The 68,892-nt window shown below is 43.0% G+C and overlaps 2 protein-coding genes across 2 annotated transcripts; one reads left to right on the top strand and one right to left on the bottom strand.

Moving 5' to 3' along the window:
• Positions 1 to 10,289: 10,289 nt before the first annotated feature.
• LOC124025690 (growth hormone-releasing hormone receptor-like) lies at positions 10,290 to 36,948 on the top strand (the record flags this gene model as incomplete). The annotated part of the gene is made up of 12 exons (XM_046339031.1): positions 10,290 to 10,398; positions 13,541 to 13,648; positions 13,743 to 13,843; positions 15,883 to 15,980; positions 19,560 to 19,692; positions 19,881 to 20,034; positions 20,938 to 20,998; positions 23,169 to 23,238; positions 30,015 to 30,106; positions 30,839 to 30,968; positions 33,219 to 33,260; positions 36,252 to 36,948. Coding segments are annotated over 12 exons (1,200 nt in total), but the record flags the coding sequence as incomplete, so codon positions are not given.
• Positions 36,949 to 52,537: 15,589 nt separating this feature from the next.
• Positions 52,538 to 58,645, bottom strand: LOC124025691 (SUN domain-containing protein 2-like). Its single transcript, XM_046339032.1, has 10 exons — positions 58,609 to 58,645; positions 58,441 to 58,512; positions 58,029 to 58,162; positions 57,856 to 57,909; positions 57,711 to 57,764; positions 55,354 to 55,427; positions 54,748 to 54,880; positions 53,940 to 54,422; positions 53,656 to 53,745; positions 52,538 to 53,270 (listed from the first exon to the last, which is right to left on the bottom strand). The coding sequence occupies exons 3-10, from the start codon at positions 58,098 to 58,100 to the stop codon at positions 53,148 to 53,150; spliced, it is 1,083 nt and encodes a 360-aa protein (XP_046194988.1). The 5' UTR covers positions 58,101 to 58,162; positions 58,441 to 58,512; positions 58,609 to 58,645; the 3' UTR covers positions 52,538 to 53,147.
• Positions 58,646 to 68,892: the final 10,247 nt, after the last annotated feature.

The following is a 68,892-nucleotide window of genomic DNA, read 5'->3' as shown; positions in this document are numbered from 1 at the left end:
TCAGGGAAAAGAATAGGGAACAGGTGTGGGAAGACTAAATGATTGATTAGGGGAATAGGAACAGCTGGGAGCAGGAACGGAACGATAGAGAGAAGAGAGAGAGGAAGGAGAGAGAAAAAGGGGAACGAACCTAAAAGACCAGCAGGGGAAAATGAACAGAGGGAAAAGCCAAAATGACAAGACAATCTAAGACAAAACATGACAGTACCCCCACTCACCGAGCGCCTCCTGGCGCACTCGAGGAGGAATCCTGGCGGCAACGGAGGAAATCATCAATGAGTGAACGGTCCAGCACGTCCCGAGACGGAACCCAACTCCTCTCCTCAGGACCGTAACCCTCCCAATCCACTAAGTATTGGTGACCCCGTCCCCGAGAACGCATGTCCATGATCCTACGTACCTTGTAAATAGGTGCGCTCTCGACAAGGACGGGAGGGGGAGGGAAGACGAACGGGGGTGCGAAGAAAGGGCTTGACACAGGAGACATGGAAGACAGGATGGACGCGACGAAGATGTCGCGGAAGAAGCAGTCGCACAGCGACAGGATTGACGACCTGGGAGACACGGAACGGACCAATGAACCGCGGAGTCAACTTACGAGAAGCTGTCGTAAGAGGAAGGTTGCGAGTGGAAAGCCACACTCTCTGGCCGCAACAATACCTTGGACTCTTAATCCTGCGTTTATTGGCGGCTCTCACAGTCTGTGCCCTGTAACGGCAAAGTGCAGACCTCACCCTCCTCCAGGTGCGCTCACAACGTTGGACAAACGCTTGAGCGGAGGGAACGCTGGACTCGGCAAGCTGGGAAGAGAACAGAGGAGGCTGGTAACCCAGACTACTCTGAAACGGAGATAACCCGGTAGCAGACGAAGGAAGCGAGTTGTGAGCGTATTCTGCCCAGGGGAGCTGTTCTGCCCAAGACGCAGGGTTTCTGAAAGAAAGGCTGCGTAGTATGCGACCAATCGTCTGATTGGCCCTCTCTGCTTGACCGTTAGACTGGGGATGAAACCCGGAAGAGAGACTGACGGACGCACCAATCAAACGACAGAACTCCCTCCAAAACTGTGACGTGAATTGCGGGCCTCTGTCTGAAACGGCGTCTAACGGGAGGCCATGAATTCTGAACACATTCTCGATGATGATTTGTGCCGTCTCCTTAGCGGAAGGAAGTTTAGCGAGGGGAATGAAATGTGCCGCCTTAGAGAACCTATCGACAACCGTAAGAATCACAGTCTTCCCCGCAGACAAAGGCAGACCGGTAATGAAGTCTAGGGCGATGTGAGACCATGGTCGAGAAGGAATGGGGAGCGGTCTGAGACGACCGGCAGGAGGAGAGTTACCCGACTTAGTCTGCGCGCAGTCCGAACAAGCAGCCACGAAACGGCGCGTGTCACGCTCCTGAGTCGGCCACCAAAAGCGCTGGCGAATAGACGCAAGAGTGCCTCGAACACCGGGATGACCAGCTAACTTGGCAGAGTGAGCCCACAGAAGAACAGCCAGACGAGTGGAAACAGGAACGAAAAGGAGGTTACTAGGACAAGCGCGCGGCGACGCAGTGTGCGTGAGTGCTTGCTTAACCTGTCTTTCAATTCCCAGACTGTCAACCCGACAACACGCCCATAAGGAAGAATCCCCTCGGGATCAGTAGAAGCCACAGAAGAACTAAACAGACGGGATAAGGCATCAGGCTTGGTGTTTTTGCTACCCGGACGGTAAGAAATCACAAACTCGAAACGAGCGAAAAACAACGCCCAACGAGCTTGACGGGCATTAAGTCGTTTGGCAGAACGGATGTACTCAAGGTTCTTATGGTCTGTCCAAACGACAAAAGGAACGGTCGCCCTCCAACCACTGTCGCCATTCGCCTAGGGCTAAGCGGATGGCGAGCAGTTCGCGGTTACCCACATCATAGTTGCGTTCAGATGGCGACAGGCGATGAGAAAAATAAGCGCAAGGATGAACCTTATCGTCAGACTGGAAGCGCTGGGATAGAATGGCTCCCACGCCTACCTCTGAAGCGTCAACCTCGACAATGAATTGTCTAGTGACGTCAGGAGTAACGAGGATAGGAGCGGACGTAAAACGTTCTTTTAGAAGATCAAAAGCTCCTGGGCGGAACCGGACCACTTAAAACACGTCTTGACAGAAGTAAGAGCTGTGAGAGGGGCAGCAACTTGACCGAAATTACGAATGAAACGCCGATAGAAATTAGCGAAACCTAAAAAGCGCTGCAACTCGACACGTGACCTTGGAACGGGCCAATCACTGACAGCTTGGACCTTAGCGGAATCCATCTGAATGCCTTCAGCGGAAATAACGGAACCGAGAAAAGTAACGGAGGAGACATGAAAAGAGCACTTCTCAGCCTTCACGTAGAGACAATTCTCTAAAAGGCTCTGTAGAACACGTCGAACGTGCTGAACATGAATCTCGAGTGACGGTGAAAAAATCAGGATTACGTCAAGATAGACAAAAACAAAGATGTTCAGCATGTCTCTCAGAACATCATTAACTAATGCCTGAAAAACAGCTGGCGCATTGGCGAGACCAAACGGCAGAACCCGGTACTCAAAATGCCCTAACGGAGTGTTAAACGCCGTTTTCCACTCGTCCCCCTCTCTGATGCGCACGAGATGGTAAGCGTTACGAAGGTCCAACTTAGTAAAGCACCTGGCTCCCTGCAGAATCTCGAAGGCTGATGACATAAGGGGAAGCGGATAACGATTCTTAACAGTTATGTCATTCAGCCCTCGATAATCCACGCAGGGGCGCAGAGTACCGTCCTTTTCTTAACAAAAAGAACCCCGCCCCGGCCGGAGAGGAAGAAGGCACTATGGTACCGGCGTCAAGAGACACAGATAAATAATCCTCGAGAGCCTTACGTTCGGGAGCCGACAGAGAGTATAGTCTACCCCGAGGAGGAGTGGTCCCCGGAAGGAGATCAATACTACAATCATACGACCGGTGAGGAGGAAGGGAGTTGGCTCGGGACCGACTGAAGACCGTGCGCAGATCATGATATTCCTCCGGCACTCCTGTCAAATCGCCAGGTTCCTCCTGAGAAGTGGGGACAGAAGAAATGGGAGGGATGGCAGACATTAAACACTTCACATGACAAGAAACATTCCAGGATAGGATAGAATTACTAGACCAATTAATAGAAGGATTATGACATACTAGCCAGGGATGACCCAAACAACAGGTGTAAAAGGTGAACGAAAAATCAAAAAAGAAATAGTCTCACTGTGGTTACCAGATACTGTGAGAGTTAAAGGTAGTGTCTCAAATCTGATACTGGGAAGATGACTACCATCTAAGGCAAACATGGGCGTAGGCTTGTCTAACTGTCTGAAAGGAATGTCATGTTTCCGAGCCCATGCTTCGTCCATGAAACAACCCCCAGCCCCCGAGTCAATCAAGGCACTGCATGTAGCACCCGAACCGGTCCAGCGTAGATGGACCGACATAGTAGTACAGGATCTAGATGAAGAGACCTGAGTAGTAGCGCTCACCAGTAGCCCTCCGCTTACTGATGAGCTCTGGCCTTTACTGGACATGAATTGACAAAATGTCCATCAAATCCGCAATAGAGGCACAGGCGGTTGGTGATCCTCCGTTCCCTCTCCTTAGTCGAGATGCGAATACCTCCCAGCTGCATGGGCTCAGTCTCTGAGCCAGAGGAGGGAGATGGTTGCGATGCGGAGCAGGGAAACACCGTTGACGCGAGCTCTCTTCCACGAGCTTGGTGACGAAGATCTACCCGTCGTTCTATGCGGATGGCGAGAGCAATCAAAGAGTCCACACTGGAAGGAACCTCCCGAGAGAGAATCTCATCTTTGACCACTGCGTGGAGTCCCTCCAGAAAACGAGCGAGCAGCGCCGGCTCGTTCCAGTCACTAGAGGCAGCAAGAGTGCGAAACTCTATAGAGTAATCCGTTATGGATCGATCACCTTGGCATAGGGAAGCCAGGGCCCTAGAAGCCTCCCTACCAAAACTGAACGGTCAAAAACCCGAATCATCTCCTCTTTAAAGTTCTGGTAATTGTTTGAACAATCAGCCCTTGCCTCCCAGATAGCTGTGCCCCACTCTCGAGCCCGGCCAGTAAGGAGTGAAATGACGTAAGCAACCCGAGCTCTCTCGCTAGAGTATGTGTTGGGTTGGAGAGAGAACACAATATCACACTGAGTGAGAAAGGAGCGGCACTCCGTGGGCTGCCCGGAGTAGCAAGGTGGGTTATTAACCCTAGGTTCCGGAGGCTCGGCAGGCCAGGAAGTAACAGGTGGCACGAGACGAAGACTCTGGAACTGTCCAGAGAGGTCGGAAACCTGAGCGGCCAGGTTCTCCACGGCATGGCGAGCAGCAGACAATTCCTGCTCGTGTCTGCCGAGCATGGCTCCTTGGATCTCGACGGCAGTGTTACGAACGTCTGTAGTCGCTGGGTCCATTCTTTGGTCGGATCCTTCTGTCATGCAGGTGAATGAGGACCCAAAAGCGACTTGGCGAAAACAGAGTCTTTAATCCAGTAAAGTAATTCTACAAACATAAGACATAATTCCACTCGTAATGACGAGAACAGACTGGAGACTCGATCAAGAACTGCAGGTTGCCTCGGAAGGCACTTGAACCTAGCAGACTCAGACACCTGCTCTCCACGCAGCATCTGAGGGAAACACGACACGACAGGGCGATACACAGACACAGCACGGTGAACAATAGACAAGGATCCGACAGGGCAGGAACGGAAAACAAGGAGAGAAATAGGGACTCTAATCAGGGAAAAGAATAGGGAACAGGTGTGGGAAGACTAAATGATTGATTAGGGGAATAGGAACAGCTGGGAGCAGGAACGGAACGATAGAGAGAAGAGAGAGAGGAAGGGAGAGAGAGAAAAAGGGGAACGAACCTAAAAAAGACCAGCAGGGGGAAAATGAACAGAGGGAAAAGCCAAAATGACAAGACAATCTAAGACAAAACATGACACCCTTAATATGGTATGACATCAGATTGTATTTGTCACGTGCTTTGTAAACAACAGGTGTAAACTAACAATGAAATTCTTACTTAAGGGTCCTTTTCCAACAATGCAGAGTTAAAGATAAGACAAAAATATAAAATCAAATTAGAAATAGTGACACAAGGCATAAATAAACAGTGAATAACTATAACGAGTAAAAAATAACATGGCTATATACAGGGAGTACCAGTACTGAGTCTGTGCAGGGGTACGAGGTAATTGAGATAGCTATGTACATATTATAAGGATTTGTGAAGCATCTTTAAAGTGCTTATGAAAACGTTATGTATGCTACATAAAGCCTTTAAAAGTTGTAATGCCTAAAGTGGGACTGAAAGTTTCTATTGGGTAGCCTTCATTTGAAGAGTGAAGAATTGACAGGAAACAGGAAAACAAAATGTAACCTTTTTCAGTGACAAGACTGACATATGGGTGTGTGTATGAGAGAGACCCCGACCAACCTGTGAGTTATCTACACTTTTCTACTCCAGGGAGATTATGTCGTCGTTGTGCCTCGGCTTATCCAAAGAAATAAAGTCCTTTATCAGAATCAACGTGACCTGGTTTTTCAAAACGACAATGATCCATTTTATAGCAACTGCCAAACCAGGAGACAATAACGTCTGGTGGGAAATATTCCCATATGGAGAATTTGACAAGCGTGTTAATGACACACACATGTTGTTATTGTTGATGATATTGTTGTAATGAAGCCAATAAGAGCAACCAGTGTAAATGCTCTACACAAACAAGTTCAAAGATCAATTACAGTAGTGATGTGGTTAGCATTAGCTCTCTTAGCGTTTTCCAACATGGCCGACAACATGACCTGCATATTTTACAAATGTAAACATAAACCCTGAGATGATTTTAGTTGAAGTGACTATGCCACTAGCTACATCATACAGAACACACATTGCTCTCCTCTTCTGGTATCCTTTTTATCTCTACTCTTCTACCCAGAGACTTGTAATAACCTAACAGTGATCCAGACAAACACAGAGTGACTCTACTCTGCTTATGCTCAGTTCCATATTGATCCCTAGACCCTAGACCCTAACCCCTAGCCCTATACCTTAATCCTAACCCCTAGACCCTACACCCTAGGCACTACTGTAGATCTGAGAGGAGTGGATAGATGGAACCAATAGGCCTATGGCAACCAATGAGAACCAATAGGCCAATGGCATCCAATTAGAACCAATAGACCTATTGCAACCAATCATAAGCAATTACCGTAACGCTGATATGTAGCCAATCCTCTCAGATTAAGACAAGTGTCTAGGGGGCAATATGGAATTCAGAGTGTGTCGGTAAAAGCCACAACTGTCCGTTTCTGAAATCTATCTTGCCTACTACTTACTAAAAGTATAAGCTAACTATATAAGCTAACTTTTTTTGATGAATTTAAGCAAAATTCCCCAAATTAACTCCCCATGGAGAACTTCCAGAAAATTTTCGGAAATTTCCAGGAAAGTTTCCGACCCTTTGCAACCCTAGTCAAGATCTAGGGAAAGATGAACAGAGCAAAGTACAGAGAGATCCCTGATGAAAACCTGCTCCAGAGCGCTCAGGACCTTAGACTGGGGTGAAGGTTAACCTTCCAATATTACAACGACCCTAAGTACACAGCCAAGACAACACAGGAGTGGCTTCGGGACAAGTCTCTGAATGTCCTTGAGTGTCCCAGCCAGAGCCCGGGCTTGAACCCAATCAAACATATCTGAAGAGACCTGAAAATAGCTGTGCAACGACGCTCCCCATCAAACCTGACAGACCTTGAAAGGACATGCAGAGAGGAATGGGAGAAACTCCTTAAATACAGGTGTACCAAGCTTTTAGTGTCATACCTAAGAAGAATCGAGGCTGTAATCTCTGCCAAAGATGCTTCAAAAAAGTACTGAATTAAGGGTCTGAATATTTATGTAAATGTGATATTTTCATTTTTCATTTTTAATACATTTGCAAAGAAAACAGACTTGTTTGCGCTTTGTCTTTATGGGGTATTGATGAGGGGAAATAAACAGTCTAATCAATTTTAGAATAAGGCTGTAATATAACAAAATATGGAAAAAGTCAGGGGTTCTGCATACTTTCCAAATGCAGAGTATGTCCATCCACACAACCACTCATCATATCCTAAAACTAACAATTCCACAGACATACTCTCACACATGGAAATGGAAGAAATATGCGTGTGTTGCTTCCTCCAGTCCTCCGTTCACGCAGGCACACGCGCACACGAATGCAGGCACACAAAATGTTTTCCCCGTACCTGCTTAGCCTTGTAAAGAGCACTGTATATATTATACTTCCCACCTAGAAGATAATGGTTTCATATGTCTGGTTACTTTATCTGATCATCCAGGCACCACACAATCATCTCTGCAGGTGTAACTGAGCCTCAGACGCTTAATATTCAGGCTTTCCTAACTTGAAATTCATAAAACTCTTATCAACATTTGCATAAAATAACACACCAACAGTAACTCTTGAACCGTTCAAATTAGTCACCAAACCAACTTTCACATATTCAGGCTATCTTGTCCACCGCCACAAAAATACTTTTTAAAGAGCTGAAACAAGTCACACAATTTTACTTCATGGAAAATTACCATCTAGTTTGTGTATATCTTAGATGCTTTTATAAAACGCAATTTATTTTTAGAAGGACTGTAGGTAAAGGGACTGTAGGTAAAGGGACTGTAAGTATAGGACTGGGTGTATAGGACTGGATGTATATGACTGTACAGTAGTTATAGGCAGATAGATTGATGGAAAGATAAACTATAGTAGATAGATCCATAATCGGCATCTAATGTCAAGGTACAGGTACTTAGTAATTCAGAGCAGTCTAGGCCTAAGGTAAAGGGCTCTAAGGGTTTGCCTATGTACATATTGACTTCAGGCGACTTGGCATGACAATGACCTGCAACCCTAATTGAAACGAATGTGGCACTTAGAGAAACTCAATGAATTAATGTCTCTCGTTCGCACTTCCTCTCGCCTGTCTCAGTAACCTACAACACAAGGCCAAATCTACACTGGAGTTGCTTACCAAGAAGACAGTGAATGTTGCTGAGTGGCCGAGTTTGACTTAAATCTACTTTAAAATATATGTCAAGACCTGAAAATGTTTGTCTAGCAATGATCAACAACCAGTTTGACAGAGCTTGAAGAATAAAAAACAGGCAAATGTTGCACAATCCAGGTTTGGAAATCTGTTAGATCCGTGACATACCTAGTGGATGTGCAATAGTACGAGGGAATTGAGGTAGACGTGTACAGTTGAGGTCAGAAGTTTACATACACTTACGTTGGAGTCATTAAAACTCGTTTTTCAACCACTCCAAAAATATCTTGTTAACAAACTATAGTTTTGGAAAGTCAGTTAGGACATCTACTTTGTGCATGACAAGTAATTTTTCCAACAATTGTTTACAGACATTATTTCACTTATAATTCACTGCATCACAATTCCAGTGGGTCAGAAGTTTACATACACTAAGTTGGCTGTGCCTTTAAACAGCTTGGAAATTTCCAGAAAATGAATTAATGGCTTTAGAAGCTTCTGATAGGCTAATTGACATAATTTGAGTCAATTGGAGGTGTACCTGTGTATGTATTTCAAGGCCTACCTTCAACATCAGTGCCTCTTTGCTTGACCTCATGGGAGAATCAAAAGAAATCAGAAAAGACCTTGGAAAACAAATTGTAGACCTTCACAAGTCCTTCCTGAGCAATATGACAGCCAGCAGCTGTCATATTGCTCAGGAAGGAGATGCGTTCTTTCTCCTAGAGATGAAAGTACTTTGATGCGAAAAGTACAAATCAATCCCAGAACAACTGCAGAGGACCCTGTGAAGATGCTGGAGGAAACGGGTACAAAAGTATCTATATCCACAGTAAAACCAGTCCCATATCGACATAACCTGAAAGTCCGCTCAGCAAGGAAGAAGCCACTGTTCCAAAACCAACTTAAAAAAGCCAGACTACGGTTTGCAACTGCACATGGGGACAAAGATCGTACTTTTTGGAGAAATGTTGTCTGGTCTGATGAAACAAAAATAGAACTGTTTGGCCATAATGACCATCATTATGTTTGGAGGGAAAAGGGGAAGCTTGCAAGCCGAAGAACACGATCCCAACCGTGAAGCACATCGTCATGTTGTGGGGTGCTTTGCTGCAGGAGGGACTGGTGCACTTCACAAAATAGATGGCATCATGAGGTACGAAAATGATGTGGATATATTGAAGCAACATCTCAAGACATCAGTCAGGAAGTTAAATCTTTGTCGCAAATGGGTCTTCCAAATGATCAATGACCCCAAGCATACTTCCAAAGTTGTGGAAAAATGGCTTAAGGACAACAAAGTCAAGGTATTGGAGTGGCCATCACAAAGCCCTGACCTCAATCCTATAGACATTTTGTGGGCAGAACTGAAAAAGCATGTGTGAGCAAGGAGGCCTACAAACCTGTTTCAGTTACACCAGCAATCCTACCAAATACTAATTGAATGTATGTAAACTTCTGTCCCACTGGGAATGTGATGAAAGAAATAAAAGCTGAAATAAATCATTATCTCTACTATTATTCTGACATTTTACATTATTTAAATAAAGTGGTGATCCTAACTGACCTAAGACAGGGAATTTTTACTGGGATTAAATGTCAGGAATTGTGGAAAAACTGAGTCTAAATGTAGTTGGCTAAGGTGTATGTAAACTTCTGACTTGAACTGTACATATAGGTAGAGGTAAAGTGACTAGGCAATGGGATAGATAATAAACAGTAGCAGCAGCTTATGTGATGAGTCAAAAGGGCCAATGCAGATGGTCCGGGTAGCTATTGGTCAACTATTTAACTAACCATTTATAGCAGTCTTATAGCTTGGGGATAGAAGCTGTTCAGGGTTCTGTTGGTCTTGTTGGTTCATTTTCCTTTCTCTGACATTCGGGATACAGACTCTGTCAATGTCAAGGTGTTTTATGTTCTTGTTTTCCTTGGGAATAGCCACCTTCAAATGTAAAAAATGTCATTTCATCTGGGTGCACTTAAAATGAATAATAAAATGTGCAGACGTCTGAGCTAGTAGATAACATTCATTCCTTTCTTCAATCGCCATTCAGGTGGGTTTCTGGAGGGAGATGTGAGTGTTCTTCCATACACTTAAGAGAAGAATAATTGGTTTTGTTTCTATGGTTTCAACTTTTGGTTCAATATTTGCCTCACTTTCTGTTTCTCTTTCTCTCCCCGACCCATCTCTCTTGCCAGGATCTGTCCAGTCTGCACCCAGACTGCGAGTATATATTACAGCTGGAGAGAGAGGAGTGGCATTGTCTTCAATACATCGCAGAGCATGACAACAACCACAGTACACTAGGTATCCGTGTCACTATCGTCTTAGAATGAGCCATTACATTTTCTCACTCTCCAGTTTACTGCTCATCTCAATGAATAGTCAGTCATAATATGATATATAGTATGTTCACATGTAAACTGTAATGATCTTCGTCTGTTGTTTGTAGAAAGTCAGACCGAAATGCAGCGTGTAGGTTACTCATGACATTTAATGAAGAAAATATGGTACATTAAATAACTGAAAATACGAAAACAACAAACGAGAGAAACTAATACAGCCTATCTGGTGACTAACACAAAGACAGGTACAATCACCCACAAAATACAACGCACACTCAAGCTACCTAAATACGGTTCCCAATCCGAGACAACTAGAATCAGCTGACTCCAATTAGGAATCGCCTCAGGCAGCCAAGCCTAACTAGACACACCCCTACTAATACACACTCCCAATTAATACAAACCCCAATACGAAATACAACATATAAACCCATGTCACACCCTGGCCTACCCAAACATATAACAAAAACACAAGATACAATGACCAAGGCGTGACATAAACATGAGAGTCGGGCATTGAATAAATGGTTTATAGACAATAGTTTGTTGAAAGACCAGATTCCAAAACAATTCTAGTGTAAAAGTGGTAAGTCTATTATAAAATGTAAAAAGAGAGCAGCTACAGTGCATAGTTGAGGTGAACTATCCCTTTAAGGTCTATATACAGTGCATAGTTGAGGTGAGCTATCCCTTTAAGGTCTATATACAGTGCATTGTTGAGGTGAGCTATTCCTTTAAGGTCTATATACAGTGCATAGTTGAGGTGAGCTATCCCTTTAAGGTCTATATACAGTGCATAGTTGAGGTGAGCTATCCCTTTAAGGTCTATATACAGTGCATAGTTGAGGTGAGCTATTCCTTTAAGGTCTATATACACTGCATTCATAAAGTATTCAGACCCCTTCCCTTTTTTCACATTTTGTTACATTACAGCCTTATTATAAAATGGATTAAAATACTTTTTTTCCCCATCATCAATCTACACACAATACCCCACAATGATAAATAGAAACAGGTGTTTAGACATTTTTGCAAATGTATAAAAAAAAAAGAATTAAATACATGATTTACATAACAATTCAGACCCTTTGCTATGAGACTCAAAGTTGAGCTCAGATGCATCATGTTTCCATTGATCATCCTTGAGATGTTTCTACAACTTGGGAGTCCACCTGTGGTATATTCAATTGATTGGACATGATTTGGAAAGGCACACACCTGTTTATATAAGGTCCCACAATTAACGGTGCATGTCAGCGCAAATACCAAGCCAGCCATGAGGTCGAAGTGACCAAGAACCCAATGGTCAATCTGACAGATTCAGAATTTGTCTTTGGCGATGGGAGAACCTTCCAGAAGGACAATTATCTCTGCAGCACACCACCAATCAGGCCTTTATGGTAGAGTGGCCAGACAGAAGCCACTCCTCAGTAAAAGGCACATGACAGCCCACTTGGAGTTTGCCAAAAGTCACCTAAAGGTCTCCAGACCATGAGAAACAAGATTCTCTGGTCTGATGGAATCAAGATTGAACTCTTTGGCCTGAATGCCAAGCATCATGTCTGGAGGAGACCTGGCACCATCCCTATGGTTAAGCATGGTGGTGGTAGCATGGGGGATGTGGGGATGTTTTTCAGCGGCAGGGACTGTGAGGCTAGTCAGGGAAAGATGAATAGAGCAAAGAGATCCTTGATGAAAACCTGCTCCAGAGCGCTCAGGACCTCAGACTGGGGTGAAGGTTCACCTTCAATGAGGACAACGACACTAAGCACACAGACAAGACAAGGCCGGAGTGGCTTCGGGACAGGTCTCTGAATGTCCTTGAGTGGCACAGCGCAGAATGCTCAATGAGGTTAAGATGAATCCTAGACTAACAGAAATCTCTGGAATATGCTAACATCTCTGTTGACGAGTCTACGATACGTAAAACACTAAACAAAAATGGTGTTCATGGGAGGACACCACGGAAGAAGCCACTGCTGTCCAAAAAAACATTGCTGCACTTCTGAAGTTTGTATAAGTGCACCTGATTGTTCCACAGCGCTACTGGAAAAATATTCTCTGGACAGATGAAACTACAGTTGAGTTGTTTGGAAGGAACTCACAACACTATGTGAGGAGAAAAAAGGGCACAGCACACCAACATCAAAACCTCATCCAACTGTAAAGTATGGTGGAGGGAGCATCAGGATTTGGGGCTGCCTCAGGGCCTGGACAGCTTGCAATCATCGACAGAGAAATTAATTCCCAAGTTTATCAAGACATTTTGCAGGAGAATGTTAGGCTATCCGCCCGCCAATTGAAGCTCAACAGAAGTTGAGTGATGCAACAGGACAACAACCTAAAACACGGAAGTAAATCAACAACAGAATGGCTTCAACAGAATAAAATACGCCTTCTGGAATGGCCCAGTCAGAGTCCTGACCTCAACCCGATTGAGATGCTGTGGCATGACCTCAAGAGAGGACGTTCACACCAAACGTCCCAAGAATATTGCTGAACTGAAACAGTTTTGTAAAGAGGAATGGTCCAAAATTCCTCCTGACCGTTGTGCAGGTCTGATCCGCAACTACAGAAATGTTTGGTTGAGGTTATTGCTGCCAAAGGAGGGTCAAACCAAAAAATCTAACATTTGGTATCGTCTTCACCATCACTCCACCCCTATCCGATGGCCAGTGCAAGTATCAACCACATTGCATCCAACACCTCCAAGGGTTCACATACTTTTCCACCCTGCACTGTGAATGTTTTCATGGTGTGTTCAATAAAGATATGGTTCCGGCACAGCCAGAAGAGGACTGGCCACCCCACATAGCCTGGCTCCTCTCTAGGTTTCTTCCTAGGTTTTGGCCTTTCTAGGGAGTTTTTCCTAGCCACCGTGCTTTTACACCTGCATTGTTTGCTGTTTGGGGTTTTAGGCTGGGTTTCTGTACAGCACTTTGAGATATCAGCTGATGTACGAAGGGCTATATAAATAAATTTGATTTGATTTGATTTGATATGAAAACGTCTAATTGTTTGTGTGTTATTAGTAGTTTTATGAATGAATGTACTGTAGACTAGACATCATCATCTCTCTCTCTCTCTCTCTCTCTCTCTGGAAGGTTGTCTACCGTTCTGGGACTCTGTGGTGTGCTGGCCATATGCTGCAGTTGGGGAGATGATCAACACAACCTGTCCTGCTGTCTTCTCTTTTTGGGGGAATAACACAGGTGCAGGTGACATTTGTTTATCAGTTCACATAGTGGTTGGAGATGTACTGATGTGTATGTGACAGTACTGTATAACCTTTGGCCTCTACCTCAGCAGGGTCAGTCAGCAGAAACTGCACCAGCATCGGATGGTCACGCCCCTTCCCCCCGTACCACACGGCCTGTAGTGTGGGCGACGACGTTCCCATTCCAGAGGTGAAAGAGAGTTTAGAGATAAGGTTCAGGGGTAGGGATGCGAAGGGAGAGTATATTACTGGAAATTTACCAGTAAACAACCAGAATTTTGGTAACTTTCAAGGAATATATGAATTTATCGATGACATCTAGTTGCCTTTTTGGGTATTTATTACAAAATTATTACAAGTGTTTGTTATTATCTCTGTCCCTCTGTGTGGCCCCATCACATGTAAAATATATATAACATCAAATAAGATTATTTAAAAATTGTAAAAACCATGATAAAGCTGTAAACATTATCCTAAATATAAACCATCAATGTAGTGAACACCATTGGTTTTCAGGGTTTCATAGTGAAATAAATAGTATGGTGTTTAATATGTCAATGTTGTAAATGTTTTGGGGCCAAACTGGTGGCAGTTGTGAAAAAAAACCTATAGCTGGAAATCTCATTCAAGTCATGGGACTGATATTATCATCATGAGCAATTGGTTTTCTACCCAAAGTTGCAAAGACAATTTTATAAAACACAAGAGACCAGAAAAATAGATAAAATGGTGTGGTGGCAGTAGCAGGAACAGCGACATCTAGTGGGCAACACTTGGTACTTCCACACTAATTTATGGTAAAGATTGCAAGTGACTTCAATGGCTAATTTCTCTGAACAGGGGGGGGATGAAAATCACCATGTTCAAAGGGAGTGCATTACAAAGGTTGAAGTATCAATACTCTAAGCAACAGCTCCATAATACTTTCAATCAATCAAATGTATTTAAAAAGCCCTTCTTACATCAACAGATGTCACAAAGTGCTTATAGGTAAACCTAGCCTAAAACCACAAAGAGCAAGCAATGCAGATATACAGTAGACGCACGGTGGCTAGGAAAAAAAAACTAGAAAGCAGGAACCTCGCTGTGCCTGTGGAGATTAAAAGAGTACATGTAAATTAAGACTAGACTGTTCCTCAAGATGTTCAAACGTTCCTAGATGACCAGCAGTGTCAGATAATAATTACAGTGGTTGTAGAGGGTGTAACAGGTCAGCACCTCAGGAGTAAATGTCAGTTGGCTTTTCATAGCCGAGCATTCAGAGGGCGAGACAGCAGATGTGGCAGAGAGAGATGGAGGGTTAAAACATCAGTTCCGGGATAAAGTAGCAGGTCCGATGAACAGGTCCGGTGAACAGGTCCGGTGAACAGGTCCGGTGAACAGGTCCGATGAACAGGTCCGGTGAACAGGTCCGGTGAACAGGTCCAGTGAACAGGTCCGATGAACAGGTCCGATGAACAGGTCCGATGAACAGGTCCGGTTCCATAGCAGCAGGCAGAACAGCAGAAAAGTCGACTGGGGAAGGGGACAGTCAGGAGTTGTCAGGCCAGGTTGTCCTGAGGCATGGTCCTAGGGCCTAGGTCCTCTGCGAGCGAAGAGAGAGATGGAAGAATTAGTGGAAGCATGCTTAAGATCACACAAGAAACCAGATAAGGCAGGAAAATTTCACCAGATAAAACAGACTAACTCTTTGGGGGGGTGTAACGTCAGTGACTTGACTCCTGTCAAGGGACGGCATGGGAGAGCACTAGCAAGCCAGTGACTCAGCCCCCCTGCTGTTAAATATAAGTAAAACTAAATGCATGCTTTTCAACCGATCACTGCCTGCACCTGCCCGCCCGTCCAGCATCACTACTCTGGATAGTGTTTCAGGAATTATCTTATCTGTTTCTAACTACAGAAACGATTTCAGAATAATCTGAGTGGGTGTCATGGCTTGCTGAAATGACATGGAATGACCCCAGAGCCTCAAAGCTGATCTAGGATCAGGTCCCCTGTTCATATAATTGTACTTATTATGATCTAAAATAGAGAACTGGTCCTAAATGAGCACCCGTACTCTGAGAGGCTTCATTAGTACAGGTCCTGGTGTCAAGTGGGAGTGCCGATATAAGATCTGTTTGTTTTTAGATCATAATGAACAAAAGTATATGGACACGCTGATCTTAGATCAGTTCCACTACTCTGAGCCTGAATATGAGTTCTGATCTCTATGTGAAAACTATGCAGGATTCCTACTTTGCCACTGTCAAGCTGATCTACACCATCGGCTACGGCACCTCCCTGGTCTTCCTCTTCATCGCCGTGGTGATCCTATTGCTCTTCAGGTAGGAGGAGGTCAAAGGTCACAACAGGAGATTGTTTTGAGGTCGTTGTTGGGTGAAGAAAAAGAATGGCTAGAATTTGGAGGGGAGGGCATACTAAAGCCGAGTGGTATAATTTATGATCTCAGTAACAAACACCTGCTAACGCCAGCACGCACTCTATCTCTATCTCTCTCTCTTTCTCTCTGTCAATTCAATTTCAATTTAAGGGCTTTACTGGCATGGGAATCATATGTTAACATTGCCAGAGCAAGTGAAGTAGATAAACAAAAGTGAAATAAACAATTAACAGTAAAAATTACACTTCCAAAAGAATAAAGATATTCAAATGTCATATTATGTGCAAATAGTTAAAGTACAAAAGGGAAAATAAATAAATACACATACAGAAGTTTCAAAACAATAAAGACATTACAAATGTCATATTATATATATATATATATATACAGTGTTGTAACAATGTACATATGGTTAAAGAACACAGTGGAAAATAAATAAGCATAAATATGGGTTGTATCTACAATGGTGTTTGTTCTTCACTGGTTGCCCTTTTCTTGTGGCAACAGGTCAGGTTTTCTGCCACTGTGTACTCTCTGTTTAGGGCCAAATAGCATTCTAGTTTGCTCTGTTTTTTGTTATTTTTTTCCAATGTGTCAAGTTATGATTTTTTAGTTCTCATGATTTTGTGTTGTTGTCCTCGGGCTCTGTGGGGTGTGTTTGTGAAGGGGTCTCTTCTCAACACATTATTTTGTGTTGTTGTCCTCGGGCTCTGTGGGGTGTGTTTGTGAAGGGGTCTCTTCTCAACACATAATTTTGTGTTGTTGTCCTCGGGCTCTGTGGGGTGTGTTTGTGAAGGGGGTCTCTTCTCAACACATGATTGTTTCTAAACCTGAGGCTCCCCTATTGTTGTACTATTCTCCTTGACCTCATTTTAATGTCTTTCAATTGTTGGTTGAGAAGTGTGGTCCTTCGTCCTGACAGTGTTTCGTGTGTGTGTGTGTGGTCCGTTGTCCTAACAATGTTTTGTGTGTGTGTCCTCTGTCCTGACGGTGTTGTGGGTGTGTGTTCTTTGTCCTGATGGTGTTGTGTGTGTAATCCGTTGTCCTGACAGGGGTGTGTGTGTGTGTGTGTGTGTGTGTGTGTGTGTGTGTGTGTGTGTGTGTGTGTGTGTGTGTGTGTGTGTGTGTGTGTGTGTGTGTGTGTGTGTGTGTGTGTGTGTGTGTGTGTGTGTGTGTGTGTGTGTGTGTGTGTGTGTGTGTGTGTGTGTGTGTGTGTGTGGTCCTTTTGTATTTGTATTTATTATGGATTAGCTGTTGCCCATTAGCAGTTGCCAAGGCAGCAGCAACTCTTCCTGGGGTCCAGCAAAATTAAGGCAGTTATACATTTTAAAAACATTACAATACATGCTCCGAGTGGCGCAGCGGTCCAAGGCACTGCATCTCAGTGCAAGAGGCATCACTACAGTCCCTGGTTCAGATCCAGGCTGTATCACATCCGGCTGTGATTGTGAATCCCATAGGGCGGCGCACAATTGGCCCAGCGTCGTCCGGGTTTGGCTAGGGTAGGCCATCATTGTAATCATTGTAAACAGTTAAATAAAGGTTAAATATAAAATCATTACAGATTTCACAACATAAATGTGTGCCCTCAGGCCTCCATTCTACTACCACATATCTACAACACAAAATCCATGTGTGTATGTTATCATGTGTTTGTATGCATGTTTCTGTGTTTGTGTTGCTTCGCAGTCCCCGCTGTTCCATAAGGTGTATATTTATCTGTTTTTTAAATCTAATTTTACTGCTGGCATGAGTTACTTGATTGGAATAGAGTTCCATGTAGTCATGGCTCTGTAGTACTGTGGGCCTCTTCTGGACTTGGGGACTGTGAAGAGGCCTCTTGTGGCATGTCTTGTGGGGTATGGATGGGTGTCCAGGCTGTGCGCCAGTAGTTCAAACAGACAACTCAGTGCATTCAACATGTCAATACCTCTCACAAATACAAGTAGTGATGAAGTCAATCTCTCCTCAACTTTGAGCCAGGAGAGATTGACATGCATATTATTATTATTTCATTTGATTTGATTTGTTAGCTCTCTGTGTTCATCGAACTGCCATCTGTTCTGAGCCATTTGCAATGGCTCCTCTTTGTGGCACCTGACCCCATGACTGAACAGTAGTCAAGGTGCGACAAAACTAGGGCCTGTAGGACCCGCCTTGTTGATAGTGCCGTTAAGAAGGTAGAGCAGCGCTTTATTATAGACGGACCATCCTAGCTGCTGTTGTATCAATATGCTTTGACCATGACAGTTTACAATCCAGGGTTACTCCAAGCAGTTTAGTCACCTCAACTTGCTCAATTTCCATATTATTTAGTGAATGATGTGCCAAATACAATGCTTTTAGTTCTTGAAATATTTAAGACTAACTTATTCCTTGCCATGCATTCTGAAACTAACTGCAGCTCTCTGTTAAGTGTTGCTGTCATTTCAGTCACTTGTGGTACAGTAGATGTGTATAGCGTTGAGTCATCCGCATATATACACACACTGGCTTTACTCAAAGCCAGTGGCATGTCGTTAGTAAAGTTTCAAAAAGACAGCTGCCCTGGGGCATCCCTGATTCTACCTGGATGAGAGGCTTCCATTAAAGAGCACCCTCTGTGTTCTGTTTGACAGGTAACTCTTTATCCACAATAAAGCAGGGGGTGTAAAGCCATAATACATACGTTTCTCCAGGAACAGACTATGATCTATAATGTCAAAAGCCGCACTGAAGTCTAACAAAACAGCCCCCACAATTATTTTATAATCAATTTCTCTCAGCCAATCATCAGTCATTTGTGTACATGCTGTTCTTGTTGGATGTCCTTCCCTATAAGTGTGCTGAAAGTCTTGTCAATTTCTTTACTGTAAAATAGCATTTTATCTGGTCAAACACAATTTTTACTAAGGGTTGGTAACAGGCTGATTGGTTGGCTATTTGAGCCAGTAAAGGGGGCTTTCCTATTCTTAGGTAGGGGAATAACTTTTGCTTCCCTCCAGGCCTGAGGGCACACACTTTCTAGTAGGCTTAAGTTGAAGATTGTCCTGATGGTGTTGTGTGTGTGTGCGGTCCTTTGCCCTGACTGTGTTTTGTGTGTGTGTGGTCCTTTGTCCTGACTGTGTTTTGTGTGTGTGTGGTCCTTTGCCCTGACTGTGTTTTGTGTGTGCGGTCCTTGGTCCTGACCGTGCTTTGTGTTTAACCTGCGGTCCTTGGTCCTGACCGTGCTTTGTGTTTGCCCTGTGGTCCTTGGTCCTGACTGTGCTTTGTGTTTGCCCTGCGGTCCTTGGTCCTGACCCTGCTTTTTGTTTAACCTGCGGTCCTTGGTCCTGACCGTGCTTTGTGTTTAACCTGCGGTCCTTAGTCCTGACCCTGCTTTGCGTTTGCCTTATGGTCCTTCGTCCTGACCGTGCTTTGTGTTTGCCCTGCGGTCCTTGGTCCTGACCCTGCTTTGTGTTTAACCTGTGGTCCTTGGTCCTGACCCTGCTTTGTGTTTAACCTGCGGTCCTTGGTCCTGACTGTGTTCTGTGGTTCTTCCCAGGAGGCTTCACTGTGCCAGGAACTATATTCACATCCAGCTGTTTGTCACCTTCATGCTAAAGGCGGTGGCTGTGTTCATCAAGGACGCCACACTATTCGCCAGCGACGACACCAACCACTGCACCCTCTCCACCGTAAGTCAACCACTGCACCCTGTTAACCATAAATCAACCAATGCACCCTGTCCACCGTAAATCAACCACTGCACCTTCCACTTCCCACTACTGTTACCTCTCTTTCTCAATCTTCCTTCCCATGCCCTCTCTCTCTCTCTCTGATTGTCTTTCTCAATGACCTCTTCCCTGGTTTTCCCTCTCTCCAGGCAGCCTGTAAGGCATCAGTGGCCTTCTGTCACTACTGTGTCATGACTAACTTCTTCTGGCTCCTGGTTGAGGCCCTCTACCTCAACTCACTGCTCCTCTCCTCCTTCCACCACTACCGTCGCTGCCTCTGGGGCTTTGGCCTGCTGGGCTGGGGTAAGCACTTTCCACCTCGCCCCTGTCTGTCTGTACTAATTCCTTTAGTTCATTTAAGAGCCATTTGTTTATGTGGCTTGGGTTCGTGGTGTGTCACTATTCAAATCCTGTTTGATATTCATTCCACTATGCGCTTTAAAATGAATTCAAATGAACTCAAACTGTGCAAAACAAAATATCACTTGCTTACTATTTTTAAATGGCACAAATAACTCTCTAGACAGGAGTAAACTTTCATTATGGAACAATCTAAGTTAAACTTAGTGGCCTGTGGCAAATCTCACTGGTATTTTGGATTGGATTAAGAGTTTAATAATACCCCCCCCTATGCTGTCTAGTGATGCATGCTTATTACAGTTATTAATCATCTGAGATACATATTTTTTCTTCGATGGGGTGCCTCCTTGATATGCATATGAATCAAGAGATTGATAATGAATAGTTCTGCCACCATTTCTCCCGCAATCAGATCATGATGCACATTCTGCTGAGATGTGAACAGCAGGTGTTTCCCACTCAGTTAATGAAATGCTTAAATACATTACTTTTACCATTTCAATGCTTGGTCCTTAGACATTCAGGTGTATTTAACTGAAGCAGAACGGGAGTAGGTTACCGAGAAGTTCTAGTAAAACCTGTCCAGCTACTGCAAGTAGTACTTAGTTCTATGTTCTCCATAATTACTCAGTAAGTGCTACATCTCAGCATATAATTGTTACATCCCACCGACTAGTCCAAAATGTACATCTTATTTTCTATAATTACTATATGTCACTCATGTTCAGCCAAACAGCACATTCCATCTTCACAAACGTTTACATTTGCCTCCACTCATTACATTAACATTATGATTTCACATGAACATGTTTCCTTTTCAAGTTGATTCTTGGCCTTCATTTTTAGGTGTACCCATCATCTTCACAGTCATATGGATTGGGTCCAGGGTGTATTTTGAGGATACTGAGTGAGTATTACTCTGTCATTCTCTCACAGTACTGTATAGTGCATTTGGAAAGTATTCAGACCCCTTCACATTTTTACATTACAACCTTATTCTAAAATTGATGAAAATGATTTATTTTCCTCAAACTCCACACAATAAATACCCCATAATGACAAAGCAAAAACAGGTTGTAACGGGTGTCGTCTTCTGAAGAGGAGGAATCGGACCAAAGCGCAGCGTGGTAAGTGTTCATGACTTTTTATTAAACAGAACACTGAAACAAAAATGACAAAGTGAATAAACAAAACCGAAACAGTACTGTCAGGTGCAAAACACTAAACAGAAAACAACTATCCACAAAACCTCGATGGGAAAAAGCTACCTAAGTATGGTTCCCAATCAGAAACAATGATAGTCAACTGTCCCTGATGGAGAACCATACCCGGCCAAAACAAAGAAATACAAAACATAGAAAAAATAACATAGAATGCCCACCCAAATCACACCCTGACCAAACCAAAATAGAGACATAAAAAGCTCTCTACGGTTCTGCTATGGCCAGCGAGGAGCCCGGATCTCAATCCCGTTGAGCACTGGGACCTGGGACCTGTTGAATCGGAGGGTGAGGGCAAGGGCCATTCCCCCCAGAAATGTCCGCGAACTTGAAGGTGCCTTGGTGGAAGAGTGGGGTAACATCTCACAGCAAGAACGGGCAAATCTGGTTCAGGCCATGAGGAGGAGATGCACTGCAGTACTTAATGCAGCTGGTGGCCACACCAGATACCGACTGTTACTTTTGATTTATTTTGACCCCCCACCCTTTGTTACGGGACACATTATTCACATAGTCACATGTCTGTGGAACTTGTTCAGTTTATGTTTCAGTTGTTGAATCTTGTTATGATTATACAAATATTTACACATGTTCAGTTTGCTGAAAATAAACGCAGTTGACAGTGAGAGGACGTTTCTTTTTTTGCTGAGGTTACATACTGTAGGTATTCAGACCCTTTGCTATGAGAATTGAAATTGAGCTCAGGTGCATCCTGTTTCCATTAATCATCCTTGCAATGTTTTTACAACTTAATTGGAGTCCACCTCCAATTAAAGACAGGATTGTGTTGGTACCCCTACCAGATCTGGGTAGGTGTACCAAAGTATTTCTGCAGCATTGAAGGTCCCCAAAAACACAGTGGCCTTCATCATTCTTAAATGGAAGAAGTTTGGAACCACAAAGACTCTTCCTAGAGCTGGCGATCCGGGTAAACTGAGCAATCGGGGGAGAAGGGCCTTGGCGTGACCAACAACCCGATGGTCACTCTGACAGAGCTTCAGAGTTCCTCTGTGAAGATGGGAGAACCTTGCAGAAGGACAACCATCTCTTCAGCACTCCACCAATCAGGCCTTTATGGTAGAGTTGCCAGACGGGCGCCACTCCACAGTAAAAGACACATGACAGCCCACTTGGGGCAAAGGTTCACCTTCCAACAGGACAAGAACCCTAAGCACACAGCCAAGACAATGCAGGACTGGCTTCGGGACAAGTCTCTGAATGTCCCTGAGTGTCTCAGCCAGAGGCCAGACTTGAACCTGATCTCTGAAGAAACATGTAAATAGCTGTGCAGCAACGCTCCCTATCTAACCTGACAGAGCTGGAGAGGATCTGCAGAGAAGTATGGTAGAAAGTCTTCAGATACAGGTGTGCCAAACTCTTAGCGTCATACCCAAGAAGACTCGAGGCTGTAATTGCTAACAAAGGTGCTTCAACAAAGTACTGAGTAAAGGGTCTGAATACTTATGTAAATGTGAAGTTTATTTTTAATACATTTGCAAAAATGTCTACATCTGTTTTTGCTTGGTCATTATGGGGTATTGTACTGTGTGTAGATTTATGAGGGTGAAAAATATATGTAATAACTTTTAGAATAAGGCTATAATGTAACAAAATGTGGAAGAAGTCAAGGGATCTGAATACTTTCCGAATGCACTGTATACCTGATAACCCGAATCGGATCCTGTCCTCAATTGAAGCCATTTTCTTTCCTCTGGAAAATGTGCTACTCGCTATTCTCAGTAGGGTTGTACCGTCAGTGTTTACATGGAACTATAATATTCACTGAGAAAGACTCTAGTGACTCTTACTCCCACCAGAGAGTTCTGTCTGACCGGTCGTTCGCATCTCCTCCTATAGATGCTGGGACATCAACGAGGACTCCCCCTATTGGTGGATCGTAAAAGGGCCAATTGTTGTTTCTATTGGGGTGAGTAGACCCTACAGGGGTGCAGTCATTCATACACAATGTGTCATATTTTAAAGGGAGATACTTACTCATTATAGGCCATTTATATCATGTCATTGTTCAATTCTCCTTTCTGACTAGCTTGAAGGGCATTCTAGAGTACACATTATTTAAAGAGGAACTTAAAGCATTAACTACTTTGCAGATATTAAACAAACAAACAATCATAATATCAGTCAAAAATATATAATTCCCAGTTTATGCCTCAAAACCAACTTTAAGAGGTTATAAAAATAGGTTATATTTCACAAATTCCATGACGTACAGTAAGACATTGTTGGCAGAATAGATGGATGCAGTTCAATGCATAATTAATATAATTCATCAATACATTTCTTTGTAGTCCCAAAAATATCAGGTTGTAAATCACAGCTGTCCTGGTACATTGTTTGCTGTCTCCATTCAGGATGCACTGGTTCAGTTTCAATGACTCAATATTTTGAACAGAAACGGACAGATGTAACTAAAGGCTGGGAATGTCAATACAATCAAACTAGCAAGGGCAATGATCAAAGGTAAGTCATAACGTGGCTAATAGGCTAGCGCACACGCAAGGCCTGCGGGCCGAATAGGACACACAAGGCCTGCGGACCGAATAGGACACACAAGGCCTGCGGGCCGAATAGGACACACAAGGCCTGCCGACCGAATAGGACACACAAGGCCTGCGGGCCGAATAGGACACACAAGGCCTGCGGGCCGAATAGGACACACAAGGCCTGCGGGCCGAATAGGACACACAAGGCCTGCGGGCCGAATAGGACACACAAGGCCTGCGGGCCGAATAGGACACACAAGGCCTGCGGGCCGAGGACACACAAGGCCTGCGGGCCGAATAGGACACACAAGGCCTGCGGGCCGAATAGGACACACAAGGCCTGCGGGCCGAATAGGACACACAAGGCCAGCAGCGTAGCCTAGTGGTTAGAGCGTTGGACTAGTAACCGGAAGGTTGTGAGTTCAAACCCCCGAGCTGACAAGGTACAAATCTGTCGTGCAGAACTGTTCCCAGGCCGTCATTGAAAATAAGAATATGTTCTTAACTGACTTGCCTGGTTAAATAAAGGTAAAAATAAATATATATTTTTTTTAAAGGCCTGCGGACCGAATAGGACACACAAGGCCTGCGGGCCGAATAGGACACACAAGGCCTGCGGGCCGAATAGGACAGTATAAATGAGTCAACAGTTGAGTCATCTAGTAATTACAGCCTGATGTGCTTGCATCAGTGTATTCAAATTCAATTGTGCTGCTTTCGTGTGTCCCATTTACAGCACACAGTGGAGGGAAAGTGTACAGGCGCATGCCACAGTCCTAGCTAGGCTACTAAAATGTTGTAGTCTGGCTTTGGTCTTTTGTTAAAGCTTGAGAATGAATAACTAAAAAACTAAACCTGCAACAAAACACCATGAATAGGCCTATGACAGCAACATTTGAGCAGTAGCCTAGGCTAGCTATTCAACTACAATACATTGAGTGCACCATATAGCAAATGTTTTTTTTTTAAGTGTCATTCTTCCTGGAGGTGTAAATAGACCAATTTGAACAATATTTCATGTTGCTAAAACAGTCAGTTCCACTTTAAACAATAAGGCACATGAGGCAGTGCTATATCTTGAATACTGGAATGTATTCTGTACTGTGATACAGAACTGGTCATCCATTCTAAACAAAATGGTGGCTACGCAGGCTGAATAACGTTCTTGTCACTTGCTAGCTAATTAGCAAACTTCAGCTAACTCATTCACGTCAAACATTGAACCAGTTTTTTCCCCTCATATAACTAGGCAAGTCAGTTAAGAACATTCTTATTTACAATGATGGCCTACCCCAGCCAAACCCTGTCCTAAACCGGATGATGCTGGGCCAATTGTGCGCTGCCCTATGGGACTCCTGATTACTTGCGGTTGTGATACAGCCTCGGGATCAAACCTGGGTCTGTAGTGACGCCTCTAGCACTGCAATGCAGTGCCTTGGACCTCTGCGCCACTCGGGGCCCCCCAATGACACTACACAAGCTGCATTTGAGTTTGTTTGATCATTTTATCTATTGCCATTTTCTTGGACATGTCCCATAATAATGACGTTGATGCATAATTTCAACTGGCTCAGATAAAGTTAGAGTGAACAGTGCCCAGACCAGATTATGTATGTTCTTCAGAGATCAAAATTCAACAGTGAAATGTTTCCAGACAGGCAGACCTCAAGGTTCATATTAACCTCTGCTTTACCAAACTAAATACTAGACTGGAAGCAAGGGGGGATAATGTGAGTTGATATAAATACACAAGATGATTCAGACAGCTACATGAACATGACATTATGTAATAATTTGGGAATCATTTTCAGATGGAACTGTTAGCAGGCATAGGTGTGTGTGGCGGTCAATACAGCAAGGCTTGGAACGCTGCTCATCCAATCAGTATTCCCTATATAAACTGCGTGGTTCGAGCCCTGAATCAATACAGCAAGGCTTGGAACGCTGCTCATCCAATCAGTATTCCCTATATAAACTGCGTGGTTCGAGCCCTGAATCAATACAGCAAGGCTTGGAAATCAATACAGCAAGGCTTGCTCTCATCCAATCAGTATTCCCTATATAAACTGGGTGGTTCGAGCCCTGAATCAATACAGCAAGGCTTGGAACGCTGCTCATCCAATCAGTATTCCCTATATAAACTGGGTGGTTCGAGCCCTGAATCAATACAGCAAGGCTTGGAACGCTGCTCATCCAATCAGTATTCCCTATATAAACTGGGTGGTTCGAGCCCTGAATCAATACAGCAAGGCTTGGAACGCTGCTCATCCAATCAGTATTCCCTATATAAACTGGGTGGTTCGAGCCCTGAATCAATACAGCAAGGCTCCCTATAATAAATATAAACTGGGTGGTTCGAGCCCTGAATGCTGATTGCCCCTGAATGCTGATTGCCCAAGAACAACCCTTAGCAGTGGTATATTGGCCATATACCACACCTCCTCGGGCCTTACTGCTTAAATAACGTATGGTACAGTATGTCAGCATGGTAGAATTCAATGGCTATAGTTCATTCTTACATGTTCTATGTTTGAGCTGCTTTTGAAAGCAAACGTCAAATTGAAAACAGTACAGGCATTGTTGAATTAAATTGTCATAATAGCAAGCTAGGACTGATGGTTAAGTTAGCTAAACTGGCAAGTCTGTTTGGTTACCAAGGCAACTTCAGTGGCGGTTGAAGACATTTCTTGCTGCAAATGTGTTAAATTATAGCCACGGTATAAAAGGATAATCAACTTGTGTCTTTGCTTTCTCTGAAAACTAATGCAACTCTTTGGAAGGTTCGTTCCACCAAAGATTTTTATAACTAAACCAATAGCCCACAGCCTGTCGTTTCCAATGGCAACACAAGTCATAGTGGGCAGAACAAGCAAGAAGATGGGCAGAGCCCAAAGGGTAAAGTCTCTGTGCCACTCTGTTCATATGATTCTAGTTTGGGTAAAGTCTCTGTGCCACTCTGTTCATATGATTCTAGTTTGGGTAAAGTCTCTGTGTCACTCTGTTCATATGATTCTAGTTTGGGTAAAGTCTCTGTGTCACTCTGTTCATATGATTCTAGTTTGGGTAAAGTCTTAGTCCACTCTGTTCATATGATTCTAGTTTGGGTAAAGTCTTAGTCCACTCTGTTCATATGATTCTAGTTTGGGTAAAGTCTCTGTGCCACTCTGTTCATATGATTCTAGTTTGGATTCTAGTAAAGTCTTAGTCCACTCTGTTCATATGATTCTAGTTTGGGTAAAGTCTCTGTTCCACTGATTCTTTGTTCATATGATTTCTAGTTTGGGTAAAGTCTTAGTCCACTCTGTTCATATGATTCTAGTTTGGGTAAAAAGTCCACTCTGTGCCACTCTGTTCATATGATTCTAGTTTGGGTAAAGTCTCTGTGTCACTGTTCATATGATTCTAGTTTGGGTAAAGTCTCTGTGCCACTCTGTTCATATGATTCTAGTTTGGGTAAAGTCTTAGTCCACTCTGTTCATATGATTCTAGTTTGGGTAAAGTCTCTGTGTCACTCTGTTCATATGATTCTAGTTTGGGTAAAGTCTCTGTGCCACTCTGTTCATATGATTCTAGTTTGGGTAAAGTCTTAGTCCACTCTGTTCATATGATTCTAGTTTGGGTAAAGTCTCTGTGTCACTCTGTTCATATGATTCTAGTTTGGGTAAAGTCTCTGTGCCACTCTGTTCATATGATTCTAGTTTGGGTAAAGTCTTAGTCCACTCTGTTCATATGATTCTAGTTTGGGTAAAGTCTTGTGTCCACTCTGTTCATATGATTCTAGTTTGGGTAAAGTCTCTGTGCCACTCTGTTCATATGATTCTAGTTTGGGTAAAGTCTCTGTGCCACTCTGTTCATATGATTCTAGTTTGGGTAAAGTCTCTGTGTCACTCTGTTCATATGATTCTAGTTTGGGTAAAGTCTCTGTGCCACTCTGTTCATATGATTCTAGTTTGGGTAAAGTCTTAGTCCACTCTGTTCATATGATTCTAGTTTGGGTAAAGTCTCTGTGTCACTCTGTTCATATGATTCTAGTTTGGGTAAAGTCTCTGTGCCACTCTGTTCATATGATTCTAGTTTGGGTAAAGTCTTAGTCCACTCTGTTCATATGATTCTAGTTTGGGTAAAGTCTTAGTCCACTCTGTTCATATGATTCTAGTTTGGGTAAAGTCTCTGTGCCACTCTGTTCATATGATTCTAGTTTGGGTAAAGTCTCTGTGCCACTCTGTTCATATGATTCTAGTTTGGGTAAAGTCTCTGTGCCACTCTGTTCATATGATTCTAGTTTGGGTAAAGTCTTAGTCCACTCTGTTCATATGATTCTAGTTTGGGTAAAGTCTTAGTCCACTCTGTTCATATGATTCTAGTTTGGGTAAAGTCTTAGTCCACTCTGTTCATATGATTCTAGTTTGGGTAAAGTCTTAGTCCACTCTGTTCATATGATTCTAGTTTGGGTAAAGTCTCTGTGCCACTCTGTTCATATGATTCTAGTTTGGGTAAAGTCTTAGTCCACTCTGTTCATATGATTCTAGTTTGGGTAAAGTCTTAGTCCACTCTGTTCATATGATTCTAGTTTGGGTAAAGTCTTAGTCCACTCTGTTCATATGATTCTAGTTTGGGTAAAGTCTTAGTCCACTCTGTTCATATGATTCTAGTTTGGGTAAAGTCTCTGTGCCACTCTGTTCATATGATTCTAGTTTGGGTAAAGTCTTAGTCCACTCTGTTCATATGATTCTAGTTTGGGTAAAGTCTCTGTGCCACTCTGTTCATATGATTCTAGTTTGGGTAAAGTCTCTGTGCCACTCTGTTCATATGATTCTAGTTTGGGTAAAGTCTCTGTGCCACTCTGTTCATATGATTCTAGTTTGGGTAAAGTCTTAGTCCACTCTGTTCATATGATTCTAGTTTGGGTAAAGTCTCTGTGCCACTCTGTTCATATGATTCTAGTTTGGGTAAAGTCTCTGTGCCACTCTGTTCATATGATTCTAGTTTGGGTAAAGTCTTAGTCCACTCTGTTCATATGATTCTAGTTTGGGTAAAGTCTTAGTCCACTCTGTTCATATGATTCTAGTTTGGGTAAAGTCTCTGTGCCACTCTGTTCATATGATTCTAGTTTGGGTAAAGTCTTAGTCCACTCTGTTCATATGATTCTAGTTTGGGTAAAGTCTTAGTCCACTCTGTTCATATGATTCTAGTTTGGGTAAAGTCTCTGTGCCAGTCCACTCTGTTCATATGATTCTAGTTTGGGTAAAGTCTCTGTGCCACTCTGTTCATATGATTCTAGTTTGGGTAAAGTCTTAGTCCACTCTGTTCATATGATTCTAGTTTGGGTAAAGTCTTAGTCCACTCTGTTCATATGATTCTAGTTTGGGTAAAGTCTCTGTGCCACTCTGTTCATATGATTCTAGTTTGGGTAAAGTCTCTGTGCCACTCTGTTCATATGATTCTAGTTTGGGTAAAGTCTCTGTGCCACTCTGTTCATATGATTCTAGTTTGGGTAAAGTCTCTGTGCCACTCTGTTCATATGATTCTAGTTTGGGTAAAGTCTCTGTGCCACTCTGTTCATATGATTCTAGTTTGGGGAACAGAAAACTGTATTGAGATCAAATGTTTCATTGATGAGAAAATGTGCAGAATGTCGGACAAAATCCATCTCACGCCATCTTCTCCCACTGCCGGCCAATGGGCTTCCTCTCGCTACCATATTTGGTAGTGAGTGGAAACGCCAAGCGGATGCTTCACGTTCATACATCCAGTGAAATATCCGTCTCATTGTTCTGTGGTTCCACTCAGCTAGCGCGTCGTGGAACACGTTCCATGTCACTCATTATTTTCCATAGAATGCATAGCCTTATCCCTTACTTATGTGACAGGGAACTTGTGATTGTTTTTTGCCTACTTTTAAAGAAAGTTAATGCTTTATTCTGATATTTCTCAATTGATCTCTGTCAATTCTAGGCAGGGAAAATTGTCCTGAATCCATACCAAGTACAGATTGATTTTCCTGTTGCCATGGCAATGCAAGTTGCAACTCAGAAAAGGAGGGATATTGTTTAGTTTACTTCATTGAATCCCCTTGGGAAGATTGTCTCCAAGTTTTTTTATAGTTGTACTCATGTTGTGTTACTGTAAAGCACTCAGACACTGTGGATAAAAAAAGGGCTTTATAAAATGATTGATAGAATTTTTATTAAATCAACAGGTCAATTTCATCCTCTTTCTGAACATCATCAAAATCCTGATACAGAAACTGAACCCTCGTCTGATCCAGTTCAATAACTCCGACAACTACAGGTGAGGTTTCTTTTTCTTCCTTTGGATGATACAAGAATGGATCGATATGGGAGAGATGATTTGATTGGGCAGTTCCAATGGGAAGTTACTGTCTGGAAAAGACAGGAAGAGACAATTATAGGATACAATCTAGATTATATCTACTGTTCCATCAATTATGATGTCTGTCTACAACAGATAAATGGGAGATCACATTGCACCACCTTTAACTTTCCCTCACAAATCTGAGAGCACTAACAGGTGAAAACAATGGTGGAAAATCTACCCATTACTTACCTATCCAGTCTCTTGATATCCAGGAAGGAGAGTAGTCAAGGGCTGAAGGAAACATGTTTTTGTAATGGAATGCTTCCAATGTGGGCAAGGTCTAATTCACCCACCTGGAACCTACACCACTTCACCACTCAAGAGGCTTAGTAGATGAATACCTTATTGGAGGGCAGTGCAGAGTAATTGACTAGAGCCCTAAAAGCCCTCATGCATATGTAGGCCCTATTATATTCTCAAAGGTCAGTGAAGTAGACTTTAAAAAAGACATGAACATCTATAATATCATACCAGTATTTTCCCACTCGTAAATTACTTTGAAATGCATTATTGTACACAATCACAGTTACTCCAACATTTCGCTATACACCCGCTAAATGTGTGTATGCGACCAATTCATTTGATAAACATGAACATCCCCCAGAGCTTATTACTCAAACGTATTTTCTCTTCCCTCTCTGCTAGACGGCTGACTAAGTCAACCCTGCTCCTCATCCCCCTCTTCGGGACCCCCTACATGGTGTTTAACTTCCTACCTGACTACTTCAATATTAGCGTGCGCCTCTGGTTCGAGCTCTGCATGGGGTCCTTTCAGGTACTCTGATCCACACACACACACACACACACACACACACACACCAGGATTTCCGATGGAAAATGTGGGCTCCGGAAACTTGACCGGAAGCCTTTACATTTACCGGTCATTTAAGAAATGTACCGGATCCATATTGGTTGGGCAACCTGAGGGGCATCCACTCACTGTGCTCAAAATTCCAGTCACATTTACTTTATGGAAATTCATCTTAACGCAAAATATAACAGCATGCGGCATTCTAACCGAATTCTGATGAGCAATTTGAAGACGTTAGAATAAATAGGTGGGGCATCTATAAAGATAGGGAAGCTAGAAGTTCCCTAAATAGCTTACTCCTCTATCCATAAACAAATATAATCATTCAAAATAGGCTACTACACCAGAAAGCATGATTTGGCCACAGAGGATCATTGGCTTATTTTTTTTTTTAAAGCTGCGGGTTGTTTTAGATCGCATAGCCTACAGTCGGAAAGGGCTTGCAATTTGGCCAGAGCGCTCGGCAAATACCAAATAGAAAAACAGTTTGGAAAGCGAAATGACTATTGCTGTAAATATAAGAATGAAAAGAGTCGATCTTTTAATAAGCAAAATGTGCAATTTAATTGAGCGAAAAGTAGCCTCTTATTGGCACCAGCGGAGAACATCTGCTATGTCCCCCTCCGCGAGTGAAGTCCGTCTAGTTGCTTATGCGAGTTTCAATTTACCATTTGAAAAAAATAGTATTTTTACACACCAATGCTTTTAGAATTGTTGTGCACTGATGTGTCTTATTGAGGCACGTTTCACTCTCGCTACAGCGACTGCTATTTCAATCAATGAATAGGCTAAAATGCATTATTTCGCAATGGATTTCTTTCCCCTCTTCTCCTGGACAATAGACTGGTGCCAATTTAATTCATCTGCTTTTATTTTTAATAGATCAATAGCCAGCCATTACCGGCTAAAGAAAACACTGACACAGTCTTATGAAGTGGATATGTTGCCTCAAAATGTGTTGTGGCATGTACATCGTATGTAATGAATATTTATATACATCTAATTTACATAAATTATTCCTGGGATGGATAGCACTTTTACAGCCTGTAAAAAAAGGCATCAGAATATTAAAAAAGAGCAGTTACTTACATGAACAATTCTCAAGCTATGTAAAGCCTGATAATCATAGCATATTCGTTTTTCAGTTGGCCTTTTACATAACTTATAAAAAATCTGATCAAATAAAATTGGATAACATCCCCAAAAATGTCCCCAAAAGCTACAAAAGAGCAAAATGTGAATCTGTAAATAACTTTGTAAGATATTCAAATGAGATAATGGTGGGTAGCCTCCCTCTCCTCCCTTCATTATATCTCTGCAGAACCATCTTTGTTTCGGCGACGGTCTTAGTTTTTCCGACGAGACTGACACGACCCGCCATTTACAACTGCCGCTGAGAAACCAGGGGAGACTGAAGAACTAACACTAATTACTAATTGCCAAGCACAGGTGGAGAGCACACCTCCCTGTACTAATTGCTGATTGCCTAAGAGAGTAGAAACCATTCCCCCACAATAAAGTCACTGATTACCAAAACAAGTCACAAATTGCCCTGCCGGTTGATTCTGGTGAATGTGTCAACAATGATCTGCAAGTTATGAGCAGTCAGCAGTTCACACCACAAGTAGGCAACTGGGGAGAAACACAGCAGATGGCCCTAGATAGCAAAAAGACAGTACTAGACAACATATAAAGACAACAATTATACTTATCAAATATAGAAAAATAAACCGTTAGTTTATTCCTGTTTCTCATAGTTGCCTATCATAAATGAGCTCTAATACAGGCTTTGTTCATGGGAAGAGTGAGAAACTGATTCGTGCCACGTCTTTAGGTTCTAAAGGCGACAGGAAAAGCAGGAGAGTTTAGACAGTGCCTGCATCCCAAATGGCGCCCTATTTTAGGGCCCTACTTTTGATCAGATCCCTAGTGCACTATGTTGGGAATTACAACCAGTCTCATCAACTAGTTCAACACTAGCATAGCTTACAACGAGCTCATTAACAAGCACAATACATATTTGCGGTCGTTCAGCTGTTGACGCTATGGCTGAATCTGTGCAGCAATATATAATATACATTTTATGGCTTTATATACAATTATACTTGCAACAATTATACTTCACAATTATACTTCTCTTAAATTTTGAGGGACATCTGGGTACTTAAAATCTATAAATATTGAGTTATTGATGATATATCCTCTGTCTTGTAGGGGCTGATAGTAGCTATCCTCTACTGCTTTCTCAATCAAGAGGTGAGTAGCCTTCACTGACATTCCAACAATAATAAACACCAACCATTCTGCTCTCTAAATGTTGCTTTGATATAAATCAGAAGCTAATCATATAATATAAGCCATTGAGCAGATGCTTGTAGCCAAAGCAACTTACACAAGTGTTTTAGGTGTTAACATGGGTTACCATGGATCACGGTGTTATTAACATGGGTTACCATAGATTCCGGGGTTATTAACATGGGTTACCATGGATCCCAGGGTTATTAACATGGGTTACCATGGATGCCGGGGTTATTAACATGGGTTACCATGGATCCCGGGGTTATTAACATGGGTTACCATGGATCCCGGGGTTATTAACATGGGTTACCATGGATCCCGGGGTTATTAACATGGGTTACCATGGATCCCGGGGTTATTAACATGGGTTACCATGGATCCCGGGGTTATTCACATGGGTTACCATGGATCCCGGGGTTGTCTCTGGAACACTCTTCACATTTCCTGAAAAATCGAATGACAAGACCTGCCAAATAAATACAACATCCCCAATGTCGCACCAATGCAATTCCACAAAAATATGCAACATTGCTCCAGGGTCACAGTCAATAATGTTTGATCCCTGGCCGTGAACCCACTCTCCGAGGGTGTCTCAGGGGGAGTGGGATGTGGAACAAACACATAATGTTTGATCCCTGGCTGTGAACCCACTCTCCGAGGGTGTCTCAGGGGGAGTGGGATGTGGAACAAACACATAATGTTTGATCCCTGGCCGTGAACCCACTCTCCGAGGGTGTCTCAGGGGGAGTGGGATGTGGAACAAACACATAATGTTTGATCCCTGGCCGTGAACCCACTCTCCGAGGGTGTCTCAGGGGGAGTGGGATGTGGAACAAACACATAATGTTTGATCCCTGGCCGTGAACCCACTCTCCGAGGGTGTCTCAGGGGGAGTGGGATGTGGAACAAACACATAATGTTTGATCCCTGGCCGTGAACCCACTCTCCGAGGGTGTCTCAGGGGGAGTGGGATGTGGAACAAACACATAATGTTTGATCCCTGGCCGTGAACCCACTCTCCGGAAGGTGTCTCAGGGGGAGTGGGATGTGGAACAAACACATAATGTTTGATCCCTGGCCGTGAACCCACTCTCCGAGGGTGTCTCAGCGGGAGTGGGATGTGGAACAAACACATAATGTTTGATCCCTGGCCGTGAACCCACTCTCCGAGGGTGTCTCAGGGGGAGTGGGATGTGGAACAAACACATAATGTTTGATCCCTGGCCGAGAACCCACTCTCCGAGGGTGTCTCATAATACATGCACATGTGTGAAATAGGACAAATGTTAGCACCCACCCACCTGCTGCCCGTATGAGAGCTTCGGGAGAGAATGTGTGATCAACAAACGGTATAACAGTAGAGATGATCCCCGTTAAGATACCTTGATATTTAAACCATTTCCACACTCTTCACCCCCCCCCCCCGTTATTCATGAGCTGATCTGCCATCTGTATAATCATCAACTTGATTTTGCCAAATATAGGATATATTCTGTCATTCGTTAAAGGAGGTTATCTAGAAAGCTTAGCAACTTTGGTTTGACTGCCATTACAAATGTTGTATGATTGGAAAATGCTATACTCTGGGTGTGCTCTGTGTCGAAATGCGCTGAATTAATTGAGAAACATGATAACGCTATGAATCTATGAAAGGCCTGTTTTGCAATTCACAACAATGTCATTGGTGATCAAATATATTTAGCAATGCATGATAGTTGCTCTATCAGTTTAATTTGCTCTGAAATCTTTACATAGTGGCGCAGTCAAGCCAACAAGGTGGCGCAGCACCACTCTTATTTGGGGAGAACCCATAGTGACCACATCTTGGTTTTAAACGGTGTAGATGGGGCACATCTGATTTTTGCGGTATTTTCCGAGACTCTAGAGATAAATTTGAATTATTCCCGGTATTGAAACTTGGTAGATTTTCGGGAAAATATTAATCTCTACTGAGTTTACACAGAGTGCTGAGAAATAAATTAATTTGACCCCAGCTGGGTTTTTTCAGATGTGCACCACTTAATGACTAGCTTGTGTAATTCAGCAATGCAACTCAATGCTGCTGTATATAGAAACTCACAATAGTCAATAAGTGATTCATTTTTTCCAATTAATTTCTTTCATTCGTTTGTTAATTCGTTCATTTATTCATCCATCCAATCATTTTCAACAACACTAAAAACTGGCTGTCGTGATCTGAAGTATCTCCTACAATGTCTGTGGTGATGTAATCTGAGGTCTTTGTGTGTGTGTATTTAGATCCTATTAAATTACTAGAGGGGATATGTCATAAAGTTCCATAATGGGGCGAAAATGGCAGCCATCTTGGTCAAGAAGAAATTCCAAACCAGTCTAATTGGATTGAATGGCAGTAGAGACATAGGTGATGCATTCCCTGCTTTTACTCATGCAGGAAAATAAAAATAAGACATTTAATTTATCCAAAATTGTGTAATGGAATTATAATCAACCTGTCGTATAATTATAAATACAGTTTATATGGGTTTTATACACTTTCTGTACAAATAGCCTCTAAAATATATGTAAACAGACCATAAATGTTTTAGATACTGTTTTCTTGGAAATCTGTGAGTGGTGTTATATGATACAATATCAGTACTTGTTGCATTTACAACTGGGCTGTCCTATCAGCAACTGTTTGGAGCCAGTGTATAGCTGTGGATTGACTTTGAATGGAATGTTGGCATATTGGCAGTTAATTTGAAAAAATGTAAGGAATCATTCCTCTAAAACTGTCTGGCAATATAGCTAACACAGATACAGTGCAGATAAAATCTTCACATTCATTGTTTTGCACAATGATCTTATCACAGTACTGGCAAATGATATTTGACCAACTCCTGACCAAAATGGTTGCCCTTTATCCCATCATCGTCCATTCTAGTATTCTAATTCCTAATTCTATGGCTGTGTATCTGTTTGTATCAGGTCCAAAAGGAAATCCATATGAGGTGGCTGAGGTGGCAGGATAACAGCAACGGAGTGGTTCTGCCCGGTGCCAAGGGAAGTCAGATGGACACACATTTCTAGGGCCACATTCTTCATCCACCTCCTCCTCCTCCTTTCTCCAACCTCTATATGTGTGTCTTTCGGCGGGGTTGGAATAAACCAGAAGTTTCCATTGGACAACGGTCATATTCTTCTTCTAATTCCTGTGGCCTCCACACATTGCTTCTATATTTTTAGAAGGAGAGGGTGCTGTACATTGTGTCCCTAAAGCATACAATGTCCTCTCTTTCCATCATCACAATCTCATTGCTAAAGGGACCACCACTGGGTTCATCCATTGTGTCCAGCTCAAGATGAACTGTTGCAGCACTGTGAAATGCCCTTCCTCCTCCTCATCCTCCTCCTCCTGCTCTTTCTCCTCTTCAGTATCATCTATGGTTAAGTTACAGAGAGTTACAGAGTCTCGGAGGTACTATACCATCAAGGATTGTATCCCAATTCGTATTGGGACAGCAAATAAAGTGTTGATGTTTTTTTTTAACAAAACAAAGTTCAAAAATCATTTAGACTGGAAAATAGAGGGTTTTATGCATCAAACGTGTCCCTGTTTTTCATGCTTTATGGAAATATTGTCTTGTAGCTTTCTCTCCATGTTTCAGTGCCTCTGTGTGTGTTTTGCTCTCTCAATTCAATTCAATTCAATTCAAGGGCTTTATTGGCATGGGAAACATGTGTTAACATTGCCAAAGCAAGTGAGGTAGACAACATACAAAGTGAATATATAAAGTGAAAAACAACAAAAATTAACAGTAAACATTACACATACAACAGTTTCAAAACAGTAAAGACATTACAAATGTCATATTATATATATATATATATACACAATGTACAAATAGTTAAAGGACACAAGATAAAATAAATAAGCATAAATATGGGTTGTATTTACAATGGTGTTTGTTCTTCACTGGTTGCCCTTTTCTCGTGGCAACAGGTCACAAATCTTGCTGCTGTGATGGCACACTGTGGAATTTCACCCAGTAGATATGGGAGTTTTTCAAAATTGGATTTGTTTTCGAATTCTTTGTGGATCTGTGTGATCTGGGGGAAATATGTATCTCTAATATGGTCATACATTGGGCAGGAGGTTAGGAAGTGCAGCTCAGTTTCCACCTCATTTTGTGGGCAGTGAGCACATAGCCTGTCTTCTCTTGAGAGCCATGTCTGCCTACGACAGCCTTTCTCAATAGCAAGGCTATGCTCACTGAGTCTGTACATAGTCAAAGCTTTCCTTAATTTTGGGTCAGTCACAGTGGTCAGGTATTCTGCCGCTGTGTACTCTCTGTGTAGGGCCAAATAGCATTCTAGTTTGCTCTGTTTTTTTGTTAATTCTTTCCAATGTGTTAAGTAATTATCTTTTTGTTTTCTCATGATTTGGTTGGGTCTAATTGTGCTGTTGTCCTGGGGCTCTGTAGGGTGTGTTTGTATTTGTGAACAGAGCCCCAGGACCAGCTTGCTTAGGGGACTCTTCTCCAGGTTCTCTCTCTTTCTCTTTGTGTTTAGCTCTCTCTCTTTCTCTCTGTGTGTTTAGCTCTCTCTCTTTCTCTTTGTTTTGCTCTCTCTCTTTCTCTGTTTTGCTCTCTCTCTTTCTCTTTGTTTTGCTCTCTCTCCTTCTCTTTGTGTTTAGCTCTCTCTCTTTCTCTCTCTGTGTGTTTAGCTCTCTCTCTTTCTCTCTCTTTCTCTCTCTTTGTGTTTAGCTCTCTCTCTTTCTCTCTCTGTGTTTAGCTCTCTCTCTTTCTCTCTCTGTGTTTAGCTCTCTCTCTTTCTCTCTCTGTGTGTTTAGCTCTCTCTCTTTCTCTCTCTCTGTGTTTAGCTCTCTCTCTTTCTCTCTCTGTGTGTTTAGCTCTCTCTCTTTCTCTCTCTTTCTCTCTCTTTGTGTTTAGCTCTCTCTCTTTCTCTCTCTGTGTTTAGCTCTCTCTCTTTCTCTCTCTCTGTGTTTAGCTCTCTCTCTTTCTCTCTCTGTGTGTTTAGCTCTCTCTCTTTCTCTCTCTCTGTGTTTAGCTCTCTCTCTTTCTCTCTCTCTGTGTTTAGCTCTCTCTCTTTCTCTCTCTCTGTGTTTAGCTCTCTCTCTTTCTCTCTGTGTGTTTAGCTCTCTCTTTCTCTCTGTGTTTAGCTCTCTCTCTTTCTCTTTGTGTTTAGCTCTCTCTCTTTCTCTGTGTGTGTTTAGCTCTCTCTCTTTCTCTGTGTGTGTTTAGCTCTCTCTCTTTCTCTGTGTGTGTGTTTTGCTCTCTCTCCTTCTCTGTGTTTAGCTCTCTCTCTTTCTCTCTGTGTGTGTTTTGCTCTCTCTCTTTCTCTGTGTTTAGTTCTCTCTCTTTCTCTGTGTTTAGCTCTCTCTCTTTGTGTGTTTTGCTCTCTCTCTTTCTCCCTGTGTTTAGCTCTCTCTCTCTCTGTGTTTTGCTCTCTCTCTTTCTCTAGCTCTCTCTCTTTCTCTGTGTGTTTTGCTCTCTCTATTTCTCTCTGTGTTTAGCTCTCTCTCTTTCTCTTTGTGTTTTGCTCTCTCTCTCTCTGTGTTTAGCTCTCTCTCTCTAGCTCTCTCTCTTTCTCTGTGTGTTTTGCTCTCTCTCTTTCTCTCTGTGTTTAGCTCTCTCTCTTTCTCTGTGTGTGTTTAGCTCTCTCTCTTTCTCTGTGTGTGTTTTGCTCTCTCTCTTTCTCTGTGTGTGTTTAGCTCTCTCTCTTTCTCTGTGTGTGTTTAGCTCTCTCTCTTTCTCTGTGTGTGTTTAGCTCTCTCTCTTTCTCTGTGTGTGTTTAGCTCTCTCTCTTTCTCTGTGTGTGTTTTGTTATCTCTCTTTCTCTGTGTTTAGCTCTCTCTGTGTGTGTTTTGCTCTCTCTCTTTCTCTGTGTGTGTGCGTGTGTGCACATGCATGCATGAATGCGTGTGTGTGTGTATGCTTCCATGTCCTATTATCCAATGCTTTAGATTCTGAATACAGTATTAGGTCCCCTGGAGGCCCTTTCATTAGGCTTCTTGTGGCTATTGATGGGTAACGTGCAATGTATACAGGAGTACTGTGTGTCGAAGACAATTCTCCCCTGGAGGATATTAAAGTTAATCCTATCCTTTCCTATTGGCCGTAAGCATGAGAAATACACACATGTATGGGCTACAGTACATCACCACAGGATAATTCCTTAGCCTCTAGCAGTGCCAAGAAATATGAAAAAAATAGGACCAATTCTGTTTGAATTAAGCTGTGTGGTTTAATGTGGGCTGAATGTTCTGTTTGAATAAAGCTGTGTGCTTTAACGTGGGCTGAATGTGATGTATAATATGACAGAATTGAAAATACTCAGAAATATATGGTGTCTCCTGAGATACAACTACATTTATACTCGAACAGGTTACCACTGCAAAGAAATGGTGTCTGCTAAGAGAATCAATTACATGTGCCCAATACAACAATGCAGTTGTTTAAGAAAATACCCCCAAAAAGTAAGAGATAAGAATACCAAATAATTAAAGAGCAGCAGTAAATAACAATAGCAGGGCTTTATACATGGGGGTACCGGTACAGAGTCAATGTGCAGGGGCACCTGTGTTGAGGTAATATGTACATGTCGGTAGAGTTATTAAAGTGAGTAGATAACAGAGAGTAGCAGCAGCGTAGAAGAGAGGGGGGGGGGGCGCATGCAAATAGTCTGGTTAGCCATTTTATTAGCTGTTCAGGAGTCTTATGGCTTGGGGGTAGAGGCTGTTTAGAAGCTTCTTGGACCTAGACTTGATGCTCCGGTACCGCTTGCCGTGCTGTAGCAGAGAGAACAGTCTATGGCTGGGGTGGCTGGAGTCTTTGACAATATTCAGGATGTTCCTAAGACAACGCCTGGTATAGAGGTCCTGGATGGCAGGAAGCTTGACCCCAGTAATGTACAGGGCCGTACTCACTACACTCTGTAGTGCCTTGCGGTCGGAGGCTGAACAGTTGTCATACCAGGCGGTGATGCAACCAGTTAGGATGCTCTCGATGGTGCAGCTGTAGAACCTTTTAAGGATCTGAGGACCCATGCCAAATCTTATCAGTCTCCTGAGGGGGAATAGGTTTTGTCGTGCCCTCTATACAACTGTCTTGGTGTGCTTGGACCATGGAACTTGACACTCTCAACCTGCCCCACTACAGCCCCGTCGATGTGAATGGGGACGTGCTTGGTTCTCTTTTTCCTGTAGTCCACAATTATCTCCTTTGTCTTGATCAAGTTGAGGTTGTTGTCCTTGCACCACACGGCCAGGTCTCTGACCTCCTCCCTATAGGCTGTCTCATCGTTGTCGGTGATCAGGTTCTCACTCTACTATAAGATGGCCTTGAGGCTGCGTGACTATCAGCAGGTGCAGGCAGTTCTCAGCCTGAGAACTAAAGCAGTACATCTCCATTTACCCAGTACTTTTCCATCATTGTGCATTGCAAGCATACAAATGTTATCACATATATACAGTAATCATGGCATTGGCATCATGAGATGCTCGCTTGAGGTAGAGTAAAACCTCTAGACTTCCTTAGATATCGTGCACCAGCTGTTGTTTACAAATATGCGTCCCTGTGTCTTACCAGAGACTGCTGTTAAATCCTGCCGATAGAGTGTATAACCCGCCAGCTGTATGTTATTAATGTCGTTGTTCATCCACGACTCAGTGAAACATAACATATTATAGTTTTAATGTCCAGTTGGTAGGATATACATGCTTTCAGTTCATCCTATTTATTTTCCAGCGATTGAACGTTAGCTAGCAGTACAGAGGGCAAAGGCAGATTAGCCACTCGTTGCCTGATCGTCACAAGGCACCCTGATCTCTTTCCGCAAAATCTCTGTTTCATTCTCCAGCGAATGACGTGGATGAGGGCCTGTTCGGGTGTTTGGAGTATATCCTACCTGTCCGACTCATTAAAGAAAAACTATTTGTCCAATTTGGGGTGAATAATCTCTATTCTGATGTCCAGAAGCTCTTTTCAGGCATAAGAGATGGTAGCATCAACATTATGTACAAAAGAAGTTACGAATAATGCAAAAAATATATATAAAAGAAATAGCACGGTTGGTTAAGAGCCAGTAAGTAATACAGCAGACATCCCCTCCGGTGCCATCACAACAACAATTCACATTTCTGCAGAAATGTGTCAAATTAATCCATAATAGGCCAATTCCTGCAGGAGGAATTTATGCATCTATGCTATGCTTTATAACTCACCCTGAATATCAGGTTTAAAATCATTAGTGTATCTGGTGCCTCTCTCGTTCAACTGACTCACTGACTAGGCAGCGGCTCCCTCTGTGGGCTATACCAACCACAACACCCCTTGACACAGATTATCCATTATATTTACCAGATTCTCTAGCCAAACCAGTATCACAGATTGTGAAATAGGCACAAATTGCTCATTGGAAATTCATGATAGGCACACAAAATGTAAAAACACTGTGTGCAGTACACAATGTTGTATGCATTGAATTTCAATCTCACAGATAAAGAAATGATCAGAAACAATGATCGAGGTTGGCCAGATGCCACTAGACAACTTTACTGATTAACTGAGTGATTCATTGGGACACATCTCAAATTATTAACAGGCAATTCATAACTGCATTGCTTTTACAGAAACTATTTTCACAAACGTTTTATTTTATAACAATGTGTGTGTATTGTTGTGATTGCATTGTGTTGAATATAAACAAATCATACAACTATCTGTACGTCACAACGTACATGTAGAGCTAGCTAGAGCACATGATTTAGTCTTCAATAAATGACTTGCATACAACTGCTTACACAAAATTACTTTTCATGTTTCTAGTGATTGTGGTAACTGTGGTGGTGCAAAATTAGATTTCACCTCCCCCAACTAGTTGCAGCCCTGCAGTCCTTGGCAACACTCGCAGACTGCCCAAAAGCTTCCTGCGCTCATGATGAAGTTGTTGCTCGTGCTGCTCCATTACTAGTGCACAGGCAAAATAGTCCCAACAACGCATCTATCTAGCATCTTGAGCAAAATGGTAATCATCTGGATATGTGTGCACCAAAAGTTCAACATTCACCTTCTGCTAACATTTTTGTCAAGTCCTCTATGTTTTTAGCCTGGATACAACTCCAATGGAGCGCTGCGTTTGCCTTTCAACATGTGTTGCAGAGGCAGTTGCAGTGGTGTACCAAAATGCAATGACTCTATCGGTAACTAGCAAGATGGCAGCTACCACAAAACGGTGTATGCGTTGAAAACAACTGTCGGCCATCTTGGATGCTGTCTCCAGTTCTTTATACCTCAGTGTTGGCGTAGCAGTGAAGACGTGTTTTTTAAATACTTTTGTATTTTCTCATATTTTTTGTATATATATTTCAATTTATTTTCAATCTCTTTTTGATTTTTAATTCGATTATACCTTCCGGTAACCTGCCTCACCCAATGTGATACGGAATCGCTATTATTTTAAATTTTAGAACACATTCAAGAACCTCCGGAAGCTAACCAGCTACATGTACATTTACATTTAAGTCATTTAGCAGACGCTCTTATCCAGGGCGACTTACAAATTGGTGCATTCACCTTATGACATCCAGTGGAACAGTCACTTTACAATAGTGCATCTAAATCTTAAAGGGGGGGGATGAGAAGGATTACTTATCCTATCCTAGGTATTCCTTAAAGAGGTGGGGTTTCAGGTGTCTCCGGAAGGTGGTGATTGACTCCGCTGTCCTGGCGTCGTGAGGGAGTTTGTTAAATAGCTACAAGCTATTTAGTCATTGTTAGCCACTGCTAGCGGCTTTTACTTTCTGCACAGATACCAGCCCTGTTTTTAGCCTGGATAATACTCGCTAGTCTACCAGTATCGAACTGTCTCTCCACAACAACGCCAGATTCCTGCCGTAATCCCTGGACCATTACTTCTGATCTTCACAGCTAGCTAACAGCTAGCTAACACCGAAGCTATCCCTGAGGCCCACCTCCCGGCCTCCTCAGCTGTTCACCCGAACCCCACTCATACACGGCTAGAGCCCAATACTCCACCGGATCCTTGCTGTAAACTCTAGACCTTGGCACCGGATCACCGCTGCTACCGATTGGCTATAGTGGCTAATGACACTGCCACGAAGCTAGCACCAGTTAACCGTGTTAGCCGTGAGCCAGGCGCATCTCCCGGCTAGCAAACTAAATTCTACATCGCCATCTGGCTTGGATTCTCTGTCGACACGGCGCCCCGCCGCACCACCATGACTGGTCTGACGATGAATACTCCATCCGCTGTGCCTTCAACCGGCCTCCGTCGGAGCAGACGCTCCTACTAGCCCCGGGTTACTAACTTTAAACGCTGTGTCGCCCGCTTGCTAACGTAGTGGCGGCTTCCCTGTTCCATCTACTGCTGCCCCCTGGACACTATGATCACTTGGCTACATAGCGGATGCCTGCTGGACTGTCCATTAATCACGGTACTCCATTCTGTTTATTTTTATCTGTTGGCCCCAGCCGCGAACTCAAGCTCTGTGTGTAGTTAATCCGACCCTCTCTGCCTAGTCATCACCATTTTACCTGCTGTTGTTGTGTTAGCTGATTAGCTGCTGTTGTCTCACCTGCGGTTTTAGCTAGCTCTCCCAATCAGCACCTTTATGCCTCGCTGTATGCCTCTCTCAAATGTCAATATGCCTTGTATACTGTTGTTCAGGTTAGTTATCATTGTTTTAATTTACAATGGAGCCCCTAGTTCCACTCATCATACCTCTGATACCTCCTTTGTCCCACCTCCCACACATGCGGTGACCTCACCCATTACAGCATGTCCAGAGATACTACCTCTCGTATTGTCACCCAGTGCCTGGGCTCACCTCTGCTGTACCCGCACCCCACCATACCCGTCTGCACATTATGCCCTGAATATATTCTACCATGCCCAGAAATCTGCTCCTTTTATTCTTTGTCCCCAACGCTCTAGGCGACCAGTTTTGATAGCCTTTAGCCGCACCCTCATACTACTCCTCTGTTCCGCGGGTGATGTGGAGGTAAACCCAGGCCCTGCATGTCCCCAGGCACCCTCATTTGTTGACTTCTGTGATCGAAAAAGCCTTGGTTTCATGCATGTCAACATCAGAAGCCTCCTCCCTAAGTTTGTTTTACTCACTGCTTTAGCACACTCTGCTAACCCTGATGTCCTTGCCGTGTCTGAATCCTGGCTCAGGAAGGCCACCAACAATTGTGAGATTTCCATACCCAACTATAACATCTTCCGTCAAGATAGAACTGCCAAAGGGTTGCAGTCTACTGCAGAGATAGCCTGCAAAGTAATGTCATACTTTCCAGGTCCATACCCAAACAGTTCGAAGTACTAATTTAAAAAATGACTCTCTCCAGAAATAAGTCTCTCACTGTTGCCGCCTGCTACCGACCCCCCTGAGCTCCCAGCTGTGCCATGGACACCATTTGTGAATTGATCGCCCCCCATCTAGCTTCAGAGTTTGTTCTGTTAGGTAACCTAAATTGGGATATGCTTAACCTGTTACTCCTACCCCCTACTTTTTCGAACATTCTGTTAAAAATCGCGCAACATTTCAGCGCCCTGCTGCTCATGCCAGGAATATAGTATATGCATATGATTAGTATGTGTGGATAGAAAACACTCAGACGTTTATAAAACTGGTTAAATCACGGCTGTGACTATAACAGAACGTGCGTGTCATCGAAAAGTGCATGAAAATCTGATCACTGAAAATGGAAAAATATATCCATGCGCGACTTGAACCCATTGATAAAGGTTAACCACATTTAATGGGGCTGAGGTTGCAATATCTACAGCTTCCACACGTTGTCTAGAGTCTTGTCATTTGCCTAGGCTTTGTTTCTTGGTCAAACAGACGCAAGGCAGCGCATTTCTTCCGGTCTCCGACCGGATATTTTGGTTGAGATTTACCAGGACATTATTTCCAGACGGACAGCTAAAGAATATACTTCGCCTCATGATCAATTTGATCGCTTATTAACATTTACTAATATCTAAAGTTGCATTGCAAAAGTATTTCAAGTGTTTTGTGAAAGTTTATTGTCGACTTTTTTAATTTTAAAAAATGACGTTACAAGACGCTATTTTTTTGTTTATCACACAGTCTTCATAGATCGATATCTAGGCTATATATGGACCGATTTAATCAGAGAAAAAAAGACCCAATAGTGATTATGGGACATCTAGGAGTGCCAGCAAAGAAGATGGTCAAAGGTAATGAATGTTTTATATTTTATTTGTGCGGTTTGTGTAGCGATGACTATGCTAATTATTGTGTTTACGTCCCCTGCGGGTCTTTTGGGGTGTTACATGCTATCAGATAATAGCTTCTCATGCTTTCGCCGAAAAGCATTTTAAAAATCTGACTCATTGCCTGGATTCACAACGAGTGTAGCTTTAATTCAATACCCTGCATGTGTATTTTAATGAACGTTTGAGTTTTAACTAGTTAACAGATCACTGACCATCTCAAATCCCACCGTACCTTCTCCGTTGTGCAATCTGGTTCCCGAGCCGGTCAGGGGTGCACCTCAGCCACACTCAAGATACTAAACGATATCATAACCGCCATCGATAAAAGACAGTACTGTGCAGCAGTCTTCAACGACCTGGCCAAGGCTTTCGACTCTGTCAATCACCATATTCTTATCGGCAGACTCAGTAGCCTCGGTTTTTCTAACGACTGCCTTGCCTGGTTCACCAACTACTTTGCAGACAGAGTTCAGTGTGTCAAATCGGAGGGCATGTTGTCCGGTCCTCTGGCAGTCTCTATGGGGGTGCCACAGGGTTCAATTCTCGGTCCGACTCTTTTCTCTGTATATATCAATGATGTTCCTCTTGCTGCGGGAGATTCCCTGATCCACCTTTACGCAGACGACTCCATTCTGTATACTTCTGGCCCTTCCTTGGACACTGTGCTATCAAACCTCCAAACAAGCTTCAATGCCGTACAACACTCCTTCAGTGGCCTCCAACTGCTCTTAAACGCTAGTAAAACCAAATGCATGCTTTTCAACTCTCCTTCCAGAATCATATCAAACAGCTTCAATCTAAAATCAAATCTAGATTCGGCTTTCTATTTCGCAACAAAATCTCCTTCACTCACGCCGCCAAACTTGCCCTAGTAAAACTGACTCTGCTACCGATCCTCGACTTCAGCGATGTCATTTACAAAATAACCTCCAACACTCTACTCAGCAGATTGCATGCAGTCTATCACAGTGCCATCCGTTCTGTCACCAAAGCCCCATATACTACCCACCACTGTGACCTGTATGCTCTCGTTGGCTGGCCCTCGCTTCACATCTGTCGCCAAACCCACTGGCTCCTGGTCATCTAAGTCGTTGCTAGGTAAAGCCCCGCCTTATCTCAACTCACTGGTCACCATAGCAGCACTGTTGAAGGAAATTATAGATGAAATGATTAATAATGTATACATTTCAATTAAAACCATTTATTCTGATACTATTATGTTATATGAAATGTATGGGCTCTTGGTTAAGCTGTTACTGAAAATGTAAGGAAAACAAATTAATTGTCTGTACCTTGCGGGTTTAAGGGGAGAGATGATATAGCTTTTCAGACAGATAAGAATGTTTGGTTTGTGTTCCATTAATGGAGAAAAGTACATCTTTTAGACAGTTTGGGATGTAGTTTTATGAGGGGAGTAGAAGATCTCCAGACCTGAATACACTGCGCTATTGTGGGGATGGGAGAGTGTGTGAAACTGATGACGTCATTTTATGTTCTCTTTAAAATGTAATGTTCTTTGTATTTTGGGTGGGTACTCATCAAGAATAAATGCTGAACTTGTTTTTAAGACTGGTCTCTTGCTAATTCATGCAAAATGATAAACTTACAACTTATCATGAAATAGATAAGAGTGTGAATTTGGTTTTGGCTACAAAACACAGAGGAATTCTAAATTCCTATCAAGCACCCACCTGCAGCATGCGCTCCAGCAGGTATATTTCACTGGTCACCCCCAAAGCCAATTCCTCCTTCAGCCACCTTTCCTTCCAGTTCTCTGCTGCCAATGACTGGAACGAACTGCAAACAGTCTTTGAAACTGGAAATACTTATCTCCCTCACTAGCTTTAAGCACCAGCTGTCAGAAAAGCTCACATATAATAGGTTTATTCAGAGAGAACAAATCATGCAGGGAGGTTGATGGTTGATGTTCATGCACCCCTGTCCCCTGCGATTCTCTCCACAAAACAAAGGGACAGGATGTACTTTATAACCAATCCCTAGCTTGTGGTTGACAATTAGAATTCCTTGCAATAAAACTGTGCCAATGACCAAATAACAAGTATCCTATTTCAGGTTGGACCAATGAGAGCGTGCCACACGTAGCTATGAGTTCAGGACTGACATTCCTAAAAAAAAAATTGAACTGAAAACCAACTATTTCCATTGTTAATTCCCTAATTGAACGTTACTACTCTATTGACTTTTAGTACTCTTGACCTCTCGTTCTCTGTCTCTTGACCTCTCATTCTCTGTCCCTGCGTTGTGTATTTATCTTCAAAATATTCTTATACTTCTGTAAATGAGACATGTGCAAAAAAATCATAAAAACAAGTTCACTTTGTCAATATGGGGTATTGTGGGTAAATGGGTGAAACTTATTTGAATCCATTTTGAATTCAGGCTGTAACACAACAAAATGTTGAATAAGGCAAGAGGTAGGACTACTTTCTGAAGCCACTGTAGCTTCACTTTAAAGCATTGCTGAGCAATTTCAGTTAAAATAATCAGTTGCTAAAAGCAACAGGGTTGAGAAGTTTTATTTGTCACTCTGCCTATAACACCTTAAAAAACAAACAGAGCAGAAGCGCTTCAGGTATTACAAAACAACCACAGGTGCTCTTTGAGGGGAATAGGAACTGAAAAGCATATGGGAAAATTATAACATCAAATAAGTAATAAGCGGCATAACCAATCAAAGTCAAGGAACCTGGTGGGTTTGAACTTTAGGAAGCCTTTCATTAATGGGATACAACATTATTAAAATACACTAATGCGCATCGGCTTAGGCCTTCATCAGGGTGTCTGATACAAAGTGAGTCAAGGCTATACAACTGCATCTCCTCCATTTTGTATCAGACACAGTAAGCCGATACAATTTTAATAATAATAATATTTTTTTAACTTTCAAACCACACGAGTGCCTGGACTTGGATTTAACAGTTCAAGGGAAGACTTCTGCAGTCATTTTACATTACCCTACATTAATTACATGGTACAATATTGATGCATTATCAATGACCTGATCCATAGCAAATAAATATCATATACCACTGAGAATTTGAAAAACTCATAAATAACACAATGTCCTTCATTCAATTATGTTTGATATGCACATGGTTAAATAAATACAAACCAATATCATGAGCATTATGTTCACCTGTGCCGTATTCAGTTGGGTACAATGTAGCAACAATTTTGCAACACAAAACAATTCTGAATTGTTAAACAACTTCAGGTAATACCTTCCTGTTTGAAAATGTTTTATCCCATTTCGTGCCAATATAACACACACTTGGTTAAGTACAGTATGTCCCAATTCTAAACATCTGATCATGTACCTGTCAAAATGCCACTCTGTCAAAGAGCACTATTGCAGAAAAGTAACCCCAAAGAATGTGTATGTTCAATTTCAGAGTATATGTCATAGTCAGTATATAAATGTATGTATGTCCCAGGCAAAAGTTTGGAAACACCTACTCATTCCAGGGTTTCTTCATTGTTACTACTTTCTACACTGTAGAATAATAGTGAAGACATCACAACTTTGAAATAACACATATGGAATCATGTAGTAACCAAAACAGTGTTAAACAAGTCTAAATATATTTTAGATTTGAGATTCTTCAAAGTACCCACCCTTTGCCTTGATGACAGCCTTGCACACTCTTGGAATTCTCTCAACCAGCTTCATGAGGTAGTCACCTGGAATGCATTTCAAATAACAGGTGTGCATTAAAAGTTCATTTGTGGAATGTCTTTCCTTCTTAATGTGTTTGAGCCAATCGGTTGTGTTGTGACCAGGTAGGGATGGTATACAGAACATAGCCCTATTTGCCAAAATACCAAGTTCATATTATGGCAAGAACAGCTAAAATAAGCAGAGAAATGACAGTCCATCATTACTTTAAAGACATGAAGGTTAGTCAATATGGAACATTAAGAACTCAGTTGCAAAAACCATCAAACGCTATGATGAAATTGGCTCTCAAGAGGACCGCCACAGGAAAGACCCAAAGTTACCTGCTGCAGAGGATAATTTCATTAGAGTTACCAGCCTCAGAAATTGCAGCCCAAATAAATGCTTCACAGAGTTCAAGAAACAGACAAATCTCAACTGTTCAGAGCAGACTGCGTGAATCAGGCCTTCATGGTCGAATTGCTGCAACAAAAAAAAACACTAGTAAAGGACACCAATAAGAAGAGACTTGTTTGGGCCAAGAAACACAAGCAATTGACAATAGACCGGTGTAAATCTGTTCCTTTGGTCTTATGAGTTCAAATTTGTGATTTTTGGTTCTAACCGCCGTGTGTTTGTGAGAGGCAGAGTAGGTGAACGTATGATCTGTATGGAGGAGGAGGTGTGATGGTGTGGGGGTGCTTTACTGGTGACAAGATCTGTGATTTATTTAGAATTCAAGGCACACTTAACCAGCATGGCTACTCCAGCATTCTGCAGCGATACGCAATCCCATCTGGTTTGCGCTTAGTGGGACAATCATTTGTTTTTTTAACAGAAAAATGACCCAATACACCTTCAGGCTGTGTAAGGGCTATTTGATCAAGGAGAGTGATGGAGTGCTGCATCAGATGACTTGGCCTCCACAATCACCCAACCTCAACCCAATTGAGATGTTTGGGATGTTTGTCTTGTTTTAAAAAAACATTTATTTAACTAGGCAAGTCAGTTAAGAACAAATTCTTATTTACAATAAACTGCCTAGGAACAGTGGGCAGAATGACAGATTTTTATCTTGTCAGCTCGGGGATTCGATTGCGCAACTTTCGGTGACAGCGCAACACACAAGGGGTGGAACAGTGGCAAAGGTACCCACAGGACCAACAGAATAATATTAGTCTGAGGAGAGATTAAATACTATTAATACCTGCCGCCCCGAGTGAAGGAAAAGCAGCCAACAAGTGCTCAGCATATGTGGGAAATCCTATAAAAGACTGTTGGAAAAGCATTCCAGGTGAAGCTGGTTGAGAGAATGCCAAGAGTGTGCAAAGCTGTCATCAAGGCAAAGAGTGGCTACTTTGAAGAAACTCAAATATATTTTGATATGTTAATTACTTTTTTGGTTACTATATGATTCCATGTGTGTTATTTCATAGTTTTGATGTCTTCACTATTATTCCACAACGTAGAAAATAGTACAAATTAAAAGCCTTCAATGAGTAGGTGTCTCCAAACTTTTGACTGGTACTGTATTGTTGTAACCATAGTTTGCGCATATGGCTTCCGTATTTTAAAAGCATTCGAAAATGAGGTGGATACATAGCCAGTCATTTCAGGTATTGAACTACATTCCTATGGGGAAATTATTTACTTAAATTCTGTTGTAGTTGGACAAACTTCAAATTGACCGAGCGTTAAGTATGATGTTTCACTGCTGTAACATCAGAAAAACACAATACCGAAATAAAATGCTATTGAGAGCTAATCATACTGTATAGGGTATTTTTGTGATCAGTCGTTTGTTAGTCTATAGCTACCACTGCTGCACATAATACTGTAATTGTAAACATAATGATTTAAAACATGAAATAAAAAAAGTTCCTGATTATTTGCATCAAACACTAGCAAAAAGTACAAGGTTACTTTTTTGCTATTTACAAATGTTTAGAAGTAGAAAAGCCTGACATTTAGACATCATTGCAATGGACGCATTGCTTTTGAGGTGAAAGTTATTCAAGTATTGCAGTAAAATTGGTAAGAGCAATTATGTATTTACTATTAAACTGATCAACATTGGTAAAAAGACAAATTAAGACAAATTAAATGCTGCAAGTCATATAAACTAAGCTGTATTTTTGAATTCAGACAATATGTTCCAGGCCTCCCGAGTGGCACAGTGGTCTAAGGCACTGCATTGCAGTGCTAGCTGTGCCACTAAAGATTCTAGGTTAGAGTCCAGGCTCTGTCGCAGCCGGCACACAATTGGCCTGTCGCGGGCCAGGCGCAGTGCACGCTGACACGGTCGCCAGGTGTATGGCGTTTCCTCCGACACATTAGTGCGGCTGGCTTTCGGGTTTAGTGGGCATTGTGTCAAGAAGCAGTGCGGTTGGGTTGTGTTTCGGAAGACGCGCGGCTCTCGACCCTCGCCCATACGGGAGATGCAGCGATGAGACAAGACAGTAACTACCAATTAGATACCATGAAATTGGGAAAAAAGGAAAAACGTTTTTTTTTAAATGTGAAAGATAATACGTTGCAACCTCAGTGTCTATTTCTCTCAGGTCTCTATTATTATAAAGGACATTGAAATACCAGTGTGCTCCTGTCTATTTCTCTCAGGTCTCTATTATTATAAAGGACATTGAAACACCAGTGTGCTCCTGTCTATTTCTCTCTAGTCTCTATTATTATAAAGGACATTGAAACACCAGTGTGCTCCTGTCTATTTCTCTCTAGTCTCTATTATTATAAAGGACATTGAAACACCAGCGTGCTCCTGTCTATTTCCCTCTAGTCTCGATTATTATAAAGGACATTGAAACACCAGCGTGCTCCTGTCTATTTCTCTCAGGTCTCTATTATTATAAAGGACATTGAAACACCAGTGTGCTCCTGTCTATTTCTCTCAGGTCTCTATTATTATAAAGGACATTGAAACACCAGTGTGCTCCTGTCTATTTCTCTCTAGTCTCTATTATTATAAAGGACATTGAAACACCAGTGTGCTCCTGTCTATTTCTCTCTAGTCTCTATTATTATAAAGGACATTGAAACACCAGGGTGCTCCTGTCTATTTCCCTCTAGTCTCGATTATTATAAAGGACATTGAAACACCAGCGTGCTCCTGTCTATTTCTCTCGTCTCTATTATTATAAAGGACATTGAAACACCAGTGCATTACCAAATGCAAAGTAGAAAGCATCTACAATCATATAGTTCATCCTGTAATAGGAAGCCTATTGGCAAGGTGGGTCGAGACTTAACCATTCAGGCCAACGGAAAAATCATTTAAACATATTACATCCTATTCTTATCGGACTAATAAAATAATGAACAATACATCTTGATTCTTGCAATATATACATCCAACAACGTTCTTTTTAACCATAATTAAACCTTTGTATATCATTTTAAGACAGATGAAATTAAACAAAATAAAGAGCCCAGTAACCCAGGAGGGATTGTCACAAACACACAAAGCACAATCTGAAATCTTTGTCCGCTGTGGCTGGGCGTTAAAATGCAAACAAATAATCAATGCTCAAAAGCACACACACACACACACACACACACACACACACACACACACACACACACACACACACACACACACACACACACACACACACACACACACACACACAAGTTCAATTTGAAACTCTGAAAAACCCATCCCCACACTCCTATTAGCCAGGTCAATACCTCTGCCAGAAATGAAACTGCAAATTGTAACAAAACCTTGCAGACCTCTAACCTCACACCCGGCAGAAGCCAGTTTAGGAAGCCATCCTGATTACGCCAAATAAAGAAATTTATTTAGAATGGTCCGTCATAATGTTGAGATGCAAAAAGAACGTTGCTCTGATATGAAAGCGAAGCCTCGGGGGTCTGTGGTTGAGGTGGACGATGAACGTCTCTCACTTGGAGGAGGAGGCCATGTGTCCGTGCACACGGAAGCGGTACACGCATGTGTACTCCAGGTGACCCCAGTTACTCAGAACGCGCAGCTCCACAAAATAATAGATGGCCCTGGTAGGATTCTGACATAGAGAACAGGAAGGGTAAAGGGTTAGAACAAGCAACGCAACTGATGACTGAATGGATACTGCATTAGGGTCAACAGTAGCTACTAGCTAGGTAGTTTGAACTTTGTTCTATGGTCCTGGTCCAGTTCTGTTCCAGGCTTATTTCAGCTATAGTCTGTTGCATAAACATCGAGCCCGACTAATGTCTCACGCCCCCTAAAAATAACCTAGTCATCCTAACCGGAGGTCGTGTTCACTAGGAACCAAACTGAAAGAGAGGACTACCTGAACTTGTCCAATAAGAAACACTAATTTTCTGTAGCAAAATGTTTTGCTTCATTTTGAAACGGTGTGTACTAATGAATACAACTGAGGCAAAGTTTAAATGGATGGGACTCACAGGCAGTTGGAAGGTCTGGATTGCCCCTCCATGCTGGTCATAAGTGAAGGTTCCCAGCCAGGTGCCGTCTTCTGTCTCAGTGGACATACCCTGCACAGAGAGAGAAAGCGATGAGACAGATTTTAAAAGACAGAAATGAGTAATCAGCGTTAAAGATATTCACCATACTGCTCTAAACACCTCTGTAGGGAATCTTCAACAGTAGATTATGTAGATGTGGCTCTGGGAAAAGTTGTGCACTGACTAGAGTGTCAGGGAAGGGCTAGAGGTCACAGATGACTCACGTAGACAGAGAAGGCCTTGGGCGCGCTGTCGATGCGTCCGGTGGGCGCGTTGGAGACCGGGAGGTGCTCCAGTGTGACATGGGTGATGTGGGCAGGATGAGATAGGGCGATGACCAGGGTGCCCTGCGCTCCGTAGAACGCCCAGCACTTCCCAGCTTGCACCGCCTGACCCTGGATAACAGTGCGGGGGTTCTCAGAGGGGTACCAGAGGGGTACACCCAGGAAGGACACGCATGCCGAGCGGGTACGGCACGTCTCGGAACACCGTGTGCTCACAACACTGGCACCTTGGGACTCCAAGGCAAAGTCCGGCATCCTGTCAGCCAATAGGGGACTGCAGTTCTTCACAACCTCTTTCACCATCCGTGGCTCATTCTCATGCAGCCATTTGGCCATGGCCTCTTCGAGCTCAGGGGTCAGGTGTGTGTTGGCGTTGGGAGCTGGAGGAGGCTGGTTCTGAACAGAGTAGACCTGCTTCCCCAGCTACACAACACAGAGAAACCACATCCATTAGGTTAGGAAGGCTCATCAATGGCTCATCAATTATTGTGTCCCAAACAGCACCCCATTCCCTATATAGTGCACTACCATAGGGCTCTGGACAAAAGTAATTGTAAGTCGCTCTGGAGGAGAGAATCTGCTAAATGACTAAAATGGGAAATGTAGTGCACTATGTAGGGAATTGGGTGCCATTTTGGACTACCATTCACATTTGAGTTATTTAGCACCATCTCTTATGCAGAAGCACTTAAAGTGCAAAAGTTCAGTGCTACAAATTTGACTTGAGTTTGCGTGTTTTGTACATTACCGTGGCACTCTGGTCCTCCAGGGCAGCGACTCGCTGCTTGACGTGTGTGTGTTGGTCCTTCAGCTCGCCCACCTGACTGATGAAGCCGGCTGTCTGCTCGCTCAAACGATGCTCCCAATCCAATGGATTCACACTACAATAGAAAAAAATAGAACTTAATTGAGAAACAGAGATATATATTTTTTAAAGGCTAAGTCAAGATTGTCTTCAAATCAAATCAAATTTCAAATGTATTTATATAGCCCTTTGTACATCAGCTTATATCTCAAAGTGCTGTAGAGAAACCCAGCCTAAAACCCCAAACAGCAAGCAATGCAGGTGTTGAAGCACATTGGCTAGGAAAAACTCCTAGAAAGGCCAAAACCTATGAAGAAACAGAGAGGAAATCTTAAATCCAAAGTTTTTTTGCAAACAAGGTTTGGACATTAGATTGGTTAACAGAAAAAGTATGGGAGTATGTTTTCACTCCTTTCAAATCTTCCCAAGTGCCTAGGGAGCATGGGACAGGAGCTAGGGCTAAGGACAGGAGGTAGATGCTAGGAGGTAGGGGCTAGGGACAGAAGCTAGGGGGCAGGTTCTGTATTGGGGCCTGACACACACACTCACCTGTCCACTCTCACTCTCACATCCCTCATGTCTGTTCTCACGTCTGCCAAGTCTGTCTGCAGTCTCTCTACCATCTGTTGGGATAGACGAGCACAACATCTCAAACATATACGTAAATATACAACAATTCTATAGATAAGATACATATATACAGTACCAGTCAAAAAATTGACACGCCTACTCAGTCCAGGGTTTTTCTTTATTTTTACTATTTTCTACATTGTAGAATAATAGTGAAGACATCAAAACTATGAAATAACACATGGAATCATGTAGTTACCAAAAATAAGTGTTAAAGAAATCAAAATATGTTTTACATTTAGATTCTTCAAAGTAGACACCCTTTGCCTGGACTCTTCTCTTGGCATTCTCTCAACCAGCTTCCCCTGGAATACTTTTCCAACAGTTTTGAAGGAGTTGCCACATATGCTGCGCTCCCGAGTGGCACAGCGATCTAAGGCACTGCATCTCAGTGCAAGAGGCGTCACTATAGTCCCTGGTTTGAATCCAGGCTGAATCACACCCAGCCATGATTGAGAGTCCTATAGGGAGGCGCACAATTAACTCAGCGTCGTCCGGGTTTGGCCGTCATTGTAAATAAGAATTTGCTCTTAACTGACTAGCCTAGTTAAATAAAGGTAAAATAAAATTGTAAAAAATTGTCTGCTTTTCCTACACTCTGCGGTCCAACTCATCCCAAACAATCTCAATTGGGTTGAGGGCGGGTGATTGTGGAGGCCAAGTCATCTGATGCACCACTCCATCACTCTCCTTCTTGGTAAAATATCCCTTACACAGCCTGGAGGTGTGTCGGGTCATTGTCCTGTTGAAAAATAAATGATAGTCCCACTAAGCGCAAACCAGATGGGATGGCGTATCGCTGCAGAATGCTGTGGTAGCCATGCTGGTTATGTGTGCTTTGAATTCTAAATCACAGACGGTGTCACCAGCAAATCACCCCCACACCATCACACCTCCTCCTAGAAGGCCAGCATCCTGGGGTAGCTGCTTCACTGTTGATGTTGAGACGGGTGTTTTGCGGGTACTATTTAATGAAGCTGCCAGTTGAGGACTTGTGAGGCGTCCGTTTCTCAAACTAGACACTAATGTACTCGTCCTCTTCCTCAGTTGTGCATCGGGGCCTCCCCACTCCCCTTTCTATTCTGGTTAGGGCCAGTTTGCACCGTTCTGTGAAGGGAGTAGTACACAGGCGTTGTGCGAGATCTTCAGTTTCTTGGCAATTTCACAAATGGAATAGCCTTAATTTCTCAGAACAAGAATAGACTGACGAATTTCAGAAGTTAGTTCTTTGTTTCTGGCCATTTTGAGCCTGTAATCGAAGCCACAAATGCTGATTCTACAGATTCTCAACTAGTCTACAGAAGGCCAGTTTTATTGATTCTTTAAATCAGTACTACAGTTTAACTGTGCTAACATAATTGCAAAATGGTTTTCTAATGATCAATTAGTATTTTAAAATGATAAACTTAGATTAGCTATACAATAATATTTTGAAGATAAACACACAACGCAGAGGATGAGGACACGCGTACTAAACTAAATGGAGTACTATGATCAATAGGGAATTGTCAATGTAAATAGGAGTTGGTTTTCAGTTCAACAGCTGTTTAGAATCTGTGGAATGTCAGTCCTGAACTCAGAGCTACGTTCTGTACATTGAGTCTGGAGCAGGATATTTGTTATATGGCAATTGGCCCAGTTGTACTACAAGGACTTCTGATTGGTCAACCCCAAGCTAGGTTGGGGGGTTATAAATTACATCCTGTTATTTGTTCTGTGGAGAAAAGCTGAGGACAACAGGGGGAATGAACATCTACCTCCCAGCGTAGCATCTATGATTTGTCCTTTTCAAATAAATACATTTTTCTCCCCGATTTGCTTTGGGGTTTGTGTTATTGAAGAATAACAACTGCTAACAGCTAACACATCATGCCATTGGAACACAGAAGTGATGATTGCCGATAATGGGCCTATGTAGATATTCCATAAAAAAATCTGCAGTTTCCAGCTACAATAGTCATTTACAACATTAACAATGTCCACACTATATTTCTGATCAATTTGATGTTATTTTAGACTATTTTTTTGCTTTTCTATCAAAAACAAGGACATTTCTAAGTGACCCTAAACTTTTCAACAGTAGTGTGTATGTGTATATATTACATAAAAAATGAAAACACTATTTCCCAAATACTGCACTATTATAGAGCCCTATAAGAGGACTCCCTATTACACTACTACAGACATCTATAACTGAAACCCTGTTCTCCATACTAGACTGTTATAGGACCTTATGATACCCCATTCCACATAATACTGCACTATAGAGCACTCACCTCGGTTACAAATTTCTGCTGGTGTTCCTTCTTCTTAAGAATTTCAATTTCTCTCTGCGGGAGAACACGCACACAAGTGAGTTAAAACCAAATGAATACACCCAAATGCAGTATAGTTTGTGCATTCTCTCTTTGTCTCTCTTACCAGGATGGTGTTCATCTTGGCTTCCAGAGCAGAATGCAATACCGAAGCTCCCTCCTGCAGAAAGAGTTTCAACAAACAAGCTTTTAACTGTACAATCCAGGAGTACACATGCAGAGCGTCAAATCAAGAGAAAGAGAGATTATTGCCGGGTATGTGGTCCCATCAGATCCTACCATAGCCTTGACAGGTGGCATAGTGAAGAGAGGTGGCGGAGTTGGGGTGATGACAGATCGGTTCAGGGTCATAGTGATAGCATTCAGGGCTGAAGTCAGGGTGGCCCATACCAAGGGGGCAAGGAGCCAGCAGCCTAGCAGAAAGGGGTAGAATAGACTTGAATACACTAAGGAGCACATTATCATACAGGACAGGCTACACAGACAATATTTTGAACATTTTTGCTCGTCAACAACGGGTGTGTGTGTGTTGTACTTCTGTTATTTAAATTGTCAGTAAGTACTATGGTTAGGCATTTCTTCTGTGGACAATGTACTGCTGGCACCAATAAAGTAACAGTGATGTTGGTTCTTTTCATGGAAGTTCTATAGAACTATAGACTGTCTGATTCTGTAGTGTGATGTCACTCACCGAAGGTCAATAGGATGAGGAGGATGGCAATTAGAATGGCCTTCCCCACATCAGCCGGGATAAACGGAGGGGCTACAGGAAGAGAGAGAGAGATAAAGCTAATGCTAACAAACAAGCTACAAGCATAGAGACCAGCTAATGCTACGCTAGCACACACAGAGTACTCACTCCAATTGGCACGAGCACTTGTCCTGTTAGTGCCAGATCTCTGCGGCTGGCGCTAGCCCTTGTTCGCCTAAGGAGGAGTCTCCAGAGTATCCTCTGTAACGTCTTGCCTCTGAAGAGGAGTATCCAGAGCTGTCCATGGCGCTGCTCTGGCTCTTGGCCTGGTTCAGGCCGGTCTGGCAGGTCGAGAAGCCCATGGGGCTGGGAGCCAGGTTCAGGCTGGGGCTGGGGCAAGAGGTTCCTGGAAGGTCTTCCTTCTCTGAACCAAGCTTGAGACGCCTGAAGGGCAGGGGGTGCGGGGACAAAGAGAGTTAGATGGTTAGTTTTGAATAGCCATAATAGCTAACTATAACCATAGACAAAGAGGCAGCTGCAATACAAAGCTATACAGTATAGGCCTAGACAATGAAAGTAACTGAGTGAGTAGGACAGAGTGTCAATAGGACTGTGGATGCAGGAAGTGGTGTGAACCGTACCAATGTAGTCCTCAGCATTGATGGGTGGCTCCACTGTACTACCCTTGCTGCTAGCGGTGCTAGCCACGCTGTTGGCCCGGCTGGAGGTACGAGAGGCCGCCACTTTACGACCACCTGTCTTCCTCTTAGTAAAACCCTGAGAGAGAGCGAGAGAGAGCGAGAGAGAGAGCGAGAGGGCTTTGTTAAAGCAACTTTGTCAGGTCTACTGTATTACGCTATACGGTACAACATGAAACACAAACACACCTCACGGGGCTCTCCCTGTAGGAAACTGAGGAGGACTCATCATCGTCTGATGACTGGTGGTAGTATCCCCCTAAAACCAGCCTCATACTGCGCCGCGACATGTCTGACAGAGAGAGACAGAGACAATACCTCATACAGGATACTGTGTTATACGAACTGCTTTAACAGGAGGAATCCCACACACACAGCAAATCAATAATATAACACTTTGTAACAGTCATTAGGCTTTTATATGTTGTTAAAAATAGATAAGATGTAAAGTTACAGTAAAAAGGGAATTGAGGTTCCCAAGAGGTAGCATAGCGCTAGCCCAGAGCTGGTGGTAGCAGTAGCCCAGAGCTGGTGGTAGCAGTAGCCCAGAGCTGGTGGTAGCAGTAGCCCAGAGCTGGTGGTAGCAGTAGCCCAGAGCTGGTGGTAGCAGTAGCCCAGAGCTGGTGGTAGCAGTAGCCCAGAGCTGGTGGTAGCAGTAGCCCAGAGCTGGTGGTAGGAGAGAGGCTCTCTGACAGATGCTCTCCTGTATAATCTCTAATCCAGTTAATCTACAGCACCTCACACTGCTCTCTCATGCACCCCAACTTCAACTTTCAAAACAGAGCTAGCACAGATTAGCATTTGCTCACTGGCAGAAGGAGAGGTCAGTACAGGTGCATCAAAGCTGGGACTGAAAAACAGCTTCCATCTCAAGGCCATCAGACTGTAAAATATCCATCACTAGCCGGCTACCACCCGGTTACGCAACCCTGCACCTTAGAGGCTGCTGGTCTATATACATAGACATTGAATCACTGGACACTTTATTAACAGAACACAAGTTACTTTAAGAAATGTTTACATACTGCTTTACTCATCTCATATGTACAGTACCAGTCAAAAGTTTGGAGTCACCTTCTGTATACCACCGATACCTTGTCACAACACAACTGATTTGCTCAAATGCAGTAAGAAGGAAAGAAGTTCCACAAATGTAATTTTAACAAGGTACACCTGTTAATTGAAATACATTACACCTCATGAAGCTGGTTGAGAGAATGCCACAAATGTGCAAAGTTGTCAAGGCAAATGGTGGCTACTTTGAAGAATCCAAATATAAAGTATATTTAGATTGTATAACACTTTTTTGGGTTACTATTCCATGTGTTATTTCACAGTTGATGTCTTCACTATTATTCTACAATGTGCCCAAACATTTCAATTAACAGGTGTGCCTTGTTAAAAGTACATTTGTGGATATTTTTTCCTTCTTAATGTGTTTGAGCCAATCAGTTGTGTTGTTACATGGTAGGTATGGTATACAGAAGATAGCCCTATTTGGTAAAAGATCTTGATATAGACTTCAACAGCTCAAATAAGCAAAAAAAAAAACAAAAAAAAAATACGTTAAGACAAAGGTCAGTCAATTCGGAAAATTTCAGTTACCTCTGCTGCAGAGGATAAGTTCATTAGAGTTAACTACACTTCAGATTGCAGCCCAAATACATGCTTCAAAGTTTAAGTTACAGACATCTCAACATCAATTGTTCAGAGGAGATTGCATGAATCATTCCTTCATGGTCAAATTGCTGCAAAGAAACCACTCCTAAAGGACAACGATAAGAAGATACTTGCTTGGGCCAAGAAACACGAGTAATGGACATTAAACCAGAGGAAATCTGTCCTTTGGTCTGCTGAGTCCCAATTTGAGATTTTTGGTTCAAACCGCCATGTCTTTGTGAGACGCACAGTAGGTGAACGGATGATCTCAGCATGTGTGGTTCCCACCGTGAAGCATGGAGGAGGTGTAATGGAGTGGGGTGCTTTGCTGGTGTCAGTAATGGGAACTCCTTCAAGACTGTTGGAAATGCATTCCAGGTGAAGCTGGTTGAGAGAATGCCAAGAGTGTGCAAAACTGCCATCAAGGCAAAGGGTGGCTACTTTGAAGAATCTCAAATATATTTTGATTTGTTTAACAATTGTTTGGCTACTACATGTGTTATTTCATAGTTTTGATGTCTTCCGGTTACAATGGCGCTGGAGAAGATGGCAGACGTTTTACGTGCCCCCAGCCAATTGTGTTTTTTTATTTGCGTTGTCACTTATCTTGTAAATAATGTTGCCGCTACCATCTCTTATGACCGAAAACTTCTGGACATCAGGACTGCGATTACTCACCACGGACTAGCAGAATGCTCTTTTTCCTTTCACCACTCTAACGAGCCCGACGCAAAGGACACACTGCTTCCTCAGGAACAGGCCCCGATACCCATGATCTGTGTGAAGAGGCGGAAAAAGCGGTGCCGAAGATCCAGCTGCCTTCTGAGAATTCGCAGGCGATCCAATAAACCTCCACTTCCTCCACTCTGCTTGCAAATGTGCAATCAACAAGTTACGCGGAAGATTAAACTACCAACGGGACATTAAAAACTAACATCTTATGCTTCAGAGTCGTGGCTGAACGACATACAGCTGGCTGGTTATACGTTGTGCCGGCAGGATAGAACAGCAACGTCTAAGACAAGGGGCGGCGGACTATGTATTTTTGTAAAAATAAAAATAAAACAGCTGGTGCACGATATCTAAGGAAGTCTATTGCTCGCCTGACGTTTATCTCATGATAAACTGTAGACCACACTACCTACCTCCATCTGTATTTTTCGTAGCTGTTTACATACCACCATAGTCAGAGGCTGGCACTAAGACCACATTAATGAGCTGTATTCAGTCATAAGCAAAAAGAAAATGCTCACCGAGAAGCGGCGCTCCTAGTAGCCAGGGACTTTAATGCAGAGAAAGTTCAATCTGTTTTACCAAATTTCTATCAGCACGTTAAATGTGCAATCAGAGGAAAAAGAACTCTGGACCACCTATACTCCACACACAGACACATACAAAGCCTTCATTTGGCAAATCTGGCCATAAATTCTATCCACCCGATTCCTGCTTACAAGCAAAAAAAGCAGGAAGCACCCGTGACTAGATCAATAAAAAAAGTGGTCAGATGAAGCAGATGCTATGCTACAGGACTGTTTTGCTAGCCCAGACTGGAATATTTTCTGGAATACCTCCGATGGCATTGAGGAGTACACCACATCAGTCATTGGCTTCATCAATAAGTGCATCGATGACGTCGTCCCCACAGTACATACCCCAAACAGAAGCCAATGTTTACAGGCAGCATCCACACTGAGCTAAAGGCCAGAGCTGCCGCATTCAAGGAGCGGGATCCTAACCCGGAAGCTTATAAGAAATCCTGCTATGCTTGCAGACGAACCATCACACAGGCAAAGCGTCAATACAGGACTAAGATCGAGTCGAACACCGGCTCTGACGCTCGTCAGATGTGGCTGGGCTTGCAAACCATTACAGACTACAAAGGGAAGCACAGCCGAGAGCTGCCCAGCGACACGAGCTTACCAGACGACCTAAACTACTTCTATGCTAGCTTCGAGGTGAATAACACTGAAACATGCATGAGAGCTGTTACGGAAGACTGTTTGATAAAGCTCTCCGCAGCCGACGTAAGTAAGACCTTTAAACAGGTCAACATTCACAAGGCCACAGGGCCCGATGGATTACCAGGACGTGTACTCCAATCATGCGCTGACCAACTGGCAAGTGTCTTCACTGACATTTTCAACCTCTCCCTGTCCGAGTTTGTAATACCAACATGTTTTAAGCAGACCACCATAGTCCCTATGCCCAAGAACACTAAGGTAACCTGCCTAAATGACTATTGACCCGTAGCACTCACATCTGTAGCCATGAAATTCCTTGAAAGGCTGGTCATGGCCCTCATCAACACCATCATCCCAGAAACCCTAGACCCACTCAAATTTGCATACCACCCCAACAGATCCAAAGATGATGCAATCTCCATTGCACTCCACACTGCCCTTTCCCACCTGAACCAAAGCAACACCTATGTGAGAATGCTATTCATTGACTACAGCTCAGTGTTCCACACCATAGTGTCCTCAAAGGTCATCAATAAGCTAAGGACCCTGGGATTAAACACCTCCCTATGCAACTGGATCCTGGACTTCCTAATGGGCAGCCCCCAGGTGGTAAGGGTAGGTAACAACACATGCGCCACGCTGATCCTCAACACAGGGGCCCCGTCAGGCGTGCGTGCTCAGTCCCCTCCTGTACTCCCTGTTCACTCATGACTGCACGGCCTGGCACGACTCCAACACCATCATTAAATTTGCCGATGACCGACAACAACGAGACAGCCTATAGGGAGGTCAGAGACCTGGCCGTGTGGTGCCAGGATAACAACATCTCCATCAACGCGATCAAGACAAAGGAGATGGTTGTGGACTACAGGAAAAAGAGGACCGAGCACAGCCCCATTCTCACCGACGGTGCTGCAGTGGAGCAGGATGAGAGCTTCAAGTTCCTTGGTGTCCACATCACCAACAAACTAACATGGTCCAAGCACACCAAGATAGTTGTGAAGATGGCACAACAAAACCTATTCCCCCTCAGTAGATTGAAAAGATTTGGCATGGGTCCTCAGATCCTCAAAGGTTCTACAGCGGTAGGTGGTGTCAGAGGAAGGCCCTAAAAATTGTCAAAGACTCCAGCCACCCTAGTCATAGACTGTTCTCTCTACTACTGCACGGCAAGAGGTACCGGAGCGCCAAGTCTAGGTCCAAGAGGCTTCTAAACAGCTTCTACCCCCAAGCCATAAGACTCCTGAACATCTAATCAAATGGCTACCCAGCAAATGGCTACTCCCTCCCCCCACACCATTGCTACTCTCTGTTGTCATCTATGCATAGTCACTTTAATAACTCTACCTACATGTACATACTACCTCAAATAACCGGTGTCCCCACAATTTGACTCTGTATCGGTGATCCCTGTATATAGTCTCGCTAATGTTATTTCACTGCTGCTCTTTAATTACTTGTTACTTTTACCTCTTATTCTTATCTGTATTTTTTGAAACTGCATTGTTGCTAAGGGGCTCGCAAGTAAGCATCACTGTAAGATGTTGTATTCAACGCATGTGATTTGATTATTTGATTTGATTAACTATTATTCTACAATGTAGAAAATAGTCCAAATGAAATTAAAACTGTTGAATGAGTAGGTGTCCAAACTTTTGACTTGCACTGTATGTAATTTTCTCCATTCAGCTTCACACAAAACAGTCTCACTGCACTAGCTCAGACCTGTTTTGATTGAGTTTGCTGCTCCAATCAGAGAGCAGTGTGTGCGTTTCACTACCCAATCTGTTTTTGCAAGTGCGGTACGGTCTCTGGTTGCGTGGAGAGCAATCCACAGAGACAAAACCTGGCAAGATAATTAAGTCAGTCTCAAGTCAAAGTTGACTTGGAGCCTCAAGAATCAGGACTCAAGTCTCAAGTTATCAAATTTGTGACTCAAGTCATGTGGCTCGAGTAGTGCAGTACTGCAGAGAAGCCAAAATACAGGGTAAAGGCATGGCATAAGGTGTAAGAGGATGTGGTGTGTGGTGAGACAGGAAGTCAGACACGTGAGTGATATGCAAATTCAGACAACAGAGTTGAGAAAAAAGAAGATGGCCCACACTATCCGCAGCTTTGACAACACTACAGTAAACAACTAACAACAAGTTTAGGTTGCTAGGGCATAGAGCAGTGTCTGTCCTTTTCCATGGTTACTGACAGACAAAAAGACACTGATGTAGGAGGTCAAGTGATCAAGCCAACACCATGAGATTGGGTAAAAACATCCAGTCAGCCAGGTTAAAGTAGCCTACATTAATAGCATTCTCATTGTTATGCAATGGAGTCTGGAATACATTACCTTCCTCTGGTGTGAAAAGAAGCTTTAGCATCACTGAACATATTGTACCATAGGCTAATTCTCTCAAATCCTCTATTCCACTGAAAATGGCGTCTCTTGCCGTCTCAGCGATTTATCCCGCTTCCCAATCCTCTTCTCATTACAATAGCCTTCAGTTCCCTCCTTCACTAAGCTCTCCTCCCCTCTTTCTTTACCTGATCCAGCAATCTAATCAACCCCTCTCTACAGTGCATTCGGAAAGTATTTAGACCACAACTTTTCCCACCACATTATGTTACATTACAGCCTTATTCTATAAATTCATTAAATTGATTAAACAAAAACAAGTTAGAATTTCTCAAATGTATTATTTGCATAAGTATTATTAACATAAGTATCCAGACCCTTTTCTCAGTACATTGTTGAAGCACCTTTGGCAGTGATTACAGCCTCGATTCTTCTTGGGTACGACGCTGCAAGCTTGGCACACCTGTATTTGGAGAGTTTCTCCCATTCTTCTCAAGCGCTGTCTGTCAGGTTGGATGGAGAGTGTTGCTGCACAGCTACTTTCAGGTCTCTCCAGAGATGTTTGATCAGGTTCAAGTCCGGGCTCTGGCTGGGCCACTCAGGGACAATCAGAGACTTGGCCCAAAGCCCCTCCTGCGTTGTTTTGGCCTTTGCTTAGAGCCGTTGTCCTGTTGGAAGGTGAACCTTTGCCCCAGTCTGGGGTCCTGAACACTCTGGAGCAGGTTTTCATCAAGGATCTCATCTTTCCCTCGATCCTGGACTGGTCTCCAGTCCCTGCCGCTGAAACACATCCCCACAGCATGATGCTGCCACCGTAGGGATGATGCCAGGTTTCCTCCAGACGTGACGCTTGGCATGCAGCCAAATAGTTCAATCTTGGTTTCATCAAACGAGAGAATCTTGTTTCTAATGGTCCGAGTCCTTTAGGTGCCTTTTGGCAAACTCCAAGCAGGCTGTCATGGGTCTTTTGAGGAGTGGCTTATGTTTTGCCACTCTACCATAAAGGCCTGATTGGTGGAGTGCTGCAGAGGTTGTTCTTTTGGAAGATTCTCCCATCTCTACAGAGGAATTCTGGAGCTCTGTCAGAGTGACCATCGGGTTCTTGGTCACCTCCCTGACCAAGGCCCTTCTCCCCGATTGCTCAGTTTGGTCGGGCGGCCAGCTCCAGGAAGAGTCTTGGTGGTTCCAAACTTCTTAAATTTAAGAATGATTGAGGCCACTGTGTTCTTGGGGTCCTTCAATGCTGCAGACATTTTTTGTACCCTTCCCCAGATCTGTGCCTCGACATCACCCTGTCTCAAAGCTCTACCGACAATTCCTTGGACCTCATGGCTTGGTTTTTGCTCTGACATGCCCCGTCACCTGTGGGACCTTATATAGACAGATGTGTGCCTTTCTAAAATCATGTCCAATCAATGGAATTTAGCACAGGTGGACTCCAATCAAACATCAAGGATGATCAATGGAAACAGGGTGCACCTGAGCTCAATTTCGAGTCTGATAGCAAAGGGTCTGAATACTTATATAAAGTTGTGTTTTATTTGCAAAAATGTCTAAAAACGTTGTCATTATGGGGTATTGTGTGTAGATTGAGTTCTAAAAAAATTAATAAAGCTGTAAAGTAACAAAATGTGGAAAAAGTAAAGGGGTCTGAATATTTTATTTTTTCGTAGCTTGCTAGCCTATAATTACATGGGGACACAAATACAGTCCACACACTACAAAAGAGCATTAGACCTGACACACACAGGAGTCTCCTGTACTCCCTGTTCACCCACGACTGCGTGGCCACGCACGCCTCCAACTCAATCATCAAGTTTGCGGACGACACAACAGTGGTAGGCTTGATTACCAACAACGACGAGACGGCCTACAGGGAGGAGGTGAGGGCCCTTGGAGTGTGGTGTCAGGAAAATAACCTCACACTCAACGTCAACAAAACTAAGGAGATGATTGTGGACTTCAGGAAACAGCAGAGGGAACACCCCCTATCCACATCGATGGAACAGTAGTGGAGAGGGTAGCTAGTTTTAAGTTCCTCGGCATACACATCACAGACAAACTGAATTGGTCCACTCACACTGACAGCGTCGTGAAGAAGCGCAGCAGCGCCTATTCAACCTCAGGAGGCTGAAAAAATTTGGCTTGTCACCAAAAGCACTCACAAACTTCTACAGATGCACAATCGAGAGCATCCTGGCGGGCTGTATCACCGCCTGGTACGGCAACTGCTCCGCCCTCAACCGTAAGGCTCTCCAGAGGGTAGTGAGGACTGCACAACGCATCACCGGGGGCAAACTACCTGCCCTCCAGGACACCTACACCACCCGTTGTTACAGGAAGGCCATAAAGATCATCAAGGACATCAACCACCGAACCACTGCCTGTTCACCCCGCTATCATCCAGAAGGCGAGGTCAGTACAGGTGCATCAAAGCTGGGACCGAGAGACTGAAAAACAGCTTCTATCTCAAGGCCATCAGACTGTTAAATAGCCACCACTAACATTGAGTGGCTGCTGCCAACACACTGTCATTGACACTGACCCAACTCCAGCCATTTTAATAATGGGAATTGATGGAAATGATGTAAATATATCACTAGCCACTTTAAACAATGCTACCTTATATAATGTTACTTACCCTACATTATTCATCTCATATGCATATGTATATACTGTACTCTACAACATCGACTGCATCCTTATGTAACACATGTATCACTAGCCACTTTAACTATGCCACTTTGTTTACTTTGTCTACACACTCATCTCATATGTATATACTGTACTGATACCATCTACTGTATGCTGCTCTGTACCATCACTCATTCATATATCCTTATGTACATGTTCCTTATCCCCTTACACTGTGTATAAGACAGTAGTTTTGGAATTGTTAGTTAGATTACTTGTTGGTTATCACTGCATTGTCGGAACTAGAAGCACAAGCATTTCGCTACACTCGCATTAACATCTGCTAACCATGTGTATGTGACAAATAAAATTTGATTTGATTTGATTTGATTTGGAGAACAGCCGTATAAAATACACATAAACAAAGACACGTGTGTTTCAGTAACAGCTTGAAGCTGATCCTCATTAGTAAATTGGATGATGTTCCACCTAGAACATCAGAGAGGAGAGTTCTGGTTTGAACGTTCTGTGTTCCTGTTAAGGGAGGGGCAGGTCATGGAGGCATTGCTGGCAGAGGTAGCATGACTACTGCCATACACACAGCCAGGCTACATAGAAAAATAGACCACAACACGGAGAGAAAAGAGACCGAGAGAGAAAAAAACTCGGCTGAGTCATTTTAAAGCAAACAGCACATAATTGCCATCTAAATAATAGGAAATGTGTTGACTGTGCCCCTAGAAGCTTGGAAACGGTTTCTCAAAAGGCTGTGTCAAAGAGAAACTCGTGCGTGTTGTGAACATCAATACGCGTTGTTTTATCAACAAGATACTGACACTTCAGCTGCCGTCTCACGGACACAAACAGCATCATCCCCATATGAGAAAAAAGTAATTAATCTGCCTTGCAAACTGTTAGTTACAGCACGTCACGAGTTCACGGCATAGCTACTGTAACTAGCTTGTACCATTAAACATGCATAAACAAACTTGGTGTAAACAAACGGATATATTTTGTCCAGACTTACCCGCTTCTTGGGTCGCCATCATGGGTAAGGCAGAGGCAAAGCTCCTGTCCCAGGTGGCGAGCTGTCAAATGTAACCTCTCTCAAATGGAACGATAACTTGGCCAATTGCAACCAGCAGCCCTAAAC

This window comes from Oncorhynchus gorbuscha, unplaced genomic scaffold, assembly GCF_021184085.1.
Source record: "Oncorhynchus gorbuscha isolate QuinsamMale2020 ecotype Even-year unplaced genomic scaffold, OgorEven_v1.0 Un_scaffold_2351, whole genome shotgun sequence".
NCBI classification, from domain to species: Eukaryota; Metazoa; Chordata; class Actinopteri; order Salmoniformes; family Salmonidae; genus Oncorhynchus; species Oncorhynchus gorbuscha.
Note: the sequence above shows the minus strand (reverse complement) of the source record. Positions and strands in the feature narration are given on the sequence as shown.

Coding starts and splice junctions, on each gene's coding strand:
- LOC124025691 (XM_046339032.1), bottom strand. CDS start 58,100: ATGACCCTGAACCGATCTGTCATCACCCCAACTCCGCCACCTCTCTTC. Junction 57,910..58,028: donor TGCCACCTGTCAAGGCTATG/GTAGGATCTGAT, acceptor CTCTTTCTGCAG/GAGGGAGCTTCGGTATTGCA. Junction 53,271..53,655: donor TCCAGACCTTCCAACTGCCT/GTGAGTCCCATC, acceptor TCTCTATGTCAG/AATCCTACCAGGGCCATCTA.